Below are 52,851 nucleotides of genomic sequence, written 5' to 3'. Positions count from 1 at the left end.
TGGGGGGGCTACACATTGCGGTGCGCGTTGTGTTGATCATGTAGCAAGTGACTTTCCTTAAGAATTCAAGGCCCTAAAAACTGTTTGACTCTACAGAAAACCCAATTACGCCGCTACAATGCTCTAACTTGGACCTAGAAGCCGGTGTCCCTGTCCATCCGTCTCATCACACTCAAGAGGCTTCTCCACTGTGGTGCGGGTGACCAGGCAAGCACACATAAACGACGAGTTTGCTTTTTTTTTCATGCCACGCATTTAAATAATACTTCCTTCTTACGTGATTCAGGTTGAGTGAGTCAGCGTAACGACGTGGGGCCTACCACCGCGACTCAGAGAACTTATGAATAATGTCAATTGTTCTGTGAAGCGAGCATTGTGCGCTGCTGATTAAGTGAGGCACAGTATGATTCATTCTTTCATTTTGTGAATGATTAATTTATTTTTCCTTCTCCTTTTCTTCTCACTTCAGTTTTATGAACAATTTGGATTGCTTCCCTTGGCATTAACAAGGTGTAGAGCGTTCTGGTCTGAAGAGACTGGTGCCTTTGTTCATTACGATAGCTTCCAGTAAAGCGATTTTCAAGTGCCCTCTCCAGCCACGTGATATATATATATATATATATATATATATATATATATATATATATATATATATATATATATATATATATATATATATATATATATATATATATATATGAATATATATATATATATATATATATATATATATATATATATATATATATATATATATATATATATATATATAACACAGAAATAAGGGTTGGCAGTCGAGAAAACCTCGGAAAGCAAAGGGGAGGATGTGGTAGATCATTGAAACAGATTAAGAATTTGGAAAGAAAGAAAGAAAGTGAAGAAAAAATGCCCGCCAGGTGGGATCCGAACCCACGACCTCCAGAATACCGGTCTGGTGCCGGTCGCATACCGGTCGCACCAGACCGGTCGCACCAGACCGGTCGCACCAGACCGGTCGCACCAGAATACCGGTCGCACCAGACCGGTATTCTGGAGGTCGTGGGTTCGGATCCCACCTGGCGGGCATTTTTTCTTCACTTTCTTTCTTTCTTTCCAAATTCTTAATCTGTTTCAATGATCTACCACATCCTCCCCTTTGCTTTCCGAGGTTTTCTCGACTGCCAACCCTTATTTCTGTGTTATTTTCAACGAGCCCCTCATTTTCCTATTCTGATTCGCTATATATATATATATATATATATATATATATATATATATATATATATATATATATATATATATATATATATATATATATATATATATATGTGTGTGTGTGTGTGTGTGTGTGTGTGTGTGCGTGCGTGTGTGTGTGTGTGCGCGTGTGCGCGTGTATGTGTGTGTGTGTGGTGTGTGTGTGTGTGTGTGTGTGTGTGTGTGTGTGTGTGTGTGTGTGTGTGTGTGTGTGTGTGTGTGTGTGTGTGTGTGTAGTGGCGGCAGGACCAGTGCAATGGTAATGGTTAAAAGTTATTGTTGCGATGAATTCAATTCGCCGGCTGATCGGTCATGAGTCGGAGGTGTGTGTGAGCATGACGGTATATGCACTACTGTCCACTGCTGCTTCTTGTGACACGGCACACACGCACACCGTACCCCTCTGGGATCCGGTCGAAGCCACAGCAAATGGACGAGCGCGGTGAGGATCAGAGGTAAACTGGGGCTGTTTTTGTCGCTAAAGGTGACAACGATGGCCTCAATGAAGACTGGTCCCGTAACAGCGACGCCGTCAAGGCAACGACTACGCGTCGTAGAACCAGGCCGGGCGAAATGGCGGGGGACATGACATCGTTGGCTGCTGTGGTCATGTGGGGGGTCTCAGCTGGTCTTGACGGGATGCTCACGGCGTTCATGGAGCGGGGACGGGCTGGGGCTGACCCTACAGGGCTCGCGTGCCCTCGACGTAATGGTGCAAAGCTCGAAACAAGGATGGAGATGATGCAATGATTGCACAGGCAACACGTGCGCGCACAAGTGCGCGTGTGTGTGCGTGCCTCTCTGTCTGTGTGTATATGCAGTGCGCTTTTGCATACCGGCATGTGCGTGTCGAAGCGTGCCTTGACTTTGTACTGGAGGCACCGAAAACAACACAATTTCTACCTTGCGTAACAACAAAGTGGAGCAACGCGGCCTTCACGGCTGTGTTCGCAATGCTTTATTTCTTTCCTCTTGCCTAGCCATGAACAAAAGGAAGTGCTGTGAAGAACACGTATTTACGTATTCGCACCTGCCTCGCTACCCCAGCTGTTGAAGGATAAAGAAGCGCCCGGCGTTGCGTGCCTGTTTTGTATAAGCACTAGACGCATATCGAATGCGTGGTACGCTTTTATACCCGCGGGACGCTAGAACGCCAGCTGTCAGGCGATTTCCCCAACTGATGTCGGTGTTTACGACATGCTTTCTGGGAGGCGGCGGGAAATGGATACACCAGCAGTGCAGCCAGTGGGAGCTGATAGAGGTGCAAGAAATGATTTGAAACTGCGGACAAAGTCTATGCCGCGATGTCCCGCTGCCCACCGTGCTCTAATTTAGTTTAGGAATGACACATTGTGGGCGAGTATATCACCAAAGGCACGTTGCAATAAAACAGCTTTGCTCTCTTTCAGCCCAAAAGAACACGGGAAAGGTTGGATCGACAAATAGTGAATAGGATACCGAGGCTTACTGATTACTCATCGCCTCCAAGGATTTCGCTGAGGAGGTGCGCTAGTGAACTTGATGTCAAACAAAATCGGGAGACTCAGTCCTCCCTCATGGATGGTAGTATAAGTAAGTGTTAAAAATTCCTGAGCTTTGCGTCTTTCGTGGCAACATTTACTCAGTGACTCGTGGGTTAACGAGGTACCTCCTTGTGTCGCGCCAGCCCTTGTTCGCTTTAAGCGCAGCTACGGTTCAAAGACACCACCTAATCCACTCAATGTGGCAAATACTCCATTGCTAACTTTGCTATACGCTGCTCCTTGCACGGCCGTGTAGGCGTAGTAAACTACCATATTTTCTTAGCTATCTTCCTTTCGGTAAAATATTGTTGCTGCGATATCAAGTTTGAGGACAAACTGTTGAAAATCAACAAATCGAACCACATCGACTGTGGCTCCACTGTGGCTCGATTTGGTAGAGACCGTGAGTCTGCTCGCGGCTGAAACGTCATTCTTGCATCCGCAGTATAGAGCTGGCCCCGAGAATAAGGGCCCTTGTAATCAGCAACACAGGAAATCTAGAGTACGCTGTGGATGCAGCTTGATGCGGGTAACCTCCCTTTCCATCCCGTGTTCGGAGATCGTCGGCGTCATTATCCAACTGTCCGCGCTTGCCGTTGTAGCTCCGCATTATCCGCTTGCCGTTGTAGCTCAAGCTTATCGTAATAGTACTTACCTGCTTTACAGGTACGTCCGAATGCTAGTTCACACGTGTATTAATAAGTGCTTGCATGATCGCAAACGTACTATCTGACATTCGTACGGACATAAGCACGGACCTACGGACCAAAAGTACGTCTGTGTATACTTACCTGGTTAAGTGGATGTAGCCGTTTAGGCATGCTTAGTTCGTTCGAACTGTGCGCTTGCGTTTAAATACGCCCACGCATATGCATTTTAGTACGCATGTGCTGGCTCATTCCACAGCCTTCTAAATGTCCGCTTCCTGGAAACGAGGAGTATTTTTCAGGGCTCTCAATAACGCAAATTTTCCGATCTCCTACTCTTAGAGACGCAAAACTGCGAGTGGAATTGAGGGGACCAGAAAGTACCGGAGACCCGCCCCATTTCTTAGGAGGGCTGATGGAACTATCACTACTATAATTATTACAACGTTCCTCGGACACGTTCATTCCTAAGCAGATTTTGCTAAAGCCGAGCGCATCTTGCCCCGTGGCGTTAGCCCCAGGCACCCTTAACCTGAAAATAACCTTCAAGCATGGGTTAAGTGGTTGCCGGGGATCCCAGTGTTTAGCCTTTGTAGGAGCAGAACGTCATCGTATGATGGACCCAGACAACACCATGGTAGCTGACAAGCTGGTCGAAGGATATGACCTTCAAGTAGAGGAACATTCCCGTCCTTTCCGCGGGCACCTGACGCTGAATGTAGAGTTAATTATGCAAATGGGATGTTCAACGTCCGCGTGGATGAAGCCTCCACCTCTTTCATTCCTGTGATTTACTGGAGGGAAGAGGGCGAGATCGCTTTTGTCCGAGAAGGACAACCAACGTGGTGGTGCTAACCTTTGTGGACCGAAGATTCCACTGTTACATACAATGCAGCTACGAATGCGCCCCGCTCAGGAAATATAAAATCATTCCCGCGTGCTACCGGGTGGGCCGGAAAATTCAGGAAGCTCCAGTTGCCGCGATAAATGTGCGGAGGAAGCGTAGCGACGGCTTGATCAACGCAGCAGCAACGGTGAGGACAACAACCTGCCCAACTAGCCCATTCGTTACATTTTCGATACAGGTATACTCACTATTTACTGCTCACCCTGACGTGTGAAATTAGGTGATATTTTTAGACGGAGCTAAAGATATAAGGTCGAGAGCCCGTAATTGGCGTAGCAGATTTTAACACAAATAGCCGACTTTGTGGCTACAAACGAGAGGCAGCCCTTGGACCTAAGCTCGCAGAACTTATGCCCACCCTGGGCATCACTTTCCGTACCGAATCTGACAACTATTACGTGAATAGGCAGCCTATTTACCCGGGACACCTGCCCTGATCTCGCACTCAACAGAAATATGCAACACGCCGAGTCGACTAAGATAGAGGGCACCCTAGGCATCGACCACTGCATCATAAATACGTCAGAACATACAAGACTCTGAGACGACCTCTCACCCAGGCTCATGTTCCTGACTTGCAGGTTCTCCGCATGTCCCAATAGCCCTCTAACCTGCTTACGCAAGGTTTCACATCCTCAGTCCCCTTACTAGCCTCTCAGGAAACACGAAAAGCTCATCCAAACCACAGGACACCCTACGGTATACAGATAGCCACTTACTCCGTCTGCTGTATATTTGGACAGCATGCAGGAGGCATACTAAACACTCGAAATGCCGGATAAACAACCTCACCCTTCGCAAACGAATGCACGGCGCCACCAAACAAGCAGCAGAGAATGCTTTCCAGCTAGTTTACTCTGACTGGATAGATCGGCGCAAGACAGCGGAAATCAGGTGCCTCAAAAGAACAAACGGCAGCCTTATTGATCTTAGAAAAACTAAAGGAAAGAACACTATGAAACTTTCAGAGCACGTCAACACAACTGGAACCGCGAGGACACAGTATTTCTGGGCGGGCATGGGTTATCCGAAGCTGGATCAACATTTCCACCTTTGCAACCTCAAAGCGGTCCTGATTAAACTGAGAGGGGGAGCAGTGTGTGGGCGGGACAGGCTAGGTTACAGTGAAATTGTTGGCCGATCTTCCCCACCGGAGTGTTCACGTCCTGGAATACATTATAACCTTCTTGAAAGGGGAAATCCCCTTACCTATATACTGGCAGACAGCTTTTGAGACCTTCTCGCCCCTTTATCGGAGCACATTATGGGGGCTTAATTACATATATCTAACATACTATTCACATACAGGGCACGATACGGGTACCCGATTTATGGCGCCATGTCATAATAGCTAACCCCTCCCCGCAATTGAACGGATCGCGAAGATCACAGCAGCCTCCGGAAAGCACGTGCGCAGGCGCTGGAAAGGTGCCAGGTGTAAAAAGACGGAGTGTACCATGTGGACGTCGCAGGCAAAGCTCACGGGGGTGGTAGGCGGCAGTGCTTATCCACAACCGAAGATGAGTTGGATCAACACTCTCCTCTAAAGCAACAGATTCAACACAGGTGGAAAAAGTATACTGTCGCTTCCCCGGATACTCGCTCTAAATACATTATCATGAACTCACACAACGCATTACGCTATTATGAAGCCTGGTGGATCGCACCACTGGTGGACGACTGCGAGGTTGCATGAGGGACACTGGCCCCTCCCAAAGCACATAATCTGGAGTCCGGGTCATCAGGGTTTAAGGGGAAATGAGGACGCCAATGCGGATACCCGGGCACTCATTTCACGGACATATCCCTTCAACCATCCAGACTAGAAAGAGGAAGACCTCCTTCTTAGGTTTAGATAAATTGTCGACTACTATATGGATAGTCACCGTCAATTTCCCACGTAGGCTAATGGTTTGGGAAAAGCGAACTAGCACGAGGTCCTGAGACTCCTTTCTTACACGATGTTGTGCCCCGCTATCGTGTAACCCTTTGACCTTGTGGTCAATGGCAGATGCCAGATGCGAGCAGATGGTCAATGGCAGGTCTGGGCCTGCCCATATAATCCAGATCTAATCTCCAACCCCAATCCTAGCCGAGAGAACGTGAGAGTATGTCTTACTTGGTTGCTGAGACCTTCAGACCCCCAAGGCTTTGGTCTAGAAAGCCAGGCTGGTGCCTTTGACGAATGGGGGTCTCTGAATAGGAGCTCCACCTAAGCAGGCAAGCCACCGAGCACGCCCAACCTACGCCCGATCTTGCTCACATCGTGCGTGGGAAAGGTGCTGGAGCACGTCCTGCTAAACAGATGGCGGGAGTATCTCTAAAGAAAAGAAAAAAACTATACGCAGATACAATCATCGGCTTCAGAGCGTACCTCAGCACTCAGGACGCCATGATTCAACTGAAACAACAGATAATCAATGGGGACTCCATCGATACAAAGGCAATGCTTGGTCTCGTCCTGCAGAGGGCCTTCGATAAAGTCAAGCACTCGGCAGTCCTGAGGCAGATACCCCGAATCAACATGGGTGAGAGGACGTATAACTACGCCAAGATTTTCTCTCGAGCCGAAAAACCGAGCTGAGAGCGGTCGGCCTAAAGATGGACCAGAAGAACCTCGGCAGCACGGGCATACCGCAAGGCTACGTTATATCACCGATGCTATTCAATCTCGTTAAGATAAAGTCGCAGAGAAACTCAACCAGATCGAGGGACTCGGGCACACAATCTACGCGGACGACATCACGCTGTGGGTTTGCGGAAGCAGCGACGTCCACATATAAGCAACTGTACGGAAACAGACACATGGAAACAGCCATCGACATGATTGAAGACTGCCACGAAGGCATGAGACTTCAGTGCTCCTCGAGCAAGTCCGTACTCCTGCTGAACCTCCCGAGCAACAGATACAACAGGAAAAGAATGCGGAAGGAACACGAGAAAATCTAAAAATGAAACAAAGTAGGTGCGGTGATCCCGATGGTGAACAGAATCAGAGTCCTCGGGGTGACCGTCAAGGAAAACGGGAGAAAGGGAGGCACCGTCACCCGCCTCATCGGCAACGCGATGAATTCAAGGAGACTCCTCAACAGAGTCACTCAATCATTTGTGGTCTGCCACATAGCGTGCGTGGCGGCCTTTCACAGATGAAAGAGGAGCGAAAAAAAAGCAAGGACGACATAATTATACGCAGGGCCTACAAGACGGCACTGGGACTCCCGGCAACCACCAACATGAACCGGCTATTGCAACTGGGGGTCCACAACACGCTGGAGGAAAATAGCCGAAGCACAGCGCGCAGCCCAGCTCGAAAGACTGTCGATCGCTAAAGCAGGCAGAAAAATCCTAGACACACTCAGTATCGGATACCACGGCCAACAAGGCACCAACAGTCCTATACCGGACGAAATAAGACACGGCTATAGGGTTGATCCTATCCCCAAGAACGTGCACCCGGAATACAAGGTGAGAGCCAAGGCACTCACGGACTTACATGCCGGTGACGAGGGCACCAGATACGTGGATCTGGCCGAATACGCCGGCAGCAACACCTTGGACGTAGTGGTGGTCGACGCCAATGGGAACACTCAAGTGGCGGACAGCACCCTATGCACTCAACCAGAAGAGGCCGAGGAGACAGCCATCGTCCATTTGGTCGCAGCTATCAGCCATTTGACAGCCATTTGGTCGCAGCTATCAGTACGATTGCGAATGACAATCCCTAACGCCGTATTTCACCACGCTATCATCCCCTTTCTCGCATGTGGAACTTTATTTTCACGATGATTGACATTTTAGCAATCGGTGCTGTTTTCAGTCTTGCGGGCAGGTAGCGCCGTCGCTCAGACTCAAGCCGCATCGCGTGCTCGGGCAGGTGCTGTTGCCGAATCCTCACCAGCAGCCTCCGCGGTGGATAGGCGTAGACATTTATTTTATCGCCGCTTTAAAAATCACCAATCCCCACCACGATTTTTTTACTACACTATCATCCACAACGTGCTTTTCGCGATTGTTTTGATTCTTGACAGCAGGGGTGAGCGGCTGTTGTCGCAGCCAGCGCCGGTTCGAGCCCAAGCGGGGCCGTACGGGCATGCACGGCTAGCGTGTGTGCGGAACGCCTCCGCGTGCAGAAAACGCTTTATGCTTGCCACCTTAACTGATTTTTTGCTATATATATATATATATATATATATATATATATATATATATATATATATATATATATATATATATATATATATATATATATATATATATATATATATATATATATATGGGACGAAAACACTGGACCTTCCCGCACGGTGCACTGGTCCTTAAAAGGGATGACAATAAAATCTGCTCTCTCTCTCTCTCTCTCTCTCTCCCTCCCTCTCTCTCAATATATATATATATATATATATATATATATATATATATATATATATATATATATATATATATATATATATATATATATATATATATATATATATATATATCACTACGCGCGAAACCTACATAGTTAAGCTATCGTGATAGACCGCAATGGCGATCGGGAAAACGTGCAGGGCGTTTGGAAAAACCAGAGCGTTGCCGGTCGCCTAAATTTTCTAAAACCCTCATAATAATGGATCACGAACTTGGGGTACCTCCGTATTTATTTGAGATTGTCGCTTCGTTGATGAAGTACAGAGCACCCGACGACACGGTCGGCCCGAACTGTATACTCGTGAAGGCAATGCAGCAGCCACGGGAGCTCGGGTAGGGATTTCTAGTATCTAGGAGCCGTTTTAGGGAATCACTAAAACACAGTACCATTACGGCTAGAAATGCACGCGAAGGCAAATAAAGATGATAAAGGTTAATAAAGTTTAGATGGCATGCCTGCTTAATTAAGAACTTCACCCAGAAATCTGGGAAATAGCGAAGCGGCGGCGCACGTCGCTGGCCGTCGTCCTAATATGACGTTACTTCCGGTCGCTGCCTCTCGGTTGCTAGCTCTTCCGGCGGTGCTGGAGCAAACAGTGGGCGGGGTATGTGGTCAACTTTATAGACGGATACCGCTGTTCCCCAGGGTAAATATGCTGAAACAAAGATTACAGGCGGGAACCGACCAATGTATATTTGTAAAAGAAAATTTTACCCGATTTTAAAAGCACTTCAGTAGCCCTTTAATGCACTTCTGTAAACCAATTTCTGTCTCACCCACGATCACTTGCGGTATAGTCGATTTTATGCTTCTTTTTAAAAGGACACGAGCAATTATGTCGATGAAAATTCTGAGCTCTTATGGGAGCAAGTGCGCCGTCATTAGGAAGGCCAGCAATATCCGGTGAAGCGTGCCCGCCCACATCTCCTTGCAATATACGTAGTGCGTTGGTCGGGGAGCAAATGGGCTTCTGACGACGCTGTCTCGTCCGGATAATGATGAGCAGAATGGCTGACGACGAAAAAAAAAAAAAAAAAGCGACGACGCGTTACCTTGTCGTCGTAGTCGTCAATTCTGCGCCCCTTTCGACGTAAATAAATCCACTCTCCCACAACTTTTCATGTGCAGAATTGAGAATGGTTCTAAATACTACACACGCAGAGGGAGTCCGAGGTCCGCCCACAATTTACGTTAAAATCAATCTGCAGTTCGAATTGTGTACTCGCGGTACGTTGCTGTTCGAGCTCGGAACGAAGTTATCATGCCAAGTCCACGTTACCGTTAGCTTAGTCATTTTTATGCCACTCTTGTTCACATGGTTGAACTTTTCCGAAGTACGTCCTACAAACAAAAATCAACAAAGCCACCAGCGTAAAGAATCTGTTTTATTGGAAGACAAGATATATCAGTAAGTGCGTTCGCACCGCTACCTCCACTGTGGGAAACATGAAGCCAGGTTCGTTCGCTCCGAACAATGGCGGCAACATCCAGAAACGAACTCCTTCCGGCCGAACAAATTGTGTCGTATCCATCTGCCAACAAAATAACCCCATCCACTCGTTCCCAGCATTTTGTGTCATTCCTTCCATGCCTTGCTCCTCCTTGCATCAAACTTTGATGCTAGTGGAGTTTGTTGGCCATGCGTACAGGGTCACAACAGCGGACATTTAATTGACTCATGCTAACCATTTTTGGAAGTCCGTGGGGGCTCATCTCATGAACCTAGAACAACCAGTTCAGAAAAAAAGATCTCATTCTTGCAGCAGTCTTCTATTCGGATATTTTCTCAGCTAGATTACATTGTGAAACTGTGTCGAATTCTTATATAATCGGCCGTCGAATTCCGCTGCACGTTGAGTTCTGGTGACTTAGGTATCTCTGGGAGCTGGTAAAATCATCTCTTGGGTGTGACGTTGAGTACACGACCAAAGTTTGCCTTCAATGCGAATCCTTCATGGGAACTTGGTATAACTCTCAGAACTTTTGAGCGGTTCGCCACGCAAGGGACATAGCGAACAAAAATGATATGAGCAGTGTGGAGGAAGTGGGATGGCACTTCCCTGGCATCATCTCTGCAAGACGTTGCAAGGAGACACAGCGAACGTGATCACATGGCAGCGAGCTGGGCAGGCCAGTACACGCCGCCTTCTTTTTCGCGTGTTTTGTTGCTCAGTCTGTTTCTTTCAAAAACGCTCTGAACTGGAGCACGGGCAAGTTACAGAGATATGCGAGAATTCACGGCACCGGTAATGATAACGCATTTCTTTGATTCTGTGATGCCACGCCCTTGCGAGTTATTCGTGCTTGAGGAAAGAAATGGAATGGGGTATGGCTGTCACTTTCTGAGAAATAAATGGACGTTCCAAGATACGAAAAGCATGCAGTTTGCTCCAGTTCTAAGCTGTAACATTTTCTGGGCAACCTACGGAAACAGCACTTCCACAGGTGAGAAATGCACGTGCGTGAATGATGGTCACCGGGATCTCAATGGTGTTGCTGTCTACGTTACCAGACCCCCTCCTGACTGGTACCGTCTGGTGTGTACAATCGTAATGCAATGATTCTACTGTAATGCACTTCATCCCGGTTTCCTTTTGCGTTTAAGGTGGGTCCTACAAAAGCAAAACTTGCGCATAGCCGCGTCTGAAATGCAATCACCCTGACTGCCATATCTGTTCAGCCTACTCACGTCACCGAGCACAACGTACTGTTCGCTGGGCTCATAGTAGCGGATTGTCGCCTCCAGAAGGGCACTGCTAGGTCGCACCAGCACCGTCACCATGTAATCCACCGGCGCGCTCACTCGCTTTCCTAACGCCACTTTGCGGCCGATCACGTCGTGGTAGTGGCGATCGAAACGGAGCACATGTTCGTTGGGCTGGGACACCGTGGCGTCGATCACCCTGTCGAGAACGAGTACGCTGCACAGGTTCGCCTTGGGTTCCAGCTGGGTGTTGATAACGCTCACGAGGGCGCGCGACGCGTTGGTGACTCCGGGGTCGCTGATGGACACCACCGTCCGGTTATGACAAGTGCACCAGTGCGGAAGGATGAAGGCGTCCTCGCAGCTCCGGTTGAGCGGAATTTCCTGGAGAAGGCTGATGCCATGCGTCGTCCGATGAGGCCTGTCTGGCGGGAGGGAGGCTAGGTGCTGGAGTGTGGCGTGCACGTCGAACGGGGTGGTGAGCCGTCGGGAGTTCCTCCGCAGCCGGGACAGCTCGGTCGAGTAGCGCTGGGCGAAGGCTTCGGGAAAGGCAAGGAACATAATTGGCATGCGCTCCTCCAGCTTACCGACGTACGTCGACCGTATCGGTCCGAAGCGGAGGCCATGGTCGCTGAAGAACACGAGCAACGTGTTCTTGAGCGCTCCGCTATTGTAGAGGCGACTCAAGAGGCGCATCGAGGGCGCATCTGCGTAGCCGGCGTTGTTCAGCATGTCGTGCGTCAGCCGCGCCACGAACGCGAAGCCGAAGTAAGGCCTCGACTCACAGGTCTCGGCAAAGTTCGCCAAATAGTCGAACACCACGTTCATTTCCATTTTAGAGCCCCAGCAGTGGCGGCCCGACTTCGCTCTCATGGCAGAGTTTTCTGTGGCCAGGAAGAGTGGCCTCAGGTAGTAGTCTGTAGGCGGCATCGCGAAACCGCGCTTGAGATAATTGAAGGTGGCAATGTTGGGCGCGTCTTCGGCGAACAGCGTGCGGTAGCCTCTCGTCGCGAACTCTTTCCATGCGAAGTCTAGTCCGTCGAAAGTAAAGCGGGTGAGGCTCTCGTTCCAGTAGTACTCCAAGAACTGCCCCGTGAGAAGAGCGACTATGTTTGGAAACGTGTTGTCCCCTATCTTGGTATAGCCGTGGAGCTGTACGGCACCCAGTTTGTCTTTCAGGAACGCCTTCGTTCTGGGCATATGTCTCTCGAAGTTGAGGTTTGAGATCGAGTCCACTCCAACCATGAGTACGTTGAGGCTTGCGAGTGCCGAATTTTCGGAGGCCTTTTGGAGCCATAACAGACGGCGCTCGACTTCAGGGATCACAGGCACGAGCGGCACATGTTGCACGATAACTTCGTGGCGACCGTGAAAACAGTTTACGATAGCGTGGTGGGTCTTCAGGGGGTGGTCTAATCTGAGAGGTTTAGAAGCGCTCAAGTTGTAGCGACTGTCCACGACATGCGGCTCAGCGTTGTCGTCTCTGAAGACATCTCTGTAGGTGCACTTGACTTGCGATGGCTTGAGCTTGTAGTGGCGCCACAGGAGCGTTTCCTCCACACTGATGACGGCGTTGGGGCGAATGCGAAGGAAGCTGGGTTTTCCGGGACAGACGAAGTCGGCAACCTTGCGGTACAAGTGGGCCACGCTGGGGTCGAAAGGATCCCAGGCAGGGATGTGGCACTCGGACGTACGGATCAGGTAGCCACTCGCCGCGAGGTCTTCGTCCTCATCTGGGAGGAATGCCTTCCACCAGCTGAACCATGGGAGCACGGTCGTGTAGCGAGACAGGAACAAGATGCACATGCACCCAAGCGCGGTGGTCAGAGCGAAGGCCCGACGCATCACGCGCTCTGCTCCGGACCTGCGCATGAGAAACGGGAACGGGGAGGTTAGGGCAAGGACATTGGCTGATACCAAAGAAAACGCTAATACCAAAGCTAATTCCAAATGATACCACTTATTTAGCTGATGTCCTAAGAAGTGAAAGATATACGAGTTCGCACTAAACTGTTAATTCGTTGCTCAAACGTTCCAAACATGTGGTACGACTCACATTGCAAAGATAAGGTTTCATTTGGTTGCTCAAAGTTTGCAGATGTTCAGTGCAATGCACAACACTGTTCATAAAAACGGGTGTTTCTGGCGCATGCATAAATTTACATGAAAACGTCCTGAATCAAGGCACATATCAGGAATGGCACTGTCTTCATCCGTCGAAAAGAAGAAAGGCTAACAAAAGAAAGGACTTCCAATAGTAGCTAAATACACAGTTCCCTCAGTATACCTTAAGATTAGAAGTAAGCCTCAAATTTGTTTTTTGGCTTGGAAGCAAGGCAGGCTTCTCAATTATACTGTGGGATATTGTAACACTCGTGATGGCCGAGAAGGCACTGACATCTTTTCGAATCCAGACTGAATTGGAGCGACTGCCTTGAATAATTATACTTGTATGTTAACTACCATTTATCGACTAATACTACCAGAAGTCTATGAAGGTTGTCCCTTATCGTATATAGTCGTTGCATTCTTGCTTCTTTGAAATTGCTTCCGTCTGATTGAATGAGGACTCGAATACGACAACTTTGGCGCCGCTTTGCACACACACATGCAGACGCCGCATAGGCCGTCCGGAAGGATCCATATGTTGATTTCATTGATATAGTAAAGTTCATTCGAAACAACAAGGCGATATCAGGGCGCCAGCCCGGTGGAAGGCGTCCTCACTCCAGGATGCATCGAAGATTTCCTGCTCGTGCTGCCCTCTCTGCCAAGAGGCGCTGGGCACAGGGGTCGGAGCTGGTCAACAACTCCACCCGCTGGTGTGTGGTAATGTTGGTGAGTGTTGGGCGGGTACGCATGTAGGGGCATAGACCGCCCCCATGTTTGGACAATAGTAAAGTATTTTGTGTGGCAGAGTGTATTGTGGGGAAAGGTGTCTTTCTGCCGTTTGCATGGTGTAAATGCGTCGGATTTGGAGATAGTATCGTGAGACTGGGTGTATTTTCGTTGTTGAATCTTATAGTGCGTGGAGATATCGGAGCAGGCAAGGAGTGAAGATATCGGAGTAGATCGTAAACGCAATAGGGGTCGGCCAAGGACTCGATGGGGGGATGAGCTACGGACATTTAAGGGGGGTGGGGAGGGTGGACTCCGATAGCACTCGATAGACGTGGCTGGAGATTTTTGGGAGAGTCCTTAGCCTTGCAATAGACACAACCAGGCCGCTGCTGCCGCTGCCGTCGCCGTCGCCGCTGCTGATCATGATGATGACGCACATTGTCCAGTTGAGACCTATGAGTACGGCTTCGTGAGAAACATTGTCAAACGCACCTCTAATATCGAGTGTTAGGATTGCATAGAGATCGTTGAGGTCTTTTTTTGAAGTTAGTCGAGAAGATGTTATTTCAGGTATAGGCAAGTGTCCTGCGTTGTGAGTTGGGAACGGAAGTTAAACATGGTATCTAGGGAGTGGCGATCATCTTGTATATATGCGGAGATGCGGTTGTGGACGAGGTGTTAAAGGGTTTACCAAGGACAGGATGTTGAAAGAGGAAGAAGGTCAAGGAGAGGCGGCGGAGATAGTGCAGGCCCTGGGATTTGTTGGGCTTAAGTGACCATCTGTGTGCTTCCTTTGGGGAGAAATAGTGGCTTGTGTCCATTTCGCATTGAGATAGTTTAGCAGCAGATAAAGACTAGTTTCCGAGGAATTTGTTAGGTATCTTGTTATCTTGTCTTTTCCCTGTGTAGCATTGAGTGTGAGCTTGTAGAGGGTGGCTTCGGGCTCGGGTGGCGTGAATGTGGGAGAAAAATTTGTGTTAGCTAGTTCTAGGTACAAAGAAAGGGGGGAAAGGGAGTCGGAGCTTGCATTGCGCTGCATGAGGTCGTGGAGTATTTCCTGTTCCGTTCCCGGGTAGTTACGGATGAGGCGAGGAAATTCACGAGTTGAAGAGTTGCAGTCATATTGGTTTCCTGGAAGCGTATGAGCGTACGGAGTACATACCATGTTTTGCCTGTCGTAGGCTCACCTTGCAGCTTACAGACAGGACTGGTACCAATTTAGTCTTCTTAGGTATTACGCGTATTCAAGTGCTACCTTTGTTTCGCATGTGGTGCGATGTTTCAGTTTTCGATTAGTACAATGTTCTTCCATCATTTAATAGTCTTGCGCGGACATCCCAGAGATGTTGCAAATGAGTATCTATTTCAGGTTGGGTGATGGGGATTTTAGTGGTGTAGTTATCGAGTTTGGTAATGAGGTCTTGGTTGCATTATTGTATGTTTGCGATTGGTGCAGCTTGTCGATGGTAGTGGAAATTCAATTGGTTATTCAGACGGGGCCAAAACTAAGTTGCACGCATTTATGATTGGTGATCGTTAATGCAAGGATGTAGTGGTCACTTCCGAGGGTTGTTGCGTGCATTCCCAATGGGCGTCTTTGATATTCTTGGTAAACGTGAGGTCAGGGGAGGTCTCGGGAAACGATATTGCCTATTCTAGTGGAAGTTTAAGGGTGATATTGAAGCGTAAAATTAAATTGTTGCACAGCCTCTTGTAGTTTGGTGCCCTTGGTAGTATTGCAGCCGTGACCATAAGCCATGTGCGGTGCGTTAAAATCCCCCAGGACAATCAGCGGGCAATGTTTCGCTCCGGTCGTGGCGCGTTTTAGTAAATCACGGATGTCGGGAGCAGATGTTTAGGAGGACAGCTAATATGAAGTACGAACGGGCTTGGTTGTGATTCTTAGGCAGCAAGTATTTCTTTAAACGTGTGGTCTATTGTGCTTAGTAGTGTTACATTTGCACAGTAAGGAGCGCGCGGGCGAGGATTGTAGGCAGTGCGGGAATCGGGGTTCCGGTGGGAAGTGCCGGTTTGCTGTCATGTGGTGATTCCGGTTTGGTTTGTTGAGAGAGCGGAACAGGTTGGGCGCGTTTATTGGTACACGAGCGATTCTATTGCCGTACAAGCAGGGCTGTAGGACCGCCGGAGCAGGGCTGTAGGACCGTCGCGTCCGTGGCCTATTCGGTAGAGCGTCGGGCTGCGGCCCGCAAAGTCCTCGGATCGAAACCTGGCGCCGGATGCTGTTTCTTTTTTAAATATAGAGGAGCACTGCGGACGCCGCCGCCGCCGCCGGCGGTGGATGGTTTGGGGTCGCTTATAAAGTGCATTCGCACTTAAAACACACGAACACACACACACACACACACACACACACACACACACACACATACACACTCACAAGCAGATATGTGTGCACGCACACGCGCGCGCGCTCACACAAACAGATACAGGAGCACGCACGCACGCACGCCTACATGTTCTACGAAATAGGGGACGATATGTCATATTATCATTACATGTACCGCCCTCGACTCGACATTAGCCATCCCATGCACTGCCCCGCTTAGAGCTCAGCAATGACATCAGAAACTTGTAACGTCAAACAAAGTAAATAGGTAACTGACAACCTGTTCGACAGCTGATAATAAGGCCATTAAGATAATAAAAAAATCATGGGCCACTTGACCCAGTAAAGGTGAATGACCAACAGAGATGTGGTTCACACATGAGTTTGGACAAAAGTGCGAGTGCTTGAAAGAAGTCCTGCTGCGACTAGCCGTTTCAATGCGTCACTAAATCTTGGTAGGTGATCCGGAATCGGAGGGTAGACGTAACTTTTTACGGCGGAGAAGCGAGCCATGACACCCTTATGCAGTGTCGTTACATGTCCCGCACAATTGGAAATTTTCGGCGTCCCCATCTGGACGGCAGAAGAGAAATGAGATTTATAGTACAGAACGGCAACCTTGTAGGGTTAAAGCAAGCTCGGAGCCACAAAAACCCAGCAATATCACAAATAAATAAACAAACAAACGAATAAACGCATCGCTCTACACAGACGTGTGGGTAAGTTAACTATACTGCGCGGAGTTTCTTCAAGACACAGAAAAAAATGCACGGAATACTTAGCTGTAAAGAAGAATGCGGTACGCCCGCCTTAGTGACAAAGCTCACCTTAGGTGTGAAGTGCTCCCTCCGTTTACGAGGCTCTGTCGTCCAGCATTTGTCGCGAAGCGCCCCTTTCCCTAGCGGCATTGTACAGTCCAATAAAACACCACGGTCGTGGTCGACTCGTAAGGGGAGATACTCCGCCACAAGATTCCGTAACCTTGTCACTACAAAACCACTAAAAACTCGGAAACACCCGCGGGAGAGCCCGTCGAGAGCTGCCCCATCGGCGAGACGGCGTGATGTCCCCTGCATGGCTCTGCCTCCACCGCAATGTGAATTGGCACCCTACCTCACCGACGGAGGGCTTTCATTGTCCGGGCGTCAATGTCAACAGTTCAGCTGCTGAAGCCAACCGTGTCAAAGGTTCGGCGTCACGTGGGCCGCATGCATACAAGCGGGCGCAATTGGTTACATTGTTGCACCTTTGACATTTTTGCCAGGTCGCTCGAGTCAGTAAAAAGAAATGTGGAAACAAACCTGCGCCGATTGCGGGCACGCAATCGTCGCAAGTGTACTATGATTTTGCAAGACGTCTGAAGGATTGTGAATCGATGCAGTCGCGGCTTATTCGGTACTCCGAAGGCACATTTTTTTACAGCGAAGTGAGTGATGCCGTTTTCCCCATGTTATTTGGAGTCTGTCTCGTTATCAACGCAAAAACAAAAGAGAACCACATTGGTCCCCCCTCAGTCTGCCACCCCTCCTGACAGAGCGGAAAACACAACAATGTTCTAAATTACGAAATTTTCGCTAACTGGACCTGCAGAGGAAGGAAGACAAACAATGCGCAACTCACAACTCTGTTGTGAGTTGCGCATGTTGTGAGTTGTGAGTTTCGCATTGTTTGTCTTCCTTCCTCTGTATGTCCAGTTAGCGAAAATTTCGTAATTCATAATGCACCAACTAGCCCAACAACACGTTTTACTACGCCTCGCATGTGGTGCTTTTCGCACTAGCCCTGTCCATAGTCTGTATGTAGAATGCAATAAATGGTCCCTAGATCCCCAGAGGGTGTACATGGACGTTTTATATGCCTCAAAAATCATGTCTATGACAAATTATCCTTTTACTCCGACCATTTATGATGCATCCTCACAGCAACTCTTTTTAAATCGTCCATCAATCTCCATGCCGTTTCCTCTAAGAGTGCGAGAATATGCTTCTGAGCTAGAAGTCTCGTTTTCAGGCATTCACAAGACGCCCATCATTGATTCAATTCCACCATGGCATCTCCGCCCTATGTCATGTTACCTGTCTTTTATGTAATTTAGCAAGAACAGGTCACCAAGGATTGCGATTCTGCAGCATTTCTTGTTTGTGCAGCATAAGTACCGCTGTGAAACGTTTTACAGTGATGCGTCCAAGACTGCAACTGCTGTGGCTTGTGCTGCGCATGGGCCAAACTTTCACGTCAGTAAATCAATGAACCTTTGTAGCAGTATATTCACAGCGGAAGCATGCGGTATTTTAATGGTAATAAATCACATAGTCCAACATCAAATCCTAAAATCCATCGTGTACACGGACTCTCTTAGCGTTGTACAAGCACTTGCATCAGGAAAGCATTCTAAAATCTTTGTCATCAATCATGTTTTTAAGGCTATCATGTCTGCATATGCATCAAACCTTCAAATAACTTTCTGTTGGGTTCCAGGGCACTCTGGAATTGTCGGGAACGAAACCGCAGATCGAATGGCTACTGCAGCTACACTCTTGAATACAATGGACATAGCAACAGTGCCATACACAGACATGAAGCCACACATCAGGCACCAACGTCGCAACAGATGGCAAACACACTGGAGTGAACAAACAGATAACAAGTTACACGTTATAAAACCACGCTTGGGACCATACACCACTGACACACGCAACAGATACACAGAAGTTGCCCTTGCTAGGCTACGGATAGGGCACACACGTGTCACACACTCTTATCTCCTCACGGGGGCTTCAAGACCCCAGTGTGGCAGGTGTGGAGAAGCCCTATCCGTAGTTCACATACTCATTCGATGCAAAGCACTTCACACAACACGACGCAAACACTTCCCACAGCTATACAGACTACACGTCCCACTACACCCAGCGTTTTTCCTGTCTGACAATCCCATGTTTTCTATCAAGTTCGTTTTTAAATATTTAGAAGAAGTTCAATTTTTAGACCTCATTTCATACCACGCGTGATCACTCCCTGGCCCTATACACCAGCCATGGCCATTGTCGTTTTGTGATTTTACTTTTGTTTTTGCTGACTTTTCTTAGTGTTTAAAGGTTTCACCCCTCATATAAGACTATTGTTTTGGCGCTCTTTGCCCCAGTTGGCCTTGCGCCATAAACATCCAACCATCATCATCAACACATTTTACTACAACAAGTTCTTCCTAAATGAGTACTGACGCGAAATTTTCGTGTCGTTTTTCCTTTCGCTGCTATGGGTGCCTTCTTGCCCAGTAATCATAGAATGGCACATTGGATGGTCGATCACTGCCTTAATAATTATTTACAGCCTCGTTTATGTCTGTCAGTTGCGGTTTTGATGAAACGAACAACGAGGCGGCCGCTATGACAGGAAGGCGCTCTTGACGTCACGGTTCTCGTCGCACCACAGCCGGTCTGGACGCGCGCGCGCGCGTCAGACCGGCCGTGGTTGCACAAGCCGGGCAGCATGACGTCAGTCCCAAAACTGTGACGTTATTCACAAGGCGAAACAGCGCGCACCAGCAGCAGCAGTCAGCGCCTTGGCTACGTCACAAGAGCCGCGACGCCAGCAGTTTGGTTCCAGGCGCACATTGTGTCATGCTGATGCCGATGTTGAAAGGGTATCCGTTCTGAGCTTTCTAGTGCGTGCAAATATTAAAATTGATAAGAAAGGTATTATACTATATGGTTATGGTCGAAAATTTCTGGAATATATCTCCACAAACAGAGGAAGCTATTTACGTAGTTATTACAGCTTTGAAATTTCGTATCAGGACCCCTTTAAGGAGAGGGCGTTGGGCTTCTTCTCTTCGACAGGAATGCCGCTAGTGAGGACACTGATGAGCCACCTCCTCAACGTGACGGAGGAGAGGATGACATAGCATTTTCTTTTTTTGACACGAAAGGTTGAGCTGCCTCATCTAAAATGGAAGGAGGACGGTGTGTGGAACAGGAGAACAGCCACCCCGACTCGCCGGTTTATTGTTGTGGTTCGTCGATCAAATGATGGACTGCTTCGCAGGACTTCAATAGGTATGATATCAAAGTGCACTTCATTCAGCTCTCTCTTTTCGACGACGGGGATAGGGCAACGACATCTGAGTACAAAGCGCATGAAGACGATTCTTTTCTAACCGTGAGTGCATGGTCACAAAGCGGAGCCTTGATAGAGTGCCGCTGCCAACCCGATACTTCCGGTTTCGCCACGCAGCTTTGAATCCTAATGGCAATTCTGTACGGCACAATTCCAAATATATCGTAGGGGCTATCTCTAGAAAACGTTTTTTTTTTTGTTTTATGTAATCGTTTTGTTGCACATTGCAAAACGAGACGCAGGCAACAGAAAAATAAAGCCGTCCCACTCAATGTGAAAGCTGTCGGAAGTACATAGCAGTGATTCGCCATAATGGGCTGTACCGCCGTTATCCGCTCTTCGCTACCACCCCATGCAATTCAAATTTGCCGCCTTCGCAGTGCTTGCGCGCCCCCTGCCTGAAACTGCATCAGCGGGAGTTCTGTTCTTTTTGTGGTTGCTTTATTTTCGTATGCTGGAGCTGTTTTGCGTCATTTCGAACGCGTAATTTTTTTCTTGCGCCGCTGGAGCCTTTCTGCGGCATTTCGAATGCGCCATTTTCTTTTCGCGCGTGGAGCCTGTTTGCGTCATTTTGAACGCGCCATTTTTTAAATGCAGAGCATTTCAGTAACTCACGATTTCACCCGCGTTGACGTCCGTAGTCCGCACCGCACCCCTCCCTACTATATAAAAAAAAATACTATCCGGCGCCCGGTTTCGATCCCTCGACCCTGCGGGCGGAACGCAATGTACATGATGCTCTACCCACTGTGCCCCAAAGCCGACACAGAATGGGACGCTACGAACGCGCCTTATATCGTTGACTCATTCAAATTACTGCTGACGAGCGCTCTCTCGTCAGCAGTTGCCACAACTGCAACAACATTAACGTAACGCAAACTACTTAACAGCGTGCGCCCCCGGAAATGCTCTGCATTTGATCGTGCCCCTCGCGAGGGGGATGTTTCACTGCGCCTTCTCTCGCTCGCGGGACCCGTGGCGCCATCTGGCGGAGGCGCGGCACAACTCGTAGCACTTTCTTTGAAAAAGCGCCTCGAAAGCGCGGCAAATATGAAATAGGGATGACGCGCTTTCGAGGCAATCCGCCGACGCGGCTGCTTTGTGTACAGACTCGGCGGCGAGCGTCCCGGGATTCTGGTGCCGACCGAACCCCATTTTCTTTCAATGTTTGCTAAAGCGACTGTAATTTTTTTCTTGCGCGGCCACTTTTTTCGCTTACTATAGTAAAAACCAACCCAATGAGCGTTCCTAACTAAATGAACACGGGCGCTGCCGGTTGTTTATACGTATATTTTCCTCAGATGTACCTATAGTTTTCTTTGCGCTAAACAACGGTGAGATGTAGGACAAGCGACAGCGGTTCACGAGTTTCGAACGCTTATAACTATATAAACCACTTGGCTTTCGAAGCCTCTGGGGCACGCCGCGACGACAGCGCTGCAACGGAACGCTCTGTTGCTCTACTTGGGTCCAGCGAGCGAGCTACGACGACAAGGCGAGCGCCTAATGTGCTCTGCACTTAAAAGCTTGCCCATGTCGTGAGCGACGTGAACCCCGTTTGCACAGCCGCATTTTCGTAGTTCATATACACCGGCGCTTTGACTCGTACCCAGCACCTGACGTTCGGGTGCGCAATATAAAATGACACCGAAAAGGCAAATGAATAACCAGATATAGAAATAGTCAGCCGTGGAAATCAAAGCGAGGTTTCACACAGCGAAGGAGCTCTTAAAAATTGTTCGAAAATTTTATATGCATGAGCACATAAACCCCAACTTTGAAGATTCGCCTCATGACTGTATGTATAAAGCCTTTCAATCGAGGGCGCTTGCACAAGATCGGAGGATGTATTTGCCGGTGTTTCAACCGATCGGAATGCCTCGACGGTAGAAGAAGAAAGTAACTGTACTTCCACAAGGAACCTCTAGGCCGGAGCTCCAGGGACAGGGCCATCTATCTCAGCGGGTTCGATCAGTTCTCTCGGCACTTCCGCACTGAAGTCGGCCAGATTCCTCTCCCACGAAGTGGAGGTAGCATTGGGTATGGGGGCAAGTGTGGGGTTCTGCGGGCAGGTCCAGAGAGTATGATAAATGCTGGGGATTGGTTCCCGCAGTTCGGACACTTGAGAGTCCCTGACAATCGCTGGAATCGGTTTTTGTGTGGTGTTGGGTGCTTATGTCTGTTTTGACGACTGTCCGTAGCAGATCTCGGGTGTCAACTGGCTCTTGACTCTATATTTGCGTCCCACGTTCCTTTGTGTGTGGCAGTTTGTGGTCAGGCGCCCGGTGGTTTAACGCTCGGGCGAGGGCGTGTGCCCTCTCATTTCCTGGCATGCCTTCGGGCCCAGGTACACAAGTCACCTTGTAGCCCTTTCTGACTTGTAGCGAAGACATTGCTGAGTATGTTTGCGGTGTTTCTGTTTATTCGGTTGCAGATGAGTTGTCGCCATGCGGCCTCTGATTCTACGGTAGCTGTTGCCGGCAGCCGCGAGACAGCGTTGAGAAGCAACGTAATTCTGTCGGAGTGGGAAGCCTCTCAATGAATCAAGATCAAAGAGACAAAGAAAGCGGCGCGGGTGAGAAAACGCGTTGCTAGGCAACACTCAGGATAGTCGGTGTGTGGCGCCGCAGGGGCGAGCGTAAGGGATTCTCAACATGGCCACACTGCAACAAAAATCCAACACTGTACCACACCACCTGGGCTTGCCAGAACACACCGGCCGCCCCAATTATAAAATGAAATGACCTTATTTCCCATGAAGTATGTACAAAACTTTATGGAGGAAAATAGGGAAAAATTCCCGGGCCATCTCCACTAACGTGAAACCTGGTGAGGGGCGAAGCATGCAGTGTATACGTGCATTCATGGCGCCTTGGCGTTTTTGCCAACAGAGATTAAACCGTTGGGGGTACAGGTATACAGCTTTGCGGTAAAAGTATCTTGTCTTTGAAGCACGACGCTCTCTAGAGCGAGGCGCAAACGAGTGTCCCGGGGTTTTTTAGTACGCGTTAGTAACGCGTACTAAAAAACACCTAGCGCGAGGCGTAAACGAGTTTTCTGACAGCGACAGGAGACGCCGACAGCCCAGTCCCCTAAGGGGCTCCGCCCCTAAAAAAGTTGCTAAATTGCAACTTGAAGGCACCAAAAACTCGTGCAGCAGCAGGATAGTGGCCGAACACAATCGTCTTAAATGTAGAAGAGAAAAGAAAGAGTAAGTCACACGTTCGATTCCCGGCCGCTGTGGCCGCTTTTCTGATGGAGGCGAAAAGCGAAAGCGCCCGTGCGTACGCGATTTCGACGCACGTTAAAGATCCCCAGGTGGTCAAAATTAATCCGGAGCCCTCCACTACGGCGCCCCTTAATCGCCTGCGTTGAGTCGGCGCGTTAAACCCTACAATCAAATCAGAAGAGAAAGAAAATTACAACATAAATAAACTATGGCATACAGACGGCTATCAGACATGGGGTAAAGAATAAAGCAACAATAATGCCTTCGAACTGCAGGTCATCAAAAAAGCAAAATGAAAGACGACATACGCATAACGGCGATATAATCACAGACATCGCTGCAGGCAATGGTAAATCAAGTAAACTAATCAAAACGAGATACAGGCCATAAAAATTTGTAATGACTGTTCTACACGGCAGCGGTACAAAAAGGCGAAAAAAAAATGAAGGAAGTTCACACTAACGCGTAACTAACTCTTCAATGTAGCGAAGCTGTACGCAACCTTCACGACCAACACGACGGTTTAAGTCCATGATTGCAACCAATTGGCTTCTTCTTCGCCGCTGCAACAACCTTTACTCCATCATTGTTGCTGTAAGTGTGAGCTTCTTTCATGTTATGAAAGCGATAATCATTGGACATCCCCCTGGAGAGGCTTACGCTATGACGTGTCTTTCTCGTTCCGGGCAAGTATTGCCACAATTACGGCGAACGCTGGAGTTTTTTTTTTTTTTTTTTTTGCCAATCTTGGCAAATCTCCCTAAATGAATATGCTTGGCCTGGCAAACGTGCGCAGGGGACGCTGGACGGTCGCCGCTAGGCCAGCACCCACGAGCGCTCGGCATTTTCTTGGTTTTTTTTTTTTAACTGCCGGGCGGTCGCCGCGAGGCCGGCGCTCACGTACGCCCGCTCGGCAATTTCTTGGTATTTTTAACTGCGGACACCACCAATTAGGATTTGCTAAACAGCTTCGCTGTTAAAAATATAAACAAAGCAACTGCACAGGTCAAGGTTCAAATCGTTCAGACCATACTAGGAACTAAATTGATCTGTTCAGCTAGACAAAGAAGTTATATCAACCTTCTTGGCGGCTGTTCAAGGTTGTGCAGAAGAGTCGGCAATGTATGGCGAAGCATTTGCGTACCGTAGTTTGTTCGTGGGCGAGGCATTAGACAGTATTCTGGTGACCTTGTGCTGTAAGACGCAACGAGTCGATGTAGGAAGGCTACGTTACTTAAACCGTTTTGGCCAGATTATTGATCCTTTCTATATGCTAAAGCTAATTGATATCGCAATATGTGATGGGTTTTGAGAACATGTAGTTGCCGAAATAACGGTATGGTGAGGCAGGCGAATGTTGATTTGCATGTTTTAAACGAATTATTTTCTTCTGCAAAAGAAATAACTATTTTATATTCCATCGTGATGTCGCATCTGAAGCGAAACAGCAGTAGTTTAAATGACTGAAAACGAAAACATTATAGATTGTACTTTCGAAGAAAGGTATTTCACACAGAACATTATTCTTACAACTGTAGAAAGTGTCCGCAAGGAAGATTGTATGGTTATTTCACGACCGGCATTCATCAAAGGAAGGACACTCAAAGGCGCACTTTGAATTCTTACAACGCAGTAGCCGGTGCGAGCAGCTTTAGGAGCCAAGGTAGCGTAGACGAGGCGTGTGTGCCGGCTTTGAAGTGTTTTATGTGGGAGCCTTAAATGCTCCTTAGTGCGAAAAACCGTCGTTGTTGTTTTCCGGTTCAGAAAATAAGCACGTCTGGAAACAATAGTTTAAAATATGCAGAAATTCAAAGAATTTGCTACTATTAATACGTAGCATTAATACGCCGCTTGTATACATTGTGAGTTGTTTACAACCATATTTGGCCATGAGTAGCCATATCATCATCATCATCATCATCATCATCATATACGTTGGATTATTTCATCATATACGTTGGATTACGTTGGAGCCATATACGTTGGATTATTTCATCGTTTTTTAAGCATATTTTTGTTTGTTTACGCCAATAATGTAAATTTACACAATTATAGCGATAAAGTTTCTTTACTTGGCCGTATGTGTTTTTCCGAAGATGCAAGGCGTATTGCAGGGTTGGTTCGTTTTTGCTATTTCTTATTCGTATTTCAAACGTACTTTTTCAGGCTTTTTTAGCTTGCCCTCCGATGCGTATTTTTGATTACGTCAGTTCATTTTCGTAAAATTTTAATTTCTAATTTTTTTCTTCTTTTTTGTTTTTCAAAACTACGTTTGAGCAATTATCTCCGTTCCTACTATTACATATTCATTACATTTGTTACCTTTAGCAATTCTACACTTCTGTGCAAATGCGGTGCGTTACACGGTTCCCGCCTGTAGGGACGTACTCGGCAAAGAAAGCTACGCATTGATACCTGTTTGGGTTCATATGTAAGTGAACCCCGGTATCCAGAGTAGGACCCCTGTGTGCCAGGCGATATCTTTAAGGATGAAACAAAATTCAGAGCGGTGAATTCCAGTTCACACGTGAACATGACCTAATATGAGTAGACGGTGCAACCAAGCTGCGCAGAACTCTTATTCAGCAAGTTGTTACGTGTGTCACCCGTTTGCCTGGTGAAGTGTTTCCCCCCAAAAGACGAAGCAACGAAAGAAAGAAGAGACGCAAACATGGTGTAGAAGTAAAGGAGTCGTTTACAAGTATCTCCAGGCTTTTGTCTTCAAAGCACGGAAGCAGACTCGAGTAACCCGCGGAATTTTTTTTGTTTTTGTTTTTTACTTCCCCTCTTCTGCCTTCTCATTTCGTCCCCATATCCTTTTTTCCAGTGCGAGGTAGCCAGCCGTACACTCTTAATAAAAACGGTCGTAAAAAGGTAGTAACGGCCGTATTTACTAACTGCTTACGAACCTTACTACCCCGCGGTTTTGTACGTAGGCTCTTCCACTAACAACTGCATGGTTAGTAAATTAACTGAGTGTAGGAAGTAGTATGCACTAGATTAAGGTCGTGCTTGTGACTCGGTTATGCATGGCCAGTTAGTAAACGCATGTAGCTCAGAAGAGTGTTATCGCTGGGACTTTACTAGTGGGGGCAGTGGTGCTTACTGCCTGCTTCGGTTAGTAATTCTCACAAGTGCTACATTTACTACCTCCAGTTTCTAAGTACCTAGTGTATACTGGGACAAGTAACTTGTTAGTATTCCATTAGTGAATGCCCCGACCTTTTTTTAACAGTGTACACCACTGTCTCCTTAGCCTCGTTACCTTTCCTATTGCTTTCTCTCTCTCTCCCTCCTCTCTTTCTCTCTCTTTCGTTCGTTGTCAGTCGTCAGGTTCGTTGTCAAGTCGGCGCACCGGCCAGGTGCGCCGACTTGACAACGAACCCGATGACCAATGACGGTGATTGCTTTGGTTTCTGATTGTTCACACGTCAACGAAGACTACAATCGTGAGGGTTTACAGTGAACTTATTGGCCCATCTCCCACGTCTGCAAAGACGGAAAGGCAACGTTTAGCTCTTCTTGCCCAATCTCTTGCCTCGATGAAGTACACCGCGCTATCTCACAGGGAATGTGGCCATAATGCGCTTGCTAGTAAGGCTATCAGAAAACGCTCACATTTGATAACGGACGCATATTGCTCTAAATTGAGTTTATTGGTATTTTCTACCCACACACTTCGTAGAATAGTACAGATATATCATAAGCGATCTTGATTTACGCGCGGCTATACGGTGGTAAAAGCAGACTCGACAGGACGTTTTTTTGAACAATAAACTCTCCTACCTTTTCAAGGTGCGAAATCCACCAGCTTGAGTTCTCTTACGACGGACATTATTCCGTGGACAGCCGTGATGCGTGCAGCAATAAAAACGGAGATAATAGTAACGCTTTCTATGGTCGATGGTCGATGATGGCGAGGTTAAAGCACAGGCCCCGGCACTGACTTGTTACTGTAGTAATCAACATACGCGAACGATCTGCTTATCTATAGGACAGCGGATCGTTCAACTTGTGATGCTATAACATCACAAGTTGAACCTCGCGGATAGAAAAAGGTGTTGCGGTTCTCTGCAGGCCGCTGATTCGTTCTTCCATTTAGGGAATCAGAGAGGCCCATGTAAGTACGACGCCAGCATAATGCGAGCGCGGAAGGATGTAAGGTAGACAAAACACGACGGAGCGCTGACATGTGTATATTTTAGAGTCTTGTTCTTTTATACAGACCACCTCACGTACTCGCCCTTCCACCCAGAAACTATAACAAAACCATCCGCCAGTTGACAATTACGACGTTAAAGGCCAGAGTGGAAACTCTAACCAGCCAGGAAGCAGTGGCTACACACCTTTTCTTTTTTTTTTTTTTCCGTGTCAGCATCCTGCTCGAGCTGTTGTGACGGCAACCATATACCACTAAGATAGCCGTGGATACAGGGGCATATTGTGTTCACACGAGCATGTTCACTCAAAGGCGTTCTCGCTCGCCGCCGTGCTGGATGTCAAGACGGGCTTGGGGCTCGTAACTGTTGTCAGGGGCTCGAAGCGGCCAGCCTTGTAAACGAAAGACGTCACTACGGAACAAAAGCTATTCACACAAGACAAGGCAATATCCAAAGCAGTGGCTGCACTCAATGTATCCGAATAGGAAGCCAAGTGCGATGCGACAGCTTTTGCTATGCTTGATATATAGTACAACTGTAGTTCTTTATACATTTTGAAAAGGCTACAATGTTGAATGGGTAAGGAGGACTTTGCTAAATTCTCCGATGTGCGCTCATTGGCAGTTTTAAACAGTACTTTCTATTTTCTGACTTTCTGACTTTCTGCCCTTACTAACCAATGCTTAGGTGGTTTGCTGTGAATATGTCCGTTAAAGTTTCCCAGGGACGAATGGCAGTTTGTACCCACAGGTTGGCCTGTTTCTATAAAAGAATTGTGCGTGTGATTAGGTCTACACATACTGTGGTACGCTAAAAACGTGTTTGTAAAAAAAATGAAAGCGCCTCTTAAAAAAGTTCCGTCGCCCACATCTGCTGTTCCCTTCATAGAGAAGAAAGTGCTACAAAACATTGAATTCGGTGGAAAATATGCATGCTATAGAGGTTTTTAAAGTTGGAAAGCTTTCTCAGCGTTATTTTTCTTTGCCGCGGTGTAGTATTTATGGTCAGAGATCCCTGTTTTGAACAAGCTGTTATTTTCAGCCCAATGAATGTCACAATCTTAAATACAGCAACTTAGCCATCGTCGCAAAGCCAATTATTTTCGTGCTTCGGGTTCACTGTGATACATGAAATAGCACTGAAAAAAAAATCCCGCCATCTCCACGAAGTGAATGATGATGAGAGGGGCGAAGCTAAAATTCTTAACGGTAAAACCATGAAACATTCGCCCACACATCATATAAAGACTCGACACGTCAAGCTTTCCACCGCTCCGTTGACAAGCCCGTCGACGACGTCGATGTTTGTGGTTATTATGTAGGGCTTGTTTGGGACAATGAGAATCTCGATGGGTAAGTTGGAGAATTCGGTGTGTGACATTTTAGCCACCTTGACCGTCACCTTCTGCAGAGCGTCTTGTGTCGCGTACCCCCGGTACGTGTCTTCAGCTCGCAGGCGACGAACGACAACCTCTTCTTCTTCCTATCCTCCTTGTTGGCTAGCAACGAACGCATTGAACATTTTGACCTCTTCGGCCAATCTTTGGTTAGCCAATCCCTAGGGGGATCCTGCTCCTCTCCTCCTTGTTGGCTAGCAACGAACGCGTTGAACGTTATGACCTCTTCGGCCAATCTTTGGTTAGCCAATCCCTAGGGGGATCCTGCCACAATCATCATCAATGTGCCGTGTACAATGTGCCGTGTACTGCCGGGACAGGGCCCGAGCAAGAGGAGCTTCGCCCCTAAAAAGCAAACTGCCACCGAGAAGGACGGGTCGGGTTCACGCAAACTGTCACGAGAAAGCTAGAAGCGTTGCAAGAAGGTCGATACTGGTGCTTCGAGGACGTGTCGAGCACGCGAAATGTGAAGAAATTAGGAAAACAGTAGAGAACAGTTAACCGCCACAATTGCGTGGTTCACCCGAAGGGTGGAGGGCATTATGACGTCACCGGGTGGTGACGTCATAATGCTCTCACGAAGCTGTTATTACACGCTGAGCGCTGACGCAGTTATGGCTCATAAATTATTCCCGTCGATAACGCCTCGGCTTTTATCTCGGTTTCCACCTCCTTGAAACACCGGGCTACAGACGTTCAGAGCACGCACTCCTGTTTGGCCTGATCGTCAGTGTAAAGATTGCCCATTTCTCTTCACCCGTTTAATCCTCCGATCTAAGCACTCGTTTGTAAAAGAGGAGTATGTGACCACAAGTGGTTGAAGCTGGACTCCGGGTGGCTGCAGGTCAACGCCAACAAAATACACCGGTTGACTTTGAGGGCCTCGACGTAACTTTCAGCTCGCGCTCTTGCCGTACTCTGCAAGGATTCAGGCCAGGTATAACGGGCTCAGCTCTGTTCAGGAAATGTCAAGAGTGTTGTTAAGGACTTATTGACTATCCCCAGCGGATTGTACCAAAAACCTCGGAGAGCGAAGCCGTGGAAAGGACAAGCGAAGGCACGTGAGGAGAGCAGACGTATCCTAGCCATGGAACACGCTGGTTCTGAGAAAGTAGCGGAGTAAGGTGACTGCGTTTCATCACTATAATCACCAGCCTGTCTACGCCCACTGCAGGGAAAAGGCCTCTCCCATTAATCTTCAATTATCCCGGTCCTGTGCTAACTGCGACCAATTTATCCCAGCAAACTTCTTGGTCTCATCTACCCATCTAACTTTTTGCCGCCCTCCGCTCCGCTTGGCTTCGCTAGGAATCCACTCTGTTACCCTTAATGACCAACGGTTATCTTTCCTCGGCATTACATGCCCTGCCCACGTCCATTTCTTCTTCTTGATTTCTACTAACATGTCCTTGACACGAGTTTGTTCCCTGACCCACTCCGCTCTCTTCTTGTTCCTTATTGTTACACCTACCATCTTCTGTTCCATTGCTCGCTGAGTCGTCCTCAATGCATTTCCATAAAACTAAATAATATAAAATAAAAATAAAATGAAATAAAATAAATTATTTCTGGCCACTTATTTCTGCATACGAATTGCCAGTGGAAGCCATAATGCTTTCGCAATCAAAGCACGTGGGCAGACTTGAATGCAGCGAAGAATATTTGCCTCTTCGAACGCAAGATTTGCAATGCCAAAATATTTCACTGTCTTGTTAAAGCACAAGCTTTCTTAATGGGACGGATGGCGCCCCGTCAGAAAAGTAATGAATTTCCTAATAGACCGGTTGGTCGACCGAAAAGCTCTGAATTGATCTATGGACACACGGCGCGTGCGTGAAACCGGCCCCCCATTGTGTCAAGACGCTTACTTGAAAATCGCGAATGAACGGTTCTAGATAAGATAAGATATAGATAAGATAAGATAGTATACCTTATCTCGTAACCCAAGTATCGGTATACATAGAGGTTCGTTTGCTTAGTCGCACGCGCTTGTTCTTTGTTCGGGATTAGTATTTGAAGGTTTGGCGATCGATTGGACGCACTTTCAGCGAAGGGTGGATGGACACAGCTTTAGCTCGAGTTCTGACGCAATTTTGACGCAGTTGTGATGCGAGGAAGCTTTTTTCGACTCTCCCAACTTTCTTTAGGAAGGGATGAGAGAGAAGAAACATTTAATAGAGCAAACGGTGGTGGTTGAGCCGTCACTCGGTGGAGTGGGTTCGCCTCAGTCCAGGTACTCTTGGGTACCCTTGAGTACCAGGTACCTTGAGTACCTTGAGTACTCAACAGGTACCTTGGGTACCTTGAGTACTTGAGTACCAGGTACCAGGTCTTGGGTACCCTTGAGTACGAGGTACCCTTGGCTGCAGCCCTGGCACGGATGACCAGAAAGATCTGGTCATGGTTAAGTTTTTTTTCTTGCTTAAACATTGGCGGAGTCTTAGATCAGTGTGTCTAAGCTAAGCCATGTTAAAACTGAGCTGCGCTTGAGGGCGTGAGGCATGAACCTAAGCAAGCAAGATCCGCGCGTGATCGTGGGTAAACTGTGTAAATGAAAGCAGTAGCGTAGCACATACCTTTCGGAAGAATTCACCGGGAACACATTTACGCTCACAGTGCGATTTCGTTAACGACTAAAACTTTCGTTGACGAGGCGAACAGTTGAATAATTTTGCACTTTATGTTTTTTTAAAGCTAGTCTGGCTTGAAGGAAGCAGTAGTGTAGCACACATCTTTCGAACGAGTTGCCCTAAGCCAGACTGTCGTGATGCGTCACGTTCCCTGCTCTGCGAAAAGCCTCCTTGTTAAAATATAGCTTTCATAGCTTTCAAGATCCCCCCACAAGAAGAAAAAAAAAAAACTCTCAGCGATTGAATTTTTTTCTCATCAATAAATTCTGCCTCGTTAGACCAATTGTTCCGTATCGGGCTGTAACACTTTTTTTTTTTGTGCGGAAAAGAATCCAGGGATTACGTTCTTTCGCCTTATTCACTTCTAGTTTTGCTACAGTTATTCAGATGCGAAAGCAAAAGTAAATAAAAGCAAACGACGGAACATGTACATACACCTTTATCCATTCCTCCGTTTTCTTTAAAGTTCAAATTTAGGTTTGTATGCGCCGAAGCAACACTTTGGCCTCTTCTGTTGTCCCCCATTGAGAGCTAGGGATTTATTTTGACAAGAAGGTAGTTTTAACTTTGACGTATTTTCTCTTTATTTCATTCCCCAGGCCGCCCATATTTTAAGCCGTTTTTCGAATTGCTGAATAGAGGTGTATGAGCTCCGCTGCCCGATTTATCAACAGCGCAGTGCGGTTTAACAAAATTTGTTCCCACGAGGGCTATGGTCGGGATTCTGCTTAAGAGAGCTGCCTTTGAGTGCTTGTACTGTGCATATACAAAGTGTGTTATTTCTAGTGTTCACCCTGCAAAATTATTTTTTCGTGTGCTGGGATGTGCTTCAGTGAGGCGCTTTGAGTTTGAAAGGACGCACCACTGGCGTGTATCAAAAGTCAAGGAACTGGCTTAAAAGTTAACCTTTGGGATCTGGTGGCTTCGACAACGTATGATTATAAAAAGGTGAACTAAAATCAGAGTACCTTGGTACAAGTGTCCCGACACACACGCACGCATGCGCATAGACACACATGCGTGCATGTACGACCACACACACGCGCACGCACACATTCTTACGCTGACACGCACGCACGCAGACGAATGCACATGCACACCTAAACACAATTATTTCATCTCCCGCCTGTGACGTCATTGCTACCGCATATGGGTTGCTCCGCAGTCAGCAGCTGGGGCATTGAAAGTCTTTTCCTGCTTTGTAAGACATAAGAACAGGTGCAGCAGATATGCTCGTTAAGCACCAATGAGCGCAAAGGACTTGACTAAATATTAAAAAGAACAACTGCTACTTAGGCCATTTTTGTCAGACTGAACGCATTCAGCATCTGGGCTCGTAGTCATCCATCATGAAAGTGGTCCCACGCAGTAATAATCTCGAAACCTCTCTACAAGATATGATAAAAAACGAAACAATCGAGTGTGCAAAAATGAGGTTCTGATCAGTACTTGCTTACCTATACATATAGGTAATCAGCAATATATTATCATAACTGCAATTATACAAGTCATTGCAAATGAACTGTCTGATAGGGCTTACTAAGTGGACATTGATTCCTTAGAGTGAAGGCGAAATATTTCAGATAAGAGCATGAAAATATGCTTCAGTGTGTTTATCACATCCTCCTGAAGAGCTGAAAGATAGAAACACAAATTCGAAGAATTTCGCGTCTCACGCGCTGGCCAAAAAGAATTCAGCGCTTGGAATGAAGGGAATATTGTTTGAAAGCATGTTTGTAACCATGCAAGCTATTCTGTGATTCATTATATTTTGAAGTGTTACTATGTTTCAAGCTTGAAATAAGAGAGAAAAAAATGTGTTTTATTTTACATTATTTTGATATTCTAACCGCTCCTTTTCACACATTTCTAGGTCTCTTTCATTTGTCATTTTAGACTGCTCAGAACTGCTCCAAAGCGGCTGCGTATTTTTTTTTTTATTTGAGATTTCTTTTTCGCCAGAGCAGATTTTGGCGTCCCGGGGACTGATTGGAACTCTTTTGTATGAGCAAATGAAAGACACTACCTGGCGCAGTTTAAACATAAAGAATATGTGAAGCACGAATTTCCGTGCAATTGTAAATTTTGCAATGAGAGATTGACTAGTAAATTATTTTCTAGTTGTGTAGGAAAATATATGCCTGCTTTTTAGCAAACAAAAACTCGATCTACTGAGCTGGTTAAATGAGTTCATAATATGTTGCTGAAGATGAAGTCAGAATTTAAAGTTATTTCTAGGCACTTGCGGTCCACCTGTTTAACAAGACTTCCCATCTATTGTATTAGACAAAAATCCTTGTAGTTACAACAATTCCGTTTGAGTTTGGAGCTATGTAAAGGCCGGAGAATACTGTACATTTTCTTTTTGAGATATTGAAGGTTAGTTTATTGTTGATAAGCAGTTGTGGCAGATGAAATAAATTCGCAGTGGCAGCGATTTCTATTCGATTTAGCTTTTAAATAAAAACAGATCTCCCTATCATCTGCGTACATAATATCATGGCAGCGTTCGAGTACTAAAGGATGTACTAGTTGATATACAAAGAAAATGGCATTGGCCTCAAAATTTATCCCTGTGGCACACTGTAGTTGAAACTGTGCTGCCTAATTTTATAAATTGTTTCCTTCCCGTGATGCGGATGTGACGTATTTGAAAAATATCTTTGACCTGTAAATATATGATTCCATAATAAACTTTTGTGGTTAACGCAATCCGAGAATTTTCGATGTAAATAAAAATGCCGATTGCATATTGTTCGTTGTTTACAACATATGTAGTCATTCGCCTAAGCAGACTATACTGCTGCAGCCTTTATTCTTGTTTTGTTTTTCAAAGTCAATTTCTGTTGTGCGCAAGTATCTCATGTTCTTCTCAGAAAGAGTTTTATTGTTTCACTAGTAATTTCTCGAATATTGCCTTCCTATAACTAAAGATGAACATTGTTCTGTAATTATATCTTTTGTATAATCATTAGTATATTGGTAGGCGACCTGAGCGAGTTGAGGACTGCTGACAAAAATGCTAATGTTGCTGGATGATGAATACAGGAGCTTGAACTGCTCCAGGATTTTTTGCTCCGATTAAAGCTTTACGTGCATAATTTCAGTGGTACCTGTACTATCATTCACAAACAAATTCAACATATGAATACGAAGGATGGGAAAATTGTGAGGTGGAAACTGTGAGGACAGGTGTTAACCCATTAAACTTAAGCGCAATGTATGTTAGGACAGGTGTTAACCCATTAAACTTAAGCGCAATGTATGTTTCGAAAAATTTTTGGCGAAGCAACTTCTCGTAGAATTCTCGCGCTGTCATTTCTATTAATTACACAATTAATAATTTTTCGCATCTGATTTGATACTTGTTCGCATATCTTGATCAGTGTTCTTTCAATTTAGGTTTTCGCACAAAGATAACATTGTATTTCTGAAATATTAGTACTGGTTCTTATAGTACGCGCTGTCCTCAACTTCTCTGTTTTTTATACCTCTTGCCTTTGGTATGTATAGCAAAAAGACACACTTAGTTTCTCACGGGACCCGCCACGGTGGCTAAGGCGTTGCGCTGCTGAGCACGAGGTCGCGGGTTCGATTCCCGGCCGTGGCGGCCGCTTTTCTGATGGAGGCGAAAAGCAAAAACGCTCGTCTGCGTGAGATTTCGGCGCACGTTAAAGATCCCCACGTGGTCAAAATTAATCCGGAGCCCTCCACTACGGCGCGCCTCTTCGCCTGCTTTGCGTCGGTGCGTTAAACCCTACAATCAATCAAATCAAGTTTCTCACGGGTGAATGCACGTAGAATATCATGGTTTTTTAAGATGTTTTAAAAACTTAATTCTCGTGGATACATTAAAATACGCCGAAATCTCGTTCTGCATGATGGGCGCTCATCTCTAAAGGGGCCCATGCACACAAAATACAAGTTTCTTTTATTCGAAATATTTGGTGTTTTATAGTGATCCGAGTGCTTTTCCGGAAGCAAATGATGCTTTATTCACTGAGAAATTAATCAATTTAAGTTAAAATTTTGATTCATTCTCCCGCCAAATCGTGGGTGTCGTGACGTATGCCATGACGTCACATTTCCGGGTCTTCAAGCGAACTCCAAGTGTGCTGTTCAGCCTGCAGCGGGCTGCCGGGCCTTGTTTTCCGTCATTCCTCCTAGAGAGCGTCAGCATATATACTGCTCCGCAACGCTATTCGCCTTTGCTTTGACCGCATTTGCACCTGGCTTGTTTTTGTCACGGTAGGTAGTAATTGCTTCTTGAAACATGGGCTATGTTCGACAAATAGGGTCACTCAAGATAATGTCACTCACGCCAATTTGCCAGTGTCGTCTGAGACAACCCCAAAGCGGCGCTCTGCTGTGCAGCTATAACAAGCATAGTGCGCGCAGTACCAACAGCAGTACGCACTGGTACTTCTATGTTTATGTGTACTTTCGTAACTTCCATTGTTTCACCCCACCATTCTTGCTGCTATAAATTGAATATGCATTACACTCAAGCGAAAATAGCTCGCTCGGCAAGCTTATAAGCACTGGCTAATCTGCGTTTGCTTTTGCCGGCCTCAGCCAATCGCACAGCTGGGCATATGACATCATAGGTTCTGTTCGGGAAATGAGCTAGTGAGTCGCATGGCCATTCATTTTTTTCCTAACTATATAGCTTATTTGAGCGGAGTTTGCGTTAAAAGCGGTGTCAGTATGATTCCGACGAGGCAATCTTTCGAATGAACCAAACTTGCGTTTTGTGTTCATGGCCCCTTTAATTGCCCCTTGCAAGCACTAGTTGTAGTACTGCGGGTCACGTACGACGCAGTTCATATATTTGGTCAAGCTACAACAAAAGCTTAAAAGCAGTTTCGCTGAATTGGAAGGAAAAGTTCCTGTGTTCGGCGGAGTGAGGATTCCCATATGAGCCGAATGTTGGAGGTGCGCCAGTGAAGCAGCTCGTTAATTTACACCTTACAGCAATTTACAGCGAGTGTGGCTAATATATTTAGTGACCTTGCAGTATGGTTACTAGATACGGCAAAAGAAGAACATGACAAAAATGCGATGGTGCCATTTATTCTGAATCGCGCTGATAGGCGGCACCAACGTTTCATAACGTGGAATTGGTTCAGGGTTTATATATCGCTCTCTCATTTTTTAATGTGATCCATTCCCACGTCGAAGAACTAATCGTTTGTGTGAAGAACAGCATATAATACAACATGGATAATATAACAGCCGTAATATAACATGAATATACACTTAACATGACGGATAGCAATTACGGCAAGCCTGTAAAAAAAATGTGCAAACCTCAGGAACGGGCAGTATGAGACCACACCTGCGAGAATATTTTCCCTGCGGAAGCTTCTAGCTCATTACCCGTGAAAGCCCGCCGCACGACTATCCATAACTCTGCGCCGTTAGCTGTAAAAAAACTGCCGCTTTCAGAGCTGCTCTCTCTGGAATGACACTATCGAAAATTCTCCCAGAGCAGGGAACGCGTTAGTCCGTCGATGCTTCAGCAATCACGCAATTTGTCGCTATTGTTCTTTCCGACTCCCTTCGATGATGATCAACCAACGGCAGAACGACTACATTCAAAACAACAGCGTGGCGACGGCACGAAGAAGGTGATGCGAGACTGCCCGCTGATCTAACAGCGGGTTTATTTTGCCGTTGCGAGGTATATACTCTAAGAAAAACTAGAAGAAAATCGGGAAGGGTGAAGGAAAACAAACACACCTCTACAATATTTCCCTACAGTGAAATAAACTCGCTTTTGTTAATTGAGCCCCCATGCAGGCTCGTTTGCCTTCTTTGTCCCGTCGTAGCGCTATTTTTTTTTTTTTTTTTCGAATTTCATCACGTACCAACAAACCCGCACTGGCACACGCTTTCAGTTCATGGCACTAAGCTACACAAGAAGATTGCACAACTGCACCTGCCTTTGGCGCTATTCCTTGGCGGAGACCCTAATCCCCGGCTGAAGAGTAGGAGGAAGAGGCGGCGGCCTTGTGGGCTCCCATCGTCGCGGTCTTGACGCAGCAGGGTACAGGAGGGAGCACGTCCTCAGCGGAATGGCGTCCTGGGCGGCATATGATGGGATGCCGGTGGCGGCGGCGGGAGCTGTGCAGGTCTTGCCCCAGCGGCGGGTAGCCACATGCGGGAGGCGCTGCGGGCTCTGCACGGCCCCGGTGCCGGAATCCCGGAAGCGTCAGCGCTGGCGGCGCCCCCATCGCCGTGGTGAGCCCGAGTCGACGGCGGCGGCGGTGGCTGGGGATGCGGATCCCGACCGCGCGCTGCCGCCCTGCGCACGCGGACCGAGAAGCCATCGATCCGGGCTCGGAGAGCGAATCGATCCAGACGCGCACGCCGACGTCGGCGCTCGTGCGTTCGCCTCTGTGTAGCCGCGCAGTACTAATAGCGATTTTGAATTTGTCAGGACGGAGTGAGGGCGGAAGAAGAGCAACGTATCCCTTCCGCGCGACACGCTAAAAAAAAATTATTCTAAGGAACGCGTGGCCAGTGGAAGAATTTTCCCGTGAGGACAAGAGCGGGCCGCGTGCGTCGAGATGGGAATGAAGTCAGGCTTTTCGAGCCCGGCAGTCACTGAAAGGGACGAAGTGAAACGAAGGGAAGTCCCTTCAGGTTGTGAGTTGACAAATGATTCTCAATAAAGGAAAAAGGTTTGCTGCCTTCTCGGGAGGCTTCTGTCTATCATGCGTAGATGCTGGTGCGATTTAAAGATCTACGTGTAATTTTTCTGAAGTCGTGAAATAAATGCTTCCAGCAGTAGCTGCAGCTCATATCAAAATATTTGTGCTGCGTGGACATAGCCAACAAAATAACTGGCCCCGTTTCTGCTCGCTTCAATGCAAATGTCGTCGGAAGATGATAGTCGTCTTCTGCACCTGCCCCGATTCCCCTCCCATGTATTTGTTTTGAAGGATTGTTTCAACTTTTCGCCAGAAAGCTGGATCGGGGGACGGACGGTCAGACGGACGGAGAGTCCAGACCAAAATAACTAACCCAATTGGTAACCCAGTTTTAAGTAACCCAAAAAAGACTCGTCTTTAAAAGAATTAGATGGTTGTTTCACGAACTTGAACGCGTATTCCGCGCGAGTGTGCCCTTCCCCTCATTTCTGCCACCATCCTTTTACCTCACTCTCCCAGTAGAAAATGACGACATGTAAAAATTTCTGTAGTTCGTCGTATTTTCGCGTGTCGTACTGTCGTCTGGTCGTATTCTTGACGTGTCGTGATTCTGATTTTCGGTCGTGTGTCTTATTCCTGTCCTGATTTTGATGTTCCGTCATGCCGAATTCCTGTCTTGTTGTAATCCTAATGTTCCATCAGTAGCTGCGAATGGTTTGAATTTTATAGCCCATTCTGAAGAGTATACTTCCTGTTTAGCTGGTTACTTGAGTTATTGTTTGTGAAATTATTTTTCCTAGTTTTTTTTTGCCCGCTTAAAGACAGCACCTTCACGTACACTGTTCCGCCGTGACAGCTGCGCCTAAAGCACACCTTATTCTTGGCACCGGTACAACTTTGCTCACCGAGCTTCATACTCCGGCGACGCGAATATTCAAAGTTAGGCGCAAATACGCTCACGCATATCCCAGTCGAAAATGACGGCAATAAAAATTTCTGTGGTTTGTCGTATTTTCGCGTGTCGTATTTGGTCGTTTGTCGTATTTTCGCGTGTATTGTCGTATTCTTGACGTGTCGTGATTGCCGTATTTTCGCGTGCCGTATTTTGTCGTTTGTCGCATTTTCGCGTGTATTGTCGTATTCTTGACGTGTCGTGATTCTGATGTTCTGTCGCGTGTCGTATTCCTGTACTTATTTTGATGTTCCATCATGCCGAATTCCTGTCTTGTCGGGATCCTGATGTTCCATCAGTAGCTGCGAATGGTTTGAATTTTATTGCCCATTCTGAAGAGTAGCGTAAATTGTAGTTCTGTTGTGACTACGGGAATGTTTGTCGTTACGACAGAAATGTGTGTCGTAACAACAGATGTCTTAGTCGTAAGAACAGGACATGTTGTGACAACGAAGTTTTTTTGTCGTTGGACAAGAATTCCTGTTAGGTTTCTGCGGTATTTCTGTTGTAATTTCAGACTGGGATAGAACTTAAAAGTCGTTTCACTAGGACTAATTCGGGTGTAGTGCTCGAGCAGGGGCAGCGCCGTTTGGGTATGCGCGGTAGCAGACGATGCACATGCTCCTGCAGCGTCACACAGCGAATATCCTGGGTGTTGCCAAGCAACGTTTTTTTTTTTGTTGCTCCCATGGTATACTTCTTATCTATGAACTTGATTGAGAGGCTTCACACTCCGACAGAACGATTTTGCCTAGCAACCCTCTTCCTTGGCTGTGGTCGACGCATGTCAATGAGTTGAAACACTGGAATATTCGTTTTCCGGTGGCACGCACCCTTGGCTCTACTCACACGCAACACGAATATCCGAAGAGAGGGGGGGGGGGGGGATATACGCACGAACGCACATGCGGCGATCGATCAGACGTATTGGCCCCTCGTGAGGTCACTCATCGGTCGCTCCCGCATTGCGTGAGAAGGGCAAGAGACCGCCGTGCTGTTTACGCTGCTTTCGCGGGGAAAAACTGCGCAGGGACTCTTTCAATTTCTCACGGCGCTGCTGGACGGCAGGAAACCGTCAGTAGGTAGGCCCGGCAGGCTAGCGTGGTCCCGTCGCGACAGAAGCCGTACGCCCCGAAATCGGGGATCGGGAGGCGCAGGATACAAAGAGGACCAATCAACGCCTCAGAGCATCACTGTAGCCACAAAGTTCGTTGCGGTCGCCCAAGCGCGCGGACGGGTACTACTCGATAATGCTACATTTGTTGGTTGGTTGTCTTTGTACTGGCCGTTGGAAGGCTACTATGCGATTGAAGACCCCCGCCCCTCTTTGTGTCTCAGCGCGCTCGCCGCCTGCGCGGTACGTATGCACAGGTGCCGTCATGAGTAATTGGAACAAGGATCATGAATTTCACAAAAACTTGTCTTAGTGGCTTTACGACAGCCCTTCCCGGTTTACAGGGAGCTTTTTGCATTAGGGAAGCCTCCTTTGAACACACACCCATGCAACCAAGCAGTTTCCGGAAGAAGAAATTCTTGTAAATTTATGAGACCATGTTTCAATTAGTTTTCACGGCCCCTGAACATGAATTCGCTTAGTGCGTTGTGGCGGCCAACTGATCAGCAGGCGACTATGAATGGCGGCTGTCTTTGTGAACCCGGAACCCTTCGCTGTAAGTACTATCGGGATAAATTGAAATGCGAACAGCGGTGCGTGTGGTTTTTAGTATGTGATACACATTCTAATATATAATATAATATATGTAATATATGTATAATATATTATATATAATAAATATAATATTAGTATAATATATATACTAACATATAATTAGTATATGATACACCGGTACTCACCTACGGGGCAGAAACGTGGAGGCTCATTAAGAGGGTTCAACTTAAATTGAGGACGACTGAGCGCGCAATGGAACGGAAGATGATAGGTGTAACATTAAGGGACAAAAAGAGAGCGGAGGGGGTCAGGGAACAAACGCGTGTTAAGTACATATTGTATAGTAGAAATTAAGAAGAAGAAATGGACGTGGGCAAGGCATGTAATGCGAAGGCAAGATAACCGTTGGTCATTAAGGGTAATAGAGTGGATCCCTAGAGAAAGCAAGCGTTGCAGGGGGCGGCAGAATGTTAGATGGGCAGATGAGATCAAGAAGTTTGCGGGGATAAATTGGTCGCAGTATGCCCAGGACCGGGGTAATTGAGGATTAATGGGAGAGGCCTTTGCCCTGCAGTGGGCATAGATAGGCTGGTGATGATGATGATGATGACACATTGTAAGCGAGGGGCTACACTTGCACAGTAAGAACAAGTTACCAGAGGGCTTTCCCAACCTTGTACCTGCTGTGCATACACGGCCCTTCGCCAGGGAGCGCAGCATGTTGTACTGAAAACCACGCGCACCGTTGTTTGCATTTCAATTTATCACGATAGTACATGTGGGAAACTTTCAGGGGCGTCTTCAAGAGAGAGAGAGAGAGAGAGAGAGAGAGAGAGAGAGAGAGAGAGAGAGAGAGAGAGAGAGAGAGAGAGAGAGAGAGAGAGAGAGAGGGGGGGGGGTTTATAACGCTAAACTTGCCAAAAAGGGGCGTTCACGTCTGAGCTTTCCAGCTACAAATCTCGTCCGATATTTCCACGCGGATGAATGTGCTCTTGCAGCTAGAAATGGAATTCGAGATTGGAGGTTCGCGTCGCAAAATTAAGGGTGCGACTCCACACCGGGCAACTACACGGATCCCGCGGCAGGAAAAGAGATCTGACTTGTGTAGCTCAAGTGGCTTATGTACACCTGGAGCAGAAGAGAGCTACATTTGGAATATAAGGCTTTCGGAGCATTCAATGCGGCCAGTGGGGCCCAAGAGCCGCCACCGTTGAACTGTCAATCGCCCCCATGGACGCATCGAGAGTGCAGGCCACCGAAGATGCGGATGAGTTCAAGCCTTCGGCTGATGTAACGGAAGGAGACGTAAACTGTCAGAGACACGAGGCGCCACCTCAACGAGGGACGGCGGATGGGCACCCCAAACTGAATGCAAGGTGATAGTACTTTTGCGCCTGGAATTGGAGCATGTCTTTCGAAAAGTGGAGATCGAGTTGTAAAAACAGAAGCTCGAAGAGGAGGAGGAGGAGGAATAAACTTTAATTCAGGCCCAATCTGACTCCGTGTGTGGAGGCAGACCAGTGGGAGACTCCTTAGTCCAGGAGTCCCTGGCTCTGGCTGGCAGTCCGGGCCCGTCTCACCAGGTTAAGCTGGGAGCCGGGTTCAGAGCTGGACAGCTGCGCCGCCCACTGTGAAGGGGAGGGGTGGGGATTGGGAGGGAGGTCGGGTGTGTGGGAGCATTCCCATACGATGTGATACAGTGTACCCCTTTCGGGGCAAAACTTGCACTGTGGTGAGTGAGAGGTGGGGAAAATCAAATGCCAAAGTGTATTGTGAGGGAAGGTCGGGGCTTGAAGTTGACGGAGAATGATTTCATCGGCTTTTGTTAGAGACGGGTGAGGTGGAGGGAAGGTGCGACGAGAGAGCTTGTAGTGTGTGAGTATGTCATTGTAGGTGAGTAGGGGGTGGGCATCCAGGGTGGTAGGAGGGGGGTCGGGGGCAATGGCCCGGTGTACCACTTCTCGGGCCGCGTCGTGCGCCGCTTCATTGCCGGCCAACCCACAATGGCCAGGGGTCCATAAAATGTGGCACTCCTCAGGGAGGTAAGAGGAGTGTTCAATGATGCGTAGGGCAGTGCGAGGGAGTAGACCTTTTTGAAGGTGCCGGTAGGCTTCCTGCGAGTCCGTGATTACTGTCACGTAGTCACGACGAGTGGAGGTAAGGGACAGCGCAATGGCTATCTCTTCCGCTTCAGTTTGTGTTGAGGCTCGCGTGGAGGCAGTGGCGACGGTACGTTTTTGACTATCTACAGTCGCGACGGCGTAAGTCGATCGGTTGGGGTATGGGGATGCATCGACGTAAAGCGTGTCCGGCAGATGCTGGTAGTGGGTGCGGATGTAGTTGATTCGCGCGGTGCGACGACCATCGTGGATGCCTGGGTGCATGTTCCGGGGTAGCGGGTCGATTTTAATGCGAGCGCGTAGTAGGGGGGGAAGACGTGCCAGGCGGTGAGGCTGAGTCGGGGTCGGATAGCCCAGGTGAGCTGAAGTACTACAGCCAGTGGGTGTAAGCTTAAGGCGTTGGAATTGCGAAGTTCGTTGAGCTTCGCACAGCTCTGTCCAAGTATTATGTATTCCCAAGCGTAAAAACAAGTCAGTAGAGGTGTTAGTGGGGAGGCCGAGTGCAATTTTGTATGCTTGCCTAATTAAAATGTCAAGTTTCTTGTGCTCTGCTGGTTTGAGGGACAGGTAAGGAGCTCCGTATGTAAGGCGACAGATGAGAAAAGCTTGAGCCAGACGGGAAGTTTCAGCTTCTTTGAGACCATTACGTTGGTGGGTGATGCGCTTAACTAGTTGTGCCAATTGAGTAACTGTGCGTTGAAGTGCGAGGATGGTGTGCGAGCCGGAGCCACCTCGTGGGATTGTCAGTCCGAGTACCCTGAGATGGGTTACTACAGGAACGGGGCGAGTCTCTATAGTAAGAGCCGGGTCCGGCGTCGGCGCCGTGTGTCGTCCCCGAGTTCTCTGCTGAAGGGTTAGCAGTGCGGATTTTTCCGGGGAGCAGGTAAGACCACATTTAGAGAGATATATGGTAGTGATGTCGATGGCTCGTTGAAGCGATTCTTGTTGTTCGCCGATGGAACCTGTGTTGGTCCATATGGTAAGGTCGTCGGCATATAGGGCATGGTGGAGGGATGGGATGGTGTCCAGTAGCGGAGGCAGATCTTTGAGAGCTATGTTAAATAGCAAAGGAGAAATGACGGAGCCTTGTGGTGTTCATCGGGGAAGCGCTGGGAAGGAGGGTGTGCGTAAATGAGAGATCCCCACTGTAGCGGTGCGGTTGGTAAGGAAGGCTCTCACATAGTTGTATAGTCGTGTCCCAACATGGAGAGTGGCCAGGCTGTTTAGTAACGCGTCGTGGGAAACGTTATCGAACGCGCTCTTGATGTCGAGAGCGAGGATACAGTGTTTGTGATGCTTCGGAAGGTTATTGAGAAGGTTTTCCTTGAGCTGCAGGAGGATGTCTTGGGTAGACAGTTGAGGTCGAAAGCCGTACATGGTCGTGGGGAAGAGGTTGTTATCTTCTATGTACGCCGTAAGGCGATTGGAAACCATGTGTTCAAGCAGTTTCCCGAGGCATGAAGTAAGGGAGATGGGACGCAGGTTGGGTATCTCGATTGGTTTGCCAGGTTTGGGGATCAGTGAGATGTCAGCGTGTTTCCAGGCAGGCGGAAGCGTCCCTTGTGTTTAATGATCATTGATAAGATTCAGGAGCTGGTCGAGGCTGGCAGGAGGAAGGTTGCGTATTAAACGATTCGTGATTTTGTGTGGACCTGGGTCTGTGTTGCGCGTGAGGTTGCGGATTGCTGCCTCGAGTTCTTCGTAGGTAAAAGGCGTGTCCAGCGTCGCGTTAGGATCACCAGTATAGTCCGAATAAGAAGGCACAGGAGTCTGTGGAGAAAGTTCGTACCTTTGTCGTAAGGTGTTGACGAGGCCTATCTCCTGGGAAGGCATGCATGAGTCGGCGGATGTTATGTTGATTGGTGATCTTCTTCTCTCGGGTACCCATTAGTGATCGAAGTAGGTGCCAGGTTTTGCGCGTACTAAGCGTTCCTTGTAACTGGGCGCAAAATTGGAGCCAATTCTGCTGACTTAGTTGTTGTGCGTAGCCTTCCGCTTGCTTTGTGAGGTGAGCTATGCGTAACTTCAGGCGCCGGTTTGTTTTGTTACGCTTCCAGCGTGTTACCAGGCTGTGCCTGGCTGTCCAAAGGTGATCGAGGTGCGGATTTACAGCGGGGTACTCGGTCGTGATCGGGATTCGTTTGGTGTGTTTTTGAAGAGCACGGTCAATGGTGGTCGTCCATTCATTGAGGTCCGAATTGGCGGGTGGGGTAGCTTGTAGAGTATCCCGGAAGGCTTTCCAATCTGTGAGGCGGGCGACGCCTAGTTGGGTCTTGGCTATGCCCGAAATGGTGAGGTGAACGATGCTGTGATCACTTCCGAGAGTGAGGCATTGTCATGTGTATTGGGACACGTTACGAACGAATGTTAGGTCTTGGGTGGTATCCCGGGTGACGCTGGAGCCGAGGCGGGTCGGGATGAGGGGCATGTTGCAAAGAGTAAAGCCGTGACGGTGGGCTGCATCCCAGAGGGTAGTTCCTTATTTCGCATTGCGCGCATAACCCCATGCAGTGTGCGGTGCATTAAAGTCGCCGAGGACTACTAATCGGTGGTGCTTAGCTAATTTAATGACATTCCGGAGGAGTAGAGGAAGTTCCTGGAGGTTGCCAGAGGGGGGGGGGGGAATAGACGTTGAGGATAAAAACACTTGGTTCCTTCTTGCTGGTAAATAAGAGTTCTACTAGTATGCAATCAATTGCAGTGCTCAGCGGATGATGTTGCGCTGGGTAGGTATTGTGCACGAACGTGGCGGTCCGCGGCGAGTTGGGATTTTGAAATGTGGTGTAGTCTCGGAGAGAGGGATTGGTGAATTCTACTTCTTGTAAGGCGAGTACTGCTGGGGGGTTAGGGGCGATAAGCTGGTGGAGGGACGATTTTTTCCTGCGAAAGGAGCGACAGTTCCAATGCCAAATTTGAAGGGACGGGGAGGTGGTATATTTAGGCATTATAAACAGTCCGAGTCTTCCTCGATCGCTTCGTCAAGTGGAGCGGTTGTAGGGGGTGGAGGGGTAGAACTGGGCGGGCGGTGCTTTTTGCGTTTTACTTTCTCAGCGTTGCGGTCTTCTATAACCTTGATGCGGCCCGAGAGTGAGGTGACTTCTTCTTGCAGGGCCGTGAAATTGGTTTGAAAAAGTAGCTTGAGGTCATCCAGGGCAGAGAAAATGGGTGCCAGTGCGGAATTGTCGGGCATTGCTGGATTTGCTGGTGGTGAGGGTGGGACGAAGGGAGTGGGTGGTTGTGGCAGAAGTGTCTTAAGCTCCGAGAGCTGTTGCTGGAGGGTAGCAATTTGCTTAGCGTTTTCGGCTAATTGTGCTTTTAGTTGTGCATTTTCTTGTGCAAGAGTCGCTAGGTCGGAAGATTCAGCAGTTAACACGGTGGTTTGAGGGGTGGGCAAGGGGGGGAAAGGGTCATCGTGGGGGGTGTGGGCGGCTACAGCTGACCAGCTCACCTGAGAGGGCTTGGAGGGTGGACCGGACGATCTTCGGAGTGTGGAGAGGGCTGGTTGCCGGGTTTCTTGTGCTTGGCGTTGGAGGCGGGTGCGCGCGGGCGGTGGTGGGGGCTTGAGCTTGCGGCGACATTCTCGACTGGCCGTCAGGTGGGGGAGTCCGCACAGCTGGCACTGAGGTTGGCAGGGGTGGTCAGGAGCTGGGTTGGGGGTATGGCACCGGGAGCACAGGTTGGGCTGAGGGTTGGGACAGACATCGGGTCGGTGTCCGAGGCCGCCGCACTTCGCACAGCATTGATAGGTATTCTGGTAGGGGCGACAGCGTACCAGGGTGCCGTACGCTTTCACGTAAAATGGCACGTGAGGACCGTCAAACGTGAGTGCTGCTGTGTCCGAGGTGCCGAGCATGCGGGCTTCAATGATGAGAAAAAAAAAAGAGAAGCACGAATTGCTGAACACGAGAAGGCGAGTTCGATTCCCGTCCGCGGCGGCCGCTTTTCTGATGGAGGCGAAACGCAAAAACGCCCCTGTGTACGAGATTTCGGCGCACGTTAAAGATCCCCAAGTGGTCAAAATTAAACTGGAGCCCTCCACTACGGCGCGCCTCAGCGCCTGCGTTGCGTCGGAGCGTTAAACCTTACAATCAAGAAGCGGAAATCGAAAGAGTGGTTGCAAAAAAAAAAAAAAAAAAAAAAACAACGCCATCCCGCCTTTGCTTTCGAAAGTGGATGTCTCCAGCGCACTTGTTGTAAACTACTACACATGCTGATGTGTGTGTGTGTGTGTGTGTGTATGTGTGTGGTGGGGGGCGGGGGGAGGGTATTAAATTTTCCTCATTTTCTCTGCGGGCTTGTCGCTTGCATTTGGCTCCTCTGGCGGCAAATGCTGGATCCTGACGCATGCGCTCGGTGTCTTGGGTGAGAACTGCTGGGTCTCCCTATCCTGACGCATGCGCTAGCACTCGAACGACGTCAACCCACCCCTCCCCTTTCGAGAGCAGCTGCAAACCTAATCTTTACCAGAACACATGGGGAAGGGGGGGGGGGGGGTCACATTGTTCACTGGGGATTTATTATCCATCATGCAGTTTCCATGCTTGTTTTGTGTTTTTTTTTCTTTATATCAATACTGAGCTCTATGGTGCACGCCTGATGAGCCTGACGCATGCGTTCGGCGTCTTGCGCGATAACTGCTGAGTCCTGCCTGGTTTTCTTGTTTACTACACAAAATTTTCTAACCAACGATAGGTGAACGCCTTCGCTGTAAAAGCGAAGTTGGAGGTGCAAAAACAGCAAGTAGAACTAGAAATACTTAAGCTCGAAACGCGCGAGCAGTTGCGACGCTTTTAGTTGGAGCTTGAGCACGGTAGACGGAACCCCTATAGGAGCCGGACACAAGCGAGCGGCGATGGCCGAACGGTGCCGACCAGTTTTTACCAGCGGTGCTATTGTAGCTGGCCGTAAAGTGTGGTGCGTAACGCGTAAAAAATACAAAGAAAATGCCGAGTGCTAGTTAGCGTGTGCCTCGCGACGGCCGCCGACCATCCCCGGCAAGCGCAGTGGCTTTAGCAAAAAAAAAAAGAAAAGAAAAGAAAAGAAAAAGAAATACTGCTGAAAACCCCGAGGAGCGCCTCGCGTTGCCTAGCAACCAACAACGCCACAGTTGGCGCAACACCTGCTCTACGGAACCTCGACGTGACTTCAGGAACGCCGCGCGTGCGTCGTGTAGGTACGCGCCGCCGCTGTGCTCCAGCTGTCGTCAAGTGCTACCGCGCATTCAATGCTTCGCATGAGGAACACGACAATATCGATGCATATGATGATGACTACGGCTAGTTCACTGCAAATCGACGACGGAACATATAATGTAAATAACAAATTTCTAACTTGTACAGATGCGGGGTGATGTATCCTTCCGTGCTCACGCGGAAAGAAATCCTGCAGCTTCGCTATGGTTCAAGCCTTGCCCGACTTAGTACAAGCTTCACCAGTTTTTTTATTTTAAAATTGGATTTTCATGACAACAAAGTGAGCGTCCGCTGCACCGTATACGAGTAAAGCAATTCAGCGGGGGTCGTTTTCGTCGGAACGGAAGAGGGGATGAGGAGCGTCAGCGTCAGAGCGTCCGGTGACACCGGAGAGTTAAAGCGTGCTCCCGTTGTTATAGCAACAGTGTCGGAAGTTGTTTTAGAACCAGAGACGGAGCTATAAGACACGCCGTGCCAACTCGCGGTAGAAAACCTTGGTGCGAGCCTCGATCTGATTTCGTTCAAAATTCACAGGAGAGTGTGAAGGGTTTACCTCAGGATCCCATTTAACAAAGGGCTTATGAAGCGTCATATAAATCAAGTTCTTCTCTTTTTCCGTGTGCCAAAGTTGCAATCGATAAATGCAAACTTTTTTTTTGCTGCTTTTCCACACATCGCCGTCCATCGTCTGCAAGTCTGTCTGTGACACGTCCCACGCCGAATCAGCGTGAGCCTCGAAACAGATACCGATGTGAAGAACCTCAAGCTTTACTCTACGCATATACTTTTGAGTGCAGATCACTTTGGGGGCCTGGCTTGGCGTCGTAGCTCGCCCGCGGTCACGCTATCAAGCCACCGCATCACGCGGCGTCACGCATCCAAACAGACGCTTCGAAAAGATGCCCGCTTGTCCCTCAATTCAGGCTTCCGGCCAAAAGTTGAGGATACCTGAACAAGAGGTTTATATAGGCAGAACCGTTCGAAACGCCTGGAACTGCTGGTACTAGTCATAGATGTCCATATTATTTAGCGCGAGGAAAGCTGCAGGAACATTTGAGGCAAATATATATTCCCTTAACCGGCAGTCCCCGCGTTCTTTTAGTTAGGCATGCTCGTTGGGTTGGTTTTTACGATAGCAAGCAAACAAAGTGGCCCACGGAAGAAAAAAATATCGACTCGTTCATAATGGCGCAGAAAGGCAGCCCGTGCGAGATGAAAGCAGGAACGGCGACGGGAGCGAGCTGACGCACAGATGGCGCTGCGGTGAGAGCGGCGGAGCGCACAGCTGCCGCGCCGAGGATGCGGACTACGCCGCGACAACGACGCGGGACAAGGCGAGTTAAAGAGATGCGTCGCATCTAAAAGTAATCTAAGATGGCGTCTGTAACTTCACGCTAATGACATTCCGGGACTGCATTCCTGGGTTAAGCGAACCAAGTACGCGTGGCTCTACCACGACAATATTAAAAAAAAAACGTTGGAAATTTTAGGTCGTGATGTTTTCGGTCAATCACAAATGAATTTCGTAGAGCGGAACATTATGTCGGGATGAAGGACGAGACCGCGGATATATTTGCCGAGGAGCAAGTGTTGATCTGCTTTCGCATTCCCCGCAAGAACTCCAAAACGTGTGGGGTGTTCTGTGGATTTTTTAACTATGGGGACACAAAAGCGGCCAGTCTTTTTGCCCTCTTTAAGACGTCCTCTGCCGCTTTAACCTTAGCACTGACTATCACCGTAGGCTGGGCTAGGATGCTCTTGCAAACAGGACAGAAGAGCTGGGTGGTCTACAAGCCCTCATACAACAGGAGAAGCCGCAAGCACATTACCTACACTGTCATGCGCGCATACGTCGCCTGGTGTTGTAGGACATGAGTCAGGAAGTGCAAACGTGTCTCGATTTGTTAGAGACAATATCAGGGAGGATAAATTTTGTTTCGTGTTAAGTGCCACTTTTCCGAAATGGATCGTTCAAAACTATAGAACCTGATCTCTCTCTTTTTTTTTTCTTTCATGGCCTAGCATCAAAAGTACAGTACGAGGCCAGAGCCAAATCAAGTGGATTTTTAGAAGCGTCGTTAAAACTCCCTCCATACTTTATGGCAAAGCTACTGACACCTATTTTAGGGATTAGAAACAGTAAGTGCTGCGTGTGTAGAGAGAATCCCTGAGGGTTGATCAACTAGAAAAATGATCAAGGCAACCAGCGATAGAGTTGGTGAACTTAAGAAGGAACAATTTTGCCAATTTTAGAACTATAGTCACACGCAAGGGCGCGTAAATTGGCGCTGACTGTTACAGCGAAACATGCTAGTGCGCCAAGGCAAAGGCAGACTCCCCGACTGTGTTACGACGGACCTGTATTTCACGCAGTTCCTTCAGCCGAGGACACGTACCGCCAGTGGTTCTGCGAGTTATTGGACACAGTACATTTTTTTTTTCGACAGATATTCGTCAGAATGAGGCAGCACATCACGCAGGTTGAGTAGTTTGACCCCGAATGATGACAGCACGTACGTGCTGAAATTCTACGCTCATGATCTTGAGCCTCAGCGGCTTAACGCTTGCCGTACTATGCTCGTAAGGTATCAACGCAACGCAATACTCCTTCGAAAAAACCGGCCGCGGTCACTCAGTGACTAAGGCATTGTACTGCTGATCCCAAGGACGCGCGTTTGATCCCAGCCGCGGCGGCCGATTTTCGGGTGGAGGCGAAACGCGAGAAAGCCCGTGCGTCGAAATTGCGGCGCACGTTATAGATGCCCAGGTAATCAAAATTAATCCGAGCTCTCCACTACGGCGCGCCTCGTAGCCATGGTGCAGCTTCAGCCCGTTAAACCCCACAAATCAATCACACACTCGAAAGTGTTTCAGGATGTTGTAGACATGTTTTCGGGCGACAACTGCGAGCAGTCGCGATATGTTTTTCTCGAGGTGGCTAAGCTTGTCAAAATTGCTTTGACTATCTCAGTCACGTCGCGCACACCTGCGAGCTCGTTTTCGTACCGCCGTCGCGTCAAAAGCTACCCGACGTGAACAATGGGGCAAGCGTGATTAAATCGCATGGCACTTCTCCATGCGCACAAATAGTTTCCCCGCGAAAGCAATCTCACTGACACATAGATTCTAGATTGTGCAGTAGCGTTGCTATAAAAGGACAATGAATTTCATAACGGTATAATGCGCCAGCTTTATTCGAGGTGCGACAGCCCCTAACTTTAATTCATCCTGTCGCATAAAATATGCATTTTGCCACTGCGTTATTTCCACTGCCTCTGCCTTTGTTCTTATCTTTATTGTTTATTGCTCCGTATCGAGTTAGGTATTTGGTTTACATTTCTGACCGGTAAAAGGTTTATATTCTGTCTTTAGACTTCATACTGCTAGTTTATTTGGGGCAAATGTTTGTGCTGTCTAGTATTCCTTAGACACGAGGAACTATAAAACTTTTTTTTTAATTTTGGTAGTGGTAACCTATTGTGGAAATGTTTGTATTATTCAGCGGTTCTTACAAACTAAGGGTTTGTAACAATTTTGTAATGTTTGAATGTTTAGCTTGCAGAGGAAACTTCCGTGTTGCCCACTGTTTTCTTGACTTCGACTAAGGGCATTATGAATGTCAATTCAATTTCAGTTTCAATTCGGTTTATTTCTTCTATTACAAACAGCGGGCACTGAAAGAAAAAACTCGGCAGAGCTCGACAATCTACCGGCCGCTTCACAGTTCGGCAACACAAGCAGAAGATGACATGTGGGGATACTTACACAGGAAAACGCAGGGAAACAGCAATGCACACATTGGTGCGAAGACTCTTGGCAAACATCATTGGTAATATTTGACTAGTGATGCGAGAAATTCGGCTCAATTGTGACGTCACAATTTATACGCTTGAGAGGCGCAGGAAAATAACAAAAAACAACGAAGAAAAAAAAAACCCGGGAACCCACAGAGCATTATATAGAGTACGAATTCATTGATATCGATTCGACAGCACAAAAAAATTGACACACAAATAAGAGACAGGTTACGCGTCAAGAACTACAGAAACAAGAAATGAACGCAAAGCACGATTCGTATACATGACGAGAGGTTTAGACCAGCATCTGATGAACAGTTG

General features: G+C 47.8%; 1 protein-coding gene across 2 annotated transcripts; it reads right to left on the bottom strand.

Annotated features, from left to right (window-relative positions):
* Nucleotides 1-10,088: 10,088 nt before the first annotated feature.
* LOC144174752 (uncharacterized) lies at nucleotides 10,089-38,409 on the bottom strand. Of its 2 annotated transcripts, none has more exons than XM_077703599.1 (2): nucleotides 38,090-38,409; nucleotides 10,089-13,289 (listed from the first exon to the last, which is right to left on the bottom strand). In XM_077703599.1, the coding sequence occupies exon 2, from the start codon at nucleotides 13,268-13,270 to the stop codon at nucleotides 11,300-11,302; it is 1,971 nt and encodes a 656-aa protein (XP_077559725.1). In that variant the 5' UTR covers nucleotides 13,271-13,289; nucleotides 38,090-38,409; the 3' UTR covers nucleotides 10,089-11,299. The 2 variants fall into 2 exon arrangements, with proteins under 2 accessions (XP_077559725.1, XP_077559724.1); XM_077703598.1 differs by lacking the exon at nucleotides 38,090-38,409 and adding an exon at nucleotides 27,745-28,060.
* Between the last annotated feature and the right edge of the window lie 14,442 nt (nucleotides 38,410-52,851).

This window comes from Haemaphysalis longicornis, unplaced genomic scaffold (assembly GCF_048455015.1).
Source record: "Haemaphysalis longicornis isolate Haplotype H1 unplaced genomic scaffold, Haemaphysalis longicornis Haplotype H1 scaffold_3, whole genome shotgun sequence".
Lineage (NCBI taxonomy): Eukaryota > Metazoa > Arthropoda > Arachnida > Ixodida > Ixodidae > Haemaphysalis > Haemaphysalis longicornis.
This window is presented reverse-complemented; position numbering and strand designations above follow the sequence as displayed.

What these genes read in the sequence shown, in the direction of transcription:
- LOC144174752 (XM_077703599.1), bottom strand. Translation starts at nt 13,270, where the DNA reads ATGCGTCGGGCCTTCGCTCTGACCACCGCGCTTGGGTGCATGTGCATC.